The sequence below is a fragment of the Dasypus novemcinctus genome, chromosome 27, assembly GCF_030445035.2.
Source record: "Dasypus novemcinctus isolate mDasNov1 chromosome 27, mDasNov1.1.hap2, whole genome shotgun sequence".
Classification (NCBI taxonomy): domain Eukaryota; kingdom Metazoa; phylum Chordata; class Mammalia; order Cingulata; family Dasypodidae; genus Dasypus; species Dasypus novemcinctus.
The window spans coordinates 20,010,901-20,082,989 of NC_080699.1; the positions used below are offsets into that span (position 1 = coordinate 20,010,901).

General features: G+C 44.1%; 1 protein-coding gene across 1 annotated transcript; it reads left to right on the forward strand.

Annotated features, from left to right (window-relative positions):
- The first annotated feature begins 397 nt into the window (after positions 1 to 397).
- Positions 398 to 46,850, forward strand: HTR3B (5-hydroxytryptamine receptor 3B). The gene is made up of 9 exons (XM_058289052.1): positions 398 to 1,379; positions 2,998 to 3,158; positions 31,504 to 31,548; positions 31,878 to 31,987; positions 32,235 to 32,404; positions 32,927 to 33,084; positions 42,741 to 42,951; positions 43,068 to 43,250; positions 44,485 to 46,850. Exons 2-9 carry the CDS (start codon positions 3,015 to 3,017, stop codon positions 44,718 to 44,720), a joined length of 1,257 nt encoding a protein of 418 aa, XP_058145035.1. The 5' UTR covers positions 398 to 1,379; positions 2,998 to 3,014; the 3' UTR covers positions 44,721 to 46,850.
- The last annotated feature ends 25,239 nt before the right edge of the window (positions 46,851 to 72,089 follow it).

The window sequence follows — 72,089 nt, forward strand, 5'->3', positions numbered from 1 at the left end:
TTAATTGTTGAATTACAAATGGAAAAATCAAAAGTGAAAAGCGAAGCAGAAGTTAAGTTTTTGCCAAATATGTAGGTGGGCTTCTTCTGTGTGCCAGGAGGGAGTGAGTGATAGAGGAATAAAGAAAGGATCCTGTCTCCAAGATGCATGCTTGCTGCCAAAAGGGAATTATAGGTACAGTCTGCCTCCTTGGAGATGGGTGTTGATTTATTTATCTTTAAAATGAGATTTCTTTAGCTCTGAGCATTCAAAGAAAGTTCTGTCATAACACTAGCTAGATACAAGCTTAAGGAACAGATGCTTCAGAGTTAAAAATTCCAAGGATAATTCACCAAAATATCAAAACACCCAGGTTTCAACTAAAGATTACAAAACATGCAAAGAAACAGGAAGTGATGGCCCACGCAAAGGAGAGTATTAAAACACTAGAAACCATCAAGGAGGAGGATCAGACCTGTGACATTCCAGAAAAATGCTTTTTAAAAATGGTCTTAAAAATGCTCAAAGAGCCTAAGGAAAACATGGACAAATAACTAAAGGAAATGAGGAAAATGATAGGTACCACGAGAGAGGTGGAAATTATGAAAAGAAACTAAAAAAGAGCTGAAGACCCCAGTAAAAGAAATAAAAAATTCCCTAGAGGGGTTCAGCAGTACATTGAAGCTCGGCAGAAGAAGAATCAGTGAGCCTGAAGAGAAGACAACCGAAATCAGTCAGTCTGAGCAGCAGCAGGGTGAAGAAGGAAGCAGAGTGCAGCGAGCCCAAGGAACCTGTGGGAGATCAGCAGGCTTACCAATCACACGGCGAGGGACTCCCAGAAGGAGAAGAGAGCGAAAGGATCAGAGAACATATTTAGAGAAGCAATGGCTGGAGACGTCTGAGATTTAATGATGGGCGTGAAGATGCACATCTGGGATGCTCAGTAGGTTCTAGACAGGATGGACCCAGGTAGACCAGTGCCATGTTGTAGTTGGGCTGTCATGTGCCAAGATGGAGAATTCTGGAGGCCAGGGGAGAGGGGCAGCCTGTCACATACAGGGGTGCCTCAATAAGATTGTTTGCCAACTTCTCATCAGAAACCATGGAGGTGAGAGGACAGTGGGAAGGCATGAAAGTGCTGAGAGCAGAAAACTGCCAACTAAGAATTCTGTATCCAGCAAAACTCTTTTAAAAACGATCAAGGAATTAAGACATTTCCAGATGAACAGAGGCTGAGGAAACTCATCACCACTGAAACAGTCCTATAAGAAAAATGCTGGGGGGAGATTACAAACATAATCCAATATCTATTTTTGGAATTCATAACATATCAAGCTGCAGGGAATTCTGCAAGTTCGAAGAAAAGGACACTAGACAATTGACTGGAGCTGCATGAAGAGGTAGATTTCCAGAGAAATGATGACGTGGATAAATATAAGTACCAGTACTATTGTATTTTTGATTTGTGTAATAATTCCACGTTTTACTTCCTACAGACCTAAAAGGCAAATGCATGAAGTGTGGTGATAAATCAATGGATTTGGACTCATTATGTATAAATATGTAGTTTGTGACAAGAACTACATGGAGGTGGAGGGGATGGAGGGATATAGGAACATAGTTTGTGTATGCTATTGAAGTTAAGTTGGTATCAAAGCATATGAGATTGTTATAGATTTAGGATGTTAAATTTAAGCCCCATGGTAACCACAAAGAAAATATCAGAGACTATGCAAACTCATGGAGACAGAAAGTGGAGTACAGGTTACCAGGGTGGGGCCAGAGACAATGGGGAGTTAATACAAAATGAGTGTGCGTTTCGGTTTAGGGAGAAGGGAAAGGTGTGGTGATGGATGGTGGGGCCGGGACTGCAGCACTGTGAATGTGATTCATCCCATAGAACCGTGTGCTTGGGAGGGGTTGGGATGGGAAGACTTACGTTGATTATAAGTTTCCACAATTTTAAAAAAGGGAGAAACTAAAGTGATAATGACAATTAAGTGTAATACATGCTACTGGATAGGATCTAAGGATGGAGGAGAAAAGGCTCAAAAGGCTACTATTGAAACAGAAGAAAAAATTGGAATACAGAAAGGTAAGCTTTATATCAATATTGAACTTCCTAAAATAGAAAGATAAATGATAGAATGATACAGCATAGGTGGCAGAATGTTAAAATTGGTGGACCCAGGCATCTGTGTGTATGTGTGTGGGGCGGTATGTTGGACTTCTCTGTATGGGGTTTACATTATTTTTTTGCAATTCTCCTATAAGGCTGAAATTTAATAAAGAGTTTAAAAAAGACAATATGCCAGCCCCTGTGGAAATTACTATTTAGATTATTTAGGGATCGTGCATTGTTTTATTTAGCATCTCATACATAGAGAAAAACCTTCTGGTCACATGTATGAATTGTGAGAATGGAGTTTTGTGGGAATTTAATAATATTAGGAAGTCTTGTGGCTATCTTGGGATATTTGAAAATATGAAGTTAAAACATAGGAGAAGGGAATTTTGTAATTCAAGGATTTGGTAAGCTTTTTCTGCAAAGGGCCAGATTGTAAAAATTTTAGGCTTTGCAGGCCCGATGGTCTTGGAGGCATTTGTGCAACTCTGTCTTTATAGTGGGAAAGCAGAGAAAATAGGTAAACAAATGGGTATGGATGTAGTTCAGTAAATTTTTACTTAAAAACAAGTGAATGTAGATTGATAGTTGGATAGATAGAATGATACAGCAAATTCTTGGGTTTTACATTATTCTTAAAACCATTCTATACATTTGAAATTATTTTAAAACAAAGGTTAAGAAAAAAATGAGGTTTTTCTATTGGGCTCATAGGCCTACTTTGAATAAGTGTCTGCCAAAGGACCCCACTAGTTGGCTATAAACTTATTCCAATTGGGGTGAGCTGAAAACATATTCTACTGACAGCCACAAAATCCTGAACAGTCTAAAATTTCCTAAAGATGCTAAGTTCCTTTTACTTTCATCCTTATAGTGATAGTTTTCCTTTCCAGGAATCCTAGCCACAGATATGCCTCATCCCAGGAATTCTGCTCTCCATCATCTCACCAAGCAGCTATTACAGAAATATCACAAGGAAGTGAGGCCAGTTCACAACTGGGCTGCGGCCACCACTGTCTACCTGGATCTCTTTGTCCATGCTGTGTTGGACGTGGTAAGGATCATCTTACCCTTTCTTACACCTGTAACTCTTTAAAAACTATCTGCTGTTTATGCAGGGAACTCAGAGGGAAATTGCGCTAGCTTCATTTTAGCAGTAGGCACGAGGTAAAATATTAAGGCAAATTATGCTTTTTGGCTACCAGCTTACATTATAAGGAGCAGAGAGTCTAGAAATATGAGTTACCTGGAGTCAAGATGCTTTAAGAATTGTGGTCATAGAGCCCAATACCTATTTTATAAGTTTTGCTAAAACGAAAATGGCAATAGGTATTTTTTCTATAGCTGAAATTTGTTAGTGATGATAGTAGAATTAAGAAAACTTCTACCACTTATTGCCTGAAATTAAAAAGCAAGAAAAGAATACTTTGGTATGTTGAATTTATAAGGGGACTTCCATATTTAAAGTGCTTCCTAGAGATGTGGGGAGGATTTATTAAAGCATGTCTTTCCTACTATATCTGAGAAATGGGTTGTTGTGGGAATTAAATGAGAAAACGTATGTAAAGCATATTATCATATGTTAGTATCGTTATCCCTCCCTTCCCCTTTCTCTTTTGTCTAATTACTGAACTTGTATTGTTAAGGAAGTTCAATGATTCTTTTTTTAATTTACTTCTCAAAACTTGTCTTTTTTCCCTAACTGAAGTATAACATACATATATCAAAAGGCACAGTCTTAAGTGTACAGTTCAGTGGGTTTTGATAATTGCATATACCCTATAATCCATGACCCTATCAAGATTTCAAACATTTCCATCCCTCAGAAAGGTTTCTCATGCCCTTCCCAGTCAATCCCATCCTCCCCGCCCCAACCAAAACAACTACTATTCTGCTTTCTCTCACCATTGATTAGTTTTGTCAGTTCTAGAACTTCATACGAATGAAATTTTATTGGGCTCTATTGTTTCAGATTGTTTTACTCAGCATAATGTTTTTGAGGTTACTCGTGTTGTGTGTACCAGTAGTTTGTTTATTTTTATTGATGAGTAGTTTCAGTTATAGATATATTATAATTTGTTTATCCATTCTCCTGTTAGGCATTTGGGGTGCCCTGGCTTGGGGATATTATGAATAAAGTGTTTCTGAACATTCCTATGGAAGTCTTTTTGTGTGTGTATGTTTTCATTTCTTCTAAGTAAAACCTAGCAGTAGACTGACTGGGCCACAGGGTAGGTCTACACTTAACTTAATGAGAACTTGCCAGACTCATTTACAAAGTGGTTGTACATTTTCTACTCCCACCAGTAAGTGATGAGCATTCCTGTTGCTCCACGTCCTCACAACATGGGGCGTTATTCGTCTTTTTAATTTTAGCCATTTTGATGAAGGTGCAGTGGCATTTCACTGTGGTATTTATTTACATTTTTCTGCAGACTATGGTTTTGAGCTCTTTTTCAAGTGCTTATTGGCTACTAGTGTATCCTTCCTTGTCAAGTGACTATTGAAGTCTTTTCCCATTTCCTGTTGGGTTGTTTGACTTTTTACTATAGATTTATAGGAGTTGTTCATATATTCAGGACACAGTTTTGTCAGGTATGTATTGTCAATGTTTATTCCCAGAATAGGGGTGTTTAGTCCTAGTCCATGGTTTGTCTTTTCACTTTCTTAATGGGTCTTACGATGAACAGAAATTTAAAATGTGATAAAATTCACTTTCATCAACTCTTTGTTCATGGCTAGTGCTTTCTAGGTCCTGCCTAAGAAATCTTTGCTACTCCAAGGTCACGAAGCTACTCCCCTATGTTTTTTGTTAGAAGTTGTATAGATTTTTAGCTCTTATTTAGGTCTATGAAATATTAAAAATTAATTTTTAAGAAGATTTTCATGATGTTGTCTGGTATGGGTCAAGGTTTTTGTTTATTTCAAATTTTAATAGGAGTTGTTCTAGCACCATTTGTTGAAAACGCTTTCCTTCCTCCTTTGAATTGCTTTGGCACCTTGGTCAAAAATTAAATTGACTGTATTAGTGTGGGTCTATTTCTCTTGGTAACAGGTAATGTTAGTCCTTCAAATCTGTTCTTTTTAAAGATTGATGGGCTTTTTAGGTCCTTTGTATTTGTATATAAATTTTAGAATCAGTTTGTTAATTTTTTTAAAGCTTGTTTGGAATAGCATGGAAGAATTGACTTCTAATAATACTGAGTTTTCCAATTCTTAGGCACTGTATATTTCTCCTTTTATTTGGATCTTCAGGGCTATTTTATAGTTTTCAGAGTTGAAGTTTTATACATTTTGTTAAGTTTATCCCAAAGTATTTTTGATGCTATTATACATATTATTTTAGATTTTTAATTTTCAAATTATTTGTTGTTAGTATATAGAAATATGATTCATTTTTGTACATTGACTTTGTATCCTGTGGCCTTGCTAAATTCACTTATTAATTCTAGTTTTTTTTTGCAGATTAATATTTTCTACATATGAAGTCATATCACCTGCAAATAGTTTAACTTACTCCTTTCTAATCCATATGACTTTTTGTTCTTTATTATTGCCTTATTGCATTGCCTAAGACCTCTGTTACAATGTTGAATAGAAGTGGTAAGAGCAGACGTCTGTGCTTTTTCCCATTCTTGGGGAAAAGTAATTCACCATTAAGTATGATGATAGATTAGCTTTTTCAGAGATATTCTTTATCAGGTTTAGGAAGCTCCCTTTTATTTCTTGTGTGCTAAGGATATATATATTTATTTAATCACAAATGTGTATTGAATTATAAGTGCTTTTTCTGCACTTGATATAATTAGATATATTTGGATGATCATATGATTTTTATTCAGTTGATATGATAAATTGTACTGATTGGTTTCCAAATATTAAGCCCTCACTGCATTCCTGGGATAAACTCTACTTAATATTGATAATATTACCCTTTTCAAAAGTTTCTGGAGTTCATTTTCTAATGAATAGAGATTGCATATATGTTAACGAAGGGTATAGGGCTATAGCTTTCATGTAATGTCTTTGGTTTTGGTATCAGAGTTATGTAGGCCTTATAAACTTGTTGGAAGTGTTACCTCTTCAGTTTTCCTGAAGGAGTTGGGTAATGGGGATGTTTTTTTCTTCCTTTTTGTTTATAGAATTCATCAATAAAACCATTTGGACCTGGACTTTTCCTTGTGGGAAGGTATTCGATTTTGTTAATACATATAGGGATGTTCAGATTTTCTATTTCTTCTTGTGTCAGTACGGTAATTTGTGCTTTTGAAGAATTTATCCATTTCATCTGAATTGTTACATTTATTGTTGAAGTTTTTATAATATTCCCTTTCTATTATTTTACTGTTATCTTTAGTGATATTGTCTCTTTCATTCCTAATATCAATAATTACATTTTCTCTTATTTTCTCTAGACCAATCTTGCCAAAAGTTATCGATTTTATTTATTTTTTCAAAGTACTCAATTTTGACCTTGTAATTTTTTCTATTGTTTTTTATTTTACTGACATCTCCTCTTATCTATATTTCCTTTCTTGTACTTAGGTTGAGTTTATTTTGCTTTTTGCTGTTTGGTTTCTTAAAATGGAATCTTGTATTATTGATTTTAAACCTTTTTTCTTTTCCATTATAAGTATTTAAGCCTGTAAATCTCCCTCCAAGCACTGATTTAGCTGTATCCTATAATATTTACTTTTAAAATTTATTTTTTATATCTGTGTTACATGCTACTAAGTTAATACAAGATAACAACTACAATAGCAATTAATCTACTTTAGTCAGCATTTACACTCCACCCTTATTTTTGTTCATTCCTCAATCTTGTGGTATTTGAGACAATGTCCACTCTGACTACTTAAGGCTGAGAAAGGACTTAAGATATTATGGGGCAGAGGAATGGAATTGTTTTGCTTGCAGTTGAAGATACTCCTTCCTGTTGGGCTGAGCCTGGTCCATCATTACCATTTTGTTAATTGTCCCGGGCAGGCCGAAAAAACTGGAGAGTAGGAGTTGGCTGCATATCTGCTGGGTTTCAGGGCTCCACTCACATATGGACAATCCAAAAGCTTTAAGTCTCTGAGATAGAAACTTAAAAAGTAAATTGAAAATTGAAGTTTCAAGTAATAGATGTAGAAGAATCATGAGTAAAGGATTATAACCCAAGTATAACTATGTTATATTACAGAAATAGCTTTTCATATATTCCCAGATAGAGTGCTCCAAGGGGATGTTGATATTGTGTGGCCAAGTGGCTTACCTATGATGTCTGGACATCCCTAGGGCCCTCAGGAGCACTTTTGTTTGTGGCTTTGTTGTCTGTAGCATTTTGTAGTGTCTGGCTGAGACCTGCCTAAGCATAATTTCTGAAATGACCTCCTGACTTACTTTTAAATCTCTTTGCCATAAAAACTCCATTTTATTTAATATTCCCCCCACTTTGATCAAGATCTTTCTTCAAATGCTTAGCTGATTAGTGAATGGTAATAATCCCTTGGTGCCAGGGAGGCTCATCCCTGGCTTCATGCCCCACATTGAGGGAAGGTAGTGAGTTTATTTGCAGAATTTGGTTTAGAGAGAGGCCACATTTGAGTAAAAGAGAGGTTGTTCAGGAGGCAACTCTTAGGCACTAATTATAGTTAGGCCTAGTTTCATTATTATAGGAATAAGGTTCTTAAGTGATCATTAAGATCAAGGTCTTGGCTTATTAGCCTATTTTCCTTTATTAGTCAAGGCTTATCTATTCCGTAGCTTTTGGACATGCTATTTGAGAATGTAGCAGGAGTTCCCCAGGAGGGAAGTTTAATATTTTGTTAGCTACTATATAGGCCTTTATCTACCCAGAAAACATATCTATGTCAACAAGGCTACATTTATATCCCTTTGAAGTATGTAGCTATATAACATTCAAGCTATTTAAAAGCCTCTCTCTGTCTAGACACTTGACCATGTAAACTGTATAACTTACAGGAAAATATGGTTGTTTCTGTGACATATAACATTTTCTAACACTAAAATATGCAATATTCCCAATTCCCAATCCCCCCCATTGTTGACACTTAACATTGATATGGTACCTCTGCTATAGCTGATGTAAGAATGTTACAATGTTACTGTTAACTATGGTCCATAACTTGCTTCAGATGTTTTTTTTCCCCTATACACCACCTTATTATTAACACCCTGTCCTAGTGACATACTTTGGTTTTAGATTCTGAAAGAAAACTATTTAAGCTTATAAATCTTCCTCTAAGCACTGATTTAGCTGCATCCTACAAACTTTTTTTTTTTAATATTTATTTATTATTATTTTTTTAAATTACATTAAAAAAAATATATGAGGTCCCATTCAACCCCACCGCCCCCGCCCCCCACTCCCCCCACAGCAACACTCTCTCCCATCATCGTGATACATCCATTGCACCTGGTAAGTTCATCTCTGAGCATCACTGCACCCCATAGTCAATGGTCCACATCATAGCCCAGACTCTCTCACGTTCCATCCAGTGGGCCCTGGGGGGATCTACAGTGTCCCGTAATTGTCCGTGAAGCACTATCCAGGACAACTCCACGTCCCGAAAATGCCTCCACATCTCATCTCTTCCTCCCGTTCCCCACACCCAGCAGCCCCCATGGCTACCGTTCCCACACCCATTCCACATTTTCTCTGTGGACATTGGATTGGTTGTGTCCATTGCACACCTATGTCAAGTGAGGGCTTAGATTGCACATGGGTACTGGATGCACTCTTCCCGCTTCTAGTTGTAGACACTCTAGGCTCCATGTTGTGGTGGTTGACCTTCTTCAACTCCATGTTAGCTGAGTGGAGTAAGTCCAATAAGTCAAAGTGTAGGAGCTGAAGTCTGTTGAGGCTCTGGGCCTGGGTGTCGTATTATCAGTCCAGAGATTCAAATCCCCTACATATATCTTAAACCCAGCACCAACTACAATTCCAATAAAGTAGCATGCAAGTCTTGTGAAAAGAGATCCCCTCTGAGTCCATTTCCATCACGCAGAAACACCAGCTCCAAAGAAGGGCCATCTGTCATGGCAGTGAACCCCTTCTGCCATGACCATAGAACCCGTGGGTCTCTTTATCCCTCAAAAGAACCAATACCTGGGGTTGTATCTACCTTATCTGTCTCTTAGACTCTGTTCAGTTGTACATAGGGGTATTCCTTCTGACAACCTCCAGACTCTTTTTTAGAGACTCACAGCCTTATAATCTCATTTCTCCTTTCCATTTCCCCCTTACATTAGGTCAAACCGCTTCCCGAAGTCATGTTATTATATGTAGACAGGTATATTCTGCTGTTCCGCATTGAATCTTTAATTCAAGGTCATTTTCTAGTTGCTTCTTCAGCTGGTATGTGGTAGTGATCCCTCGGTGCCAGGGAGGCTCATCCCCGGGTGTCGTGTCCCACGCTGGGGGGAATGCATCACATCTAGACGCTGAGTTTGGCTGTGAGAGTGGCCACATTTGAGTAACATGAAGGCTGTCAGGAGGAAACCCCCAGGCACAATGCTACTCTAGGCCTTGTTCTTATTGCAGGTGCATAGGCTCAAAAGTGTAGCCATTAGTATCAAGAGCCCACTGTTGGGCCCTCCTTCCTTCCTGGTTCTTGCCGTTGCACCTGGAGGATTGCCGCTGCTCTCCCAGGGCCCACAACAGTGACCCCCCGGCCAGGAGCCCAGTACCCCCCCAGCTGTTGTTTTTAATTGTTTCCACTATGAGTATATATAGACATTACCATATACCCTGGGCATATGCCCTGTATAACTCCCTGTCAACCATATATATCCTGTCAATAACATCCCATATCAGTATTCCTCCGCTGCCATTGTTGAACCACTCTGTGATCCAAAACTTCCCGTAAAGTGAATCCCAACATAATGTCAGCTTCAGAAGAGTCTTAGATCACCAAAATTCATATATACAACATCCTACAAACTTTTGATGAATTTTTTATTGCGGCATAATTTACATAGAATGAAACCCCACTTTTTCAGCCAATCCTTTCCACCACCCCTAGTCCCTGGCAATCACTGATCGGATTTTCCTCTCCATAGTTTTGCCTTTTCCAGATTGTCTGATATATGGAATCATAAAATATTCTACCTTTTGTATTTGGATTATTTTGCTTACCATAATGCTTTTTGAGATTCACCCACATTGTTGTATGTGTCAGTATTACTATCCCATTGTACAGAGTACTACAATTTATCTATTTACCAGTGTTGGAGATATGGATTGTCTCCAGTTTGGGGCAATTATGAACAAAGTTGCTACAATCCTTGCATAACTGGTTTTGGTGGGACATATATTTTCATTTCTCTTGGATAAACAATTAGGTGTGGGATTGCTGGGTTGTGTGATAAATCTGTTTAACTGCCAAACTGTCTTGCAAAGTGGCTGAAACATTTTGTATTCTTGCCTATAATATATGAGAGTTCCAGTTTCTGCACATCATTGCCAACACTTGGTATTATCAACCTTCTAAATTTTAATCATTTTAGTAGTGATATTTGTAGTAGTGTTTCACTGTGGTTTTTAACTTTCATTTCCATAAAAGGACTAATAGTGTTGAACATCTTTTTGTGCCAAACATTTATCTTCTTTGGTAAAGTGCCTATTCAAATCCTTTGCCTGGATTTTAAATCAGATTGTTTATTATCTATATTATTGAGTTGCAAGAATTTAAATAAATATATTGTGTGTCTATTTCTAGACTCTAGTCTGTCCACTTAATCTATCTGTTTCTTTTCTTTTTTCTTTCTTATTTTTTTAACATTACATTAAAAAAATATGAGGTCCCCATATACCCCCCACCTCCGTCCCCCCACTCCTCCTCCCATAACAACAACCTCCTCCATCATCATGAGACATTCATTGCACTTGGTGAATACATCTCTGAGCACGGCTGCACCTCATGGTCAATGGTCCACACCATAGCCCACACTCTCCCACAGTCCACCCAGTGGGCCATGGGAGGACATACAATGTCTGGTAACTGTCTCTGCAGCACCACCCAGGACAACTCCAAGTTCCAAAAATGCCCCCACATACATCTCTTCCTCCCACTCCCTATCCCCAGCAGCCACCATGGCCACTTTCTCCACACCAATGCCACATTTTCTTCTATTAGTAATCACAATAGTTCATGAATAGAATATCAGTAAGTCCACTCTAATCCATACTCTTCCTCCATTCTGTGGACCCTGGGATGGTTATGTCTGCTCCACCTCTGCATTGAGAGGGTGCTTAGATTCCACTTGGATGATAGATGCAATTCTCCTGTTTGCAGTTGTAGGCACCTTTGGCTCCCTGGTGTGTTGGTTGACCTTCTTCACCTCCCTGTTAGCTGGCTGGGGTAAGTCCAATAAACCAGAGGGTAGAAGTTGCAAGTCTGTTCAGGCTCAGGGCCTGGCTATCACATGGTCAGTTCAGAGATTCAGGTCCCCTGGGTATACACTAAACCCCAGCGCCAACTACAGATCTGGTAAAAGTAACAAGAGAGGCTTGTGGACAAAGATCACATGTGAGTCCAGCTCCATCACACAGAAACACAAACTCCAAAGTAGGGCCAACTGAGATGGCACTGAACTCCATCTGCCATGACCATAGAACCTGTGGGTCTCTGTAGCCCTCAGAAGAACCAATACCTGGGGTTGTATCTACTTTATCTGTCTCTGGGACTCTGCTGAGGTGTGCATAAGGGCGACCCCTCTGATAACCTCCCAGCTCTTTTTGGAGACTCATAGCCATATAAACTCATTTGTCCTTTCCATTTCCCCCTTCTATTCAGAACAAAAAAGCATTTTTAACTCCTGGTATTATATGTAGACTGAGATATTCTGCTGATCCGAGTTGACCCTTTTATTCAAGGTCATTTTCTAGTTACATCATCAGCTGGTACTTGGTAGTAATCCCTTGGCGCCAGGGAGGCTCATCCCCGGGAATCATGTCCCACGGTGGGGGGAAGGCAATGCATTTACATGCTGAGTTTGGCTTTGAGACTGGCCATATTTGAGCAACACGGAGGATCTCAGGAGGTAACTCTTAGGCACCCTGCAGCTCTAGGCCTTCTTCTTATTTCTGGTGCACAGGCTCACAAGCATAGTCATCAGTATCAAGGGCTCATTGTTGGACCTTCTTTCTTTTTTGGTCTTTGCCGCTGCACTTGGGGGATTGTTGCTGTTCCTTTAGGGACTGTGATAGTGCTTCCCTGACTAGGAACTCAGCACTCCCTCAGTCATTGTTTTTAATTGTAACCACTATGAAAATATCCAAACATTTAAGTACCCTGGCTATATGCCCTGGAGAACCTGCCAACCATGTGTCACCTGTCAATAACATCCCACACCAATATTCCTCCCCTGCCATTGTTGAACCTCTCTGTGATCCAAAACTTCTTAAAAAATGAAGCCCAATATATTGCCAGGTTCCATTAATAGTAAAATGAAATATAGTGATGAGTTTAAAGGTTAGATATAGAATACATATTAATTTAGAAAAATTAAGGTAAAAATAAATTGTAGGTATCAAGAAATTTAAAAATGCAAAAGCTTTGTTTTTGATGTTTTGCCTTCCATCACTGCAATAAGTATTGCCCTGTATACAAATTTGCAAGGCAACTTCTTCCATCTTTTCCTCAGTGTCTACGTCCTTTCTTTTTCTTTTTTTTTCTAATTATTAAGCTTGTCTTCACAAAAGTTTTAGATCACAGTAATTCATATATATAATATACAGTACTCCCACATATCCAACATAAAACCCTTTTCCCTTCCACAGCAATAATCTTTTTACATATTCATACTATATTTACTGAAACTGATGTACAGATATTGAGACAATAGCTCTCAAACAAGGTAACATCTGGGTTTACATTGTGGTTTATATTTTAGACTACACAATTTTCTTAATTTTTAGTTATCTTATGTTTTACATTATGATTTACATTTTAACCTATCAGTCCCTATACATTTTTGGTGTAATTTAACATGTCTTATATCCATCCTTGCGTAATCTTGTGGAACACTTCCATTGCCTACACAGTTACATTGATTCCATCTATTCAATACCTCTTTCCCCCTCCCCTCAGGGCCCACAGTGACAGTCAATCTTCATTGCTTAAAGGGCCATGTTCAGAGATACTTGCAACAGTGTTGAGGGCTTGACATGCTTGACTGCCCTAATGCATTGGAGCCACCATTTCTCTCGAGAGATACAATTCCCTCTATTTGAGAACATCAGTCCTCCCCAGGATGTGGGTATACCTTCACTCTCATTATATGGGTCTCTATCCAATGATATAACCCACTATGACAAAATGAGCACTCACACACTCCCTAGAAGCCTGTCCTGTGTCAGATTATCCCCTTTAAGCATCTTAAACAGGTAACCTTCCTTATTATATTTTTGAAAAAGTTTTCTCAGCCTTATACTCTCAACCAAATATCTGACAATCTCCTATGTTCATATGTTCTCCCACCCTCCCCCCAATTTCTTGGGCAATATTACCCATCCTCCCATCCCTAGCCCCCCTCAAGCCTGCAGAGCCCCACCTAAAGGTAACCCTATGCCCCCATTTTATCCCTTCCTTGTACAAATACTTACCTCCAGCTTATCATAGATTTCACCCATGTAGGTGTCAGTTTACATCCTTCCTCTACCCCCCAAATTTCCTTTAAGCCTATCATCCAGTCTCTAGCTCTCTGAGGCAGCTTGGTTTACTTATTTCATATCATTGAGGTCATGTAGTATTTGTCCTTCAGCGCCTGGGTTGCTTCACTCACCATAAGGTTCTCAAGATTCATCCATATTACCACGTGTGTTTGTAGTGTATTCTTTTTTAAAGCTGAGTAGTATTCCATTGTATGTATATACCACATTTTATTTGTCCATTCATTTGTTGATGGGGATTTGGGTTGATTCCAACTTTTGGCAATAGTGAACAATGCTACTATGAACATTGGTGTGCATATATCAGTTTGTGCCCTTGTTTTCAGTTCTACTGGGTATAATTTATAGCTAGTTTTTTGAGAAACCACCAAACTGTCCTCCAGAATGGCTGGATCCTTCTGCATTCCCACCAGCAGTGGATGAGTGTTCCCATTCCTCCATATCCTCTCCAGCATTTGTTGTCTTCTGTTTTTTTCATAGCTGCCAATCTTATAGTAGTAAGAGGGTATCTCATTGTAGTTTTGATTTACAGTTCCCTAATAGCTAGAGATTTTGAGCATTTTTTCATGTGCTTTTTAGCCATTTGTATTTCTTCTTTGGAGAAGTGTCTGTTTAAATCTTTTCCCCATTTTTTAAATGGGTTGTCTTTTTATTTTCGAGATATAGGAGTTCTTTGTATATGCAGGTTATAAGTCTCCTATCAGATATATGGTTACCAAATATTTTCTCCCATTGTGTAGGCTCTCTTTTCACTTTCTTGACAAACTTCTTTGAGGTGCAGAAGGCTTTAATTTTGAGGAAGCCCCATTTATCTATTTGTTCTTTTGCTGCTTGTGTTTTTGGTGTGAAGTTCATGAAGCCATTTCCTATTACTAGGTCCTGTAGATACTTCCCTACACTGCTTTCCAAAGTCTTTATGGTCTTGGCTCTTATATTTAGGTCTTTGATCCATCTTGAGTTGATTTTTGTATAAGGTGTAAGTTGGTAATCCTCTTTCATTCTTTTACATATGGATATCCAGTTCTCCAGACACCATTTGTTGAAGAGGCCATTCTCTCCCATTTGAGAGGGTTTGGTGGCTTTATTGAATATTATATGACTATATATATGAGGATCTATATCAGAACTCTAAATTCAGTTCCATAGGTCTGTGTGTCTCTCCTTGTGCCAATACCATGCTCTTTTCACTACTGTAGCTTTGTAGTATATTTTGAAGTCAGGTAGTGTGATTCCTCCAATTTTGTTTTTCTTTTTCAATATGCCTTTGGCTATTCAGGGCCTCTTTCCTTTCCAAATAAATTTCATAGCTAGTTTTTCTAGTTTCTTAAAGAAGGCTGTGTTGATTTTTATTGGAATTGCATTGAATGTGTAGATCAGTTTTGGTAGGATAGACATCTTAATAATATTTAGTCTTCCCATCTATGAACAGGGAATATTCTTCCATTTATTTAGGTCTTCTTTGATTTCCTTGAACAGTGTTGTGTAGTTCTCTGTGTAACATCTTTACTTAAATTTATTCCCAGGTATTTGATTTTTTAATTTACTATTGTAAATAGTATTTGTTTCTTGATTTCCTCCTGAGCTTGCTCATTATTGGTGTACAGAAATGCTACTGATTTTTGCACACTGATCTTGTAACTTGCGACTTTACTAAATTCATCTATGAGTTCTACAAGCTTTGCTGTAGACCTCTTAGGGTTTTCTGTGTATAGGATCATGTTATCTGCAAATAATGAAATTTTGACTTCTTCCTTTCCAATCTGAATGCCTTTTATATCTGGTTCTTGCCTCAGTGCTTGAGCAAGTACTTCTAAGACAATGTTAAATAGAAGAGGTGATAGTGGACATGCTTGTCTTGTTCCTGAATTTAGAGGGAAAGATTTTAGGATTTCACCATTGTAAACGATGTTGGCTGTGGGTTTTTCATATATACTCTTTATCATGTTCAGAAAATTTCCTTGTATTCTGATCTTTTGCAGTGTTTTTATCAAGAAATGGTGCTGTATTTTGTCAAATGCTTTTTCTGCATCTATAGATATAATCATGTGATTTTTTCCCCTTCAATCTGTTTATATGGTGTATTACATTGATTGATTTTCTTATGTTGAACCATCCTTGCATACCTGGAATGAATCCCACTTGGTCATGGTGTATAATTCATTTAATGTGTTGTTGAATATGGTTAGCAAGTATTTTGTTGAGGATTTTGTGTCTAGGTTCATTAGAGAAATTAGTCTGTAATTTTCCTTTTTTGTGGTGTCTTTGTTTGGCTTTGGTACAAGGGTAATGTTGGCATCATAGAGTGAGTTAGGCAATGGTCATTCTGTTTCAATTTTTTGGAAGAGTTTCAGCAAGATTGGCATTAGTTCTTTCTGGAATGTTTTGTAGACTTCACCTGTGAACCCATCTGGCCCAGGGCTCTTCTTAGTTGGGAGGTTTTTAATGACTGTTTCTATCTCTTTACTTGTGATTGGTTTGTTGAGATTGTCAATTTCTTCTTTCATCAATAAAGGCTGCTTATGTGTTTCTAGGAATTTGCCCATTTCCTCTGAATTGTCATTTTTGTTGGAATAGAGTTTTTCAAAGTATCCTCTTATGATAGTCTTTATTGCTGTGGGGTCAGTGGTGATATCTCCTTTCTCATTTCTTATTTTGTGTATTTGCATCTTTTATCTTTTTTTCTTTGTTCATCTAGCTAAGGGTTTGTCAATTTTATTGATCTTCTCAAAGAACCAGTTCTTGGTTTTGTTTATCTTTTCAAGTGCTTTCTTATTTTCTATTTCATTTAGTTCTGCTCATACCTTTGTTCTTTCTTTCTTTCTTCTTCCTGTGGGGTTACTTTGTTATTTTTTTACTAATTCCTCCAAATATGCAGTTAGTTCTTTAATTTTTGCTCTTTCTTCTTTTTTTGATGTATTAATTTATGGCTATAAATTTCCCTCTCAGTACTGCTTTTGCTGCATCCCATAAGTTTTGGTATGTTGTGTTATCATTTTCATTAGTTTCAAGGTAGTTGTTAACTTCTTTTGAGATTTCCTCTTTGACACACTGTTTTTCTAGGAGTGTGCTGTTTAATTTCCATATCCTGGTGTGAAATCTGGGCCTCTGGCCCTTGCAGATTTCCAGCTTCACTCCACGGAGGTCAGAGAAATTATTTTGTATGATTTCGATCTTTCTGAATTCATTGAGCCTTTCTTTGTGGCTTAACATATGGGCTATCTTGGAGAATGTGAACTTGAGAAAAATGTATATCCTGCTGTATTCAGGTGTAATGATCTGTATGTGTCTATTAGGTCCAGCTCCTCTAATATACTGTTCAAAATTTTTGTTTCTTTATTGATTCTCTTTTGAGATGTTCTGTCCAAAGTTGATAGTGGTGTATTAAAGTCCCCCACTATAATTGTAGAGGCATCTATTCTTTCATTATTTTTTCCAGTGTTTGCCTCACGTATTTGGAGGCGCCCTTGTTTGGAGCATAAATATTTATGATTGTTTGTTCTTCTTGAAAGATTATCCCTTTCACTAATATGTAGTATCCATCTTTGTCTCTCACAATTGTTTCACATTTAAAGTCTATTTTGTCTGATATTAATATAGCTACTCCTGCCTTTTTATTGTTATTGTTTGCTTATAAGATTGTTTTCTAGCCTTTCACTTTCAACCTCCTTGAATCCCTGGGTCTAAGATGTGTTTCTTGTAGACAGCATATAGATGGTCATATTTCCTTATCCAGGCTTCCAGTCTGAATCTTTTGACAGGTGAATTTAATCCATTGACATTCAGTATTATTACTTTCAAGGAATTATTATTTTTTTAAAATTTTTATTCATTTTTAAAAAATATTACATTCAAAAAATATGAGGTCCCATTCAACCCCACCACCCCCATCCCACCCCTCCCCCCACAGCAACACTCTCTCCCATCATCATGACACATCCATTGCATTTGGTAAGTACATCTCTGGGCATCGCTGCACCTCATGGTCAATGGTTCACATCATAGCCCATACTCTCCCACGTTCCATCCAGTGGGCCCTGGGAGGATCTACAATGTCTGGTAATTGTCCCTGAACCACCACCCAGGACAACTCCAAGTCTCAAGGAATTATTTATGTTAGCCATATTTTGTTTGGACTTGTGTTTGTCATATTTTGTTTGTTTGTTTTCTTCTTTTTGTCTTTTTTGTTGCTCTTACACTCTCCTCCAACTCTGCCTCTCCTGTTTTTTTCTTTCTTCCTGCCAAACTCCCTCTAGTATTTCTTGAAGGGCAGGGTTCTTTTTGGCATACTCTTTTAATTTCTGTTTATCTGTGAATATTTTGAACTCTCCATCATTTTTGAATGCTCGCTTAGCTGGGTAGAGTATTCTTGGTTGGAAATTTTTTCCTTTTAGTACCTTGACTATATCATACCACTGCCTTCTTGACTCCATGGTTTCAGATGAGAAATCAGCACTTAATCTTATGGAGCCTCCCTTGTATGTGATGGTTCTCTTTTCTCTTGCTGCTTTTAGAATTTTCTCTTTGTCTTGAACATTGGATAATTTGACAAGTATATGTCTTGGGGTAGGCCTGTTGGGATTTATGGTGTTTGGGGTGCATTGTGCTTCCTGGACATGTACATCCATCTCCCTCAGTAGATTTGGGAAGTTTTCAGCCATTATTTCCTCCAATATCCCTTTTGTCCCCTTTCCCTTCTCTTCCCCTTCTGGGATGCCTATAATACGTATGTTTGTGTGTTTTGCATTGGCATTCAGGTCCCTAAGTCCCAGCTGGATTTTTTCTATCTTTTTATTGATCATTCCTACTATCTGTTTGATTTCAGATGTACTGTCTTCCACGTCACTAATTCTCTCCTCTGCCTCTTCTAATCTGCTGGTATTTGCTGAGAGTGTATTTTTGATTTCTTAAACTGTGGTGTTCATCATCATCATATCTGTTACCTTTTTGTGTATGACTGCAATTTCTTCTGTATTCTTTCCAAGTGTTTTCTTCATATTGTTAATCTCTTCCTTAACTTCATTAAGTTGGTCTCTAATATATGCTTTGAGAGCTTTAATAATTGTCTGATGTTCTGCTCCTCTTCCTGGTTTTTAGTTTGTTCATTGGATTCGGCCATGTTTTCCTGATTATTGATTTGTTTTGTAGTTTTTTGTTGCTGTCTGGTCATCATTTTATCTTGATGGGTTTAATCAGTTCCTTAGCTTCTTTGTCTAGTCTTGGGGATTAATTAGTTGTTGTTCGTGTGTCAGTGTTATATCTTCTCTTTGTCACTTTGTTCTTCTTACTCTGTTTTCTTGTTGCTGGCTAAGTTTACTTTGAAGGAAAATATTAGGGCCAGGGAAGGCAAAATGAGTAAGAAAAGAAAATGTATAAAGTAGTATTGGTCATAAATGTTAACAGAGCAACAATGTGAGATCTAGGAGAATGGATATTAGACTCATGTAAGTAGTGTAGAGTTATAGCTGTAAGTAGAGTACCTATAATGAGATAGTCAACTGAATACGGGGAGAAATATAGTATTAATTAAAAGGCCAGTGTTTTCATGAGAGAGGGAAAGAGAAAAGAAAGGCAATAATATCAAGAGTGGGTAAAAGACAGAAAACAGAACAAAGGTATTAGAAATAAGAAGTCAGACAATTTGAGGGTCAAAGAAAGGGAGGTGGAATGTAAGAGAAACAGTAGATGAATAGAGGATGGAAAGATGTAGAGGAAAGGAGATAGTGTAGGTGACCAAAATCAATACACACCGAAAATAAGAAATGGAGGATGGGGAGACATAGCAAATGTGAAGTGCTCCCTGTAGCACCTATTATATAAAGAAAATAAAATAAAAAAGAAGAAAAAAGAGAGAAAAAGAAAAGAAAAAAAAATGGGGGGGGGGTGCAAAAACAAGCAAGAAAAAGAAAAAGAGATAAAAACTAAATAAATGAAAAAGGACCTTGGGGGATAAAATGGGAGAAAAGACCAGGAGACAATGCAACAGTAACAACCACGACAAAAAAAAAAAAAAAAAAAAAAAAAAGAACCAAAGTTTCAAGCTAGGAATCCTCTTTGCAGTTGAATAAAATGCTTAGGGATCTGACATTCCCCCTTTCTCCCCTCCTCACTTCTCTCTCTCCCAGGGCAGCAAGAAAGCTGCATGAGGGGTCCAGTAGAAGTGGGTCATTGTTGAACCAACTCAACACAGAAGACAATGACTCTTTTTTTCCAGTATGAGAGTACCTACACCTCACCAGCAACCCTAAATATGCTATTGGAAGCTTGGATAGCATGTCCTACAGTCCCTCCCCCTTAGGTGTGCTAGGGGATGTCTAATTGATTTTCTGACTTCACCTACTCCCAGACCAAGTTTCCTATCCCAGGATGTTTAGGTAAATTAGGCTTTCTCAGCAGATTCGCCTGTCCTTTCTTCCCATACTCTACTCAAGTCAGCTGGTACACTCCTCCAAGCTCAAGGAGAAAAAAACCCAAAAAACAAAAAATGCAGAGGGCTAGGATAATCAAGGACCTCAGACAGACCTCAGGGCACCTGGGATTCAGGAATGGGAAGTCTGGGATATTGCAGACTCAAGGTATGTGAGTCTCTGGAGCGTGGGCTACCAGGGTTTAGGGGATACAGACCCGGGAACCATGCATCCAGTAAACATGGGGTTTGGGAACACTGTAGCACAACAAAGTTTTCAGGGATTGTCGCAGCTGGGCTGCCAGCCCTAGGGGGAAGGGACCCGCCCACAACTTCTGACCTCTGTGTCAGAATCCCAAAATTCTACCTCTTGCAACGTTCTTTTCTGCCACTGTCACCAAATTGATGTCCAGACACCTCCTGCCCTGCAAGCCCCCGAAACAGCCCGGTTCAGCAGGACTCCGACCCTCTATCTGCTTCTTATTATATCCATAGCACACTGTTTTGAATTGTAGCAGTACAGAATTCTTGAGATCAGATAGTGTGAGTCCTCCAACTTTGTTCTTCTTCAAAGTTGTTTTGACTTTGCTAGGTATTTTGCATTTCCATATAAACTTTGGAATCAACTTGTCAATTTCTACCCAAAAAATCCTGCTGGAAATTTGATTGGTATTACATTGAATCTACAGATCAACTTGAGAAGAACTGACACCTTAACAATATTGAGTCATCTAATCCATGAGTACAGTATTCTGTTGGTTCAGTTCTTCCTTAATTTCTCTCAGTAAATTTTTTTTAAAGATTTGTATATATATTTTTCCTCCTCCTCTCCTCCCACCCTGCTGTTTTTGCTGTCTGTGTTGTCTTCTCTTCTCATTTTCTCTCCTTTAGGATTCACCAGGATTCGATCCTGGGAACCTCTGATGTGGAGAGAGCTTCCCTGTCAATTGTGCCACCTCTTGATTTCTGTTGTGCTTCACCTTGACTCTCCACTTGTCTTTCTTCTGATGTGTCATCATCTTGCTGCATGACGCACTTGTGTGGGCACTGGCTCACCATGTGGGCACTCATGCAGGCACTGGCTTGCTGTGTGGACACTGGCTTTCTCTTCTTCTTTTTCACCAGGAAGCTGCCCCAGGGATTGAACCTGGGTCCCCCCATATGGTAGGTGGCGGCTCTATCACTTGAGTCACATCTGCTTCTCTCTCTCAGTAATGTTTTATAGTTTTCAGTGTTTTACACACTCGGTTAAATTTATCCCTTAGAATTTCATGTTTTTTGATGCTATTGTAAATCCTTTTTAAAATATTCATTTCTAGTTACTGCTAGTGTGCAAAAGTACAAATGATTTTTTAATATATTGATCTTGTAGCCTACGACCTTCTTATCTTATTAGCTTTAAAGACATTTTGGAGGTCCTTTCAGATTTTCTATGTAGAAGATCATGTCTCTGAGTAAAGACATTTTTATATCTTTTTTCCCAAACCTATGCATTTTATTTCCTTTTCTTGATTTGTTCTACTGGCTAGGACCTCTAGTACAATGCTGAATAGAAGGATGTTCTTTAAGTATCATTTCAATAAGTGTGGCTGATAGTATTGTTAAAATCTTCTATATCCTTTTTTATTTTTTGTCCAGTTGTTCTATTAATTTCATCAAAAGGGATGTTAAAATCCCCAACTATGGTTGTGTTTTTTCTATTTCTCTCTTTGGTCCTGCCAATTTTTGTTTCATGGGTTTTGAAGTTCTGTTGTTAGGTGCATACACATTTAGGATCATATGTCTTCTTGATAAATTGATTCTTTTATCATTATGAAATGTCTCACTTTATTGTTGGCAATATTCCTTTACTTGATGTTTTTCGTATGTTTACTTTTTGTGTGTTATATCTTTGCCATCCTTTTATTTTCAGTATATCTTTGACACTATATTTGAAAGCATTTCATGTAAATAGCATGTAGTTGGGTTTTGCTTTTTTTTAACTTTTTATTTTGAAATAATAAATGTACCCAAAATTGCAAAGGAATGTACTGGGATGTCCCGTACACCCTTCTTCTAGCCTTACCCAATGTTAATGGCTCGTATAACTATATTACGATAACAATGGGAGAAAATTAACATTACTACAATCCACAGTTTATTTAAATTTCTTCAGTTATATATGTCCTCATTTGTCTCTTTGTGTTTGTGTGTGTGTGTAGTTGTATGCAATTTTATCTCATGTTTAATTTTGTGTATCTACCACCACATTCAAGCTACAGAACTGTAACATCATCACAGGCCTCCCTGTGCTATCCTTTCATAGCCACATCTTCTTCTCTGCCCTAATCCCTAACCCCTGGCAACCACGAATCTCTTCTCCATCTTTATAATTATGATATTTCAAGTATATTATATAAATGGAATCATATATATGTAACCTGAGAGATTGGCTCTTTTCATTCAGCATAATTCCTTTAAGGTTCATCCACAGTGTTATCTGTATCAATAGTTCACTCCTTTTCATTGCCACGTAGTTACCAGGGTCTTGCTTTTTTTAACCTGTTTGACAATCTATCCATTTTAATTGAAGTATTTGGTCCATTTACCAATATCATCTTGCTGTTTGTTTTCTAGTTATCCCATCTGTTTTTTGTTCCTCTGCTCCTCTTATCCTGCCTTATTTTAGGTTAATTAAAAAGTTTTCTTAATAATCCATTTTAGTTCCCCACTGGCTTTTTTTTTTTTTTTTTTTTAGGTATCAGGGAATGAACCCAGGACTTCATACATGGGAAGCAGGTGCTCAACCACTTGCGCTGCATCCGCTCCCCCACAATGGCTTTTTAGCCATTCTTCTTTGTATTATTTTTTTAGAGGTTGCTTTAGGGATTTCCATATTCATCATTGGTTTATTATAATATATTTAGAATTAATGTTATAACACTTCACATAAAATGTACAAACCTCACAATATTAAAATTCCATTTACTGTTTGTTCTACTTTTGTCTTCAATTTTATATTTGTATACAAAAACATAACATACTCCAAATAGAATTTTATTTTAATTTACTTTGTAAAAATAATTCAATGATTCCTCTTTAATTTATTTTAATGGAGGTGTTTTTTCATATTAGTATATTAGGACTATGCTATGAATCATAGACTCTGATTTTTTTTTACTAAGAATTATGCTTTTGAAATTGATAAAACAGCAAACTTGAAACAAAGAGTATATATGTTATAACAGGGTTTAAACTATTTTTTGTCTGACTCAAGTTATTCTAGCATAATTTTCCTCCAGCTTAAATAAATACCTAATCAATTGTTTTTTAGTAAACAGCAATATTTAAATGCACCCAATTGCACTTTTTCCAGTTTTATTTTCCCACTCATGCTAGTAAAATATTAGATCTAAGCTCCTAGAAAATACTGTTTAATTATGTGCCAGGCCATACCCCATCCCACCTAGTCTTCCACAAAATTTCAATAGAAAACATCGTTGAATCTCTTTTCTAATTGTGTATTGAACTAGAGTTTAGGAGACCTAATTTACTGGGACTGTTTCTTCACCCTGCCATTTAGTTGTCAGTAGATTTTTATGACTGTATTATTTACCAGACATTGTCCAATGGGAAATCATGATTTGAATAAAGACATGTGATATGAAGCATGTCATGTGAAACCCCAGCACAGAGGTATACATCAACCTTGAGGGAGGCATTAAAAGCACTTTTTAGGTCTCTCCTCATCCTTCTCCTTCTGATTTCTTACTGATTAGGATAAAGTAGAATTGCCCAGGTTCTCCTTTAGAGGCTTATTTGAAGATAAATATAGAAAAGCTGCCAAGTCTTTATATTATTATTTTCCCTTGGAACAATTGTATCAAACTGAAAATTTATATCTACCTCTTTCTTCCTACCCTAATAAATTATTTTTTCAAGGAGGATATGGATACTTTTTTTCTCATCATTCGTGTTTAGATATGTGCATTTTTACTAGAGTATGTTGGACATATCTAATTGGATATGGTAACCTTTCCTTGAGGAATCTGGATTCTATCCCTTTAGTTTTCATATCCATATTTACGTTCTTAACCTTATTTTCTACATGTACTCAATACTACAATCAACCTGAGCCCCTTGCTTTTTCCCACCTCTATGCCCTTCATTCTATTACCTCCACTCAATGCTTCCTCTTCATCTCCAACTGCAAAATAATATCAGTCCTTCAAATATCAGCTCCTCTCAGAAATTGCCCTCAATTCCTTCAGGTGACAGTGATGTCTCCTTCCTTTAAATTCACTTTGCATTTATATTCTCTGTATATTTATTAATGCACAGAGTTATGCATTAAAATGCCATATTCCTCAATTTATTACAAGCTATTTGAGGGAAGGTCTTTCTTACGCATCTCTGTATTTCCCTCAACATACAGCACAGTCTGTCTCACCTCAGAGAAACTGAATACACACTTACATAATTAGTTAATGAAAATCTGTAAGTAGCAATTTAGGGTTGTCTGTATGAATGGCCTGGCAACTCTGAACATGACTCGAAAATGTCTCTAATACACGCAGTTGGGCTAAGCCTTACGTTAGTTCCAGAGGGAGAGACAGTTTCGAAGAACGTGATAAAATCACTCACAGATTCCGCTCACGCAGGGACACTTCCAGCGTGCTTAGATAACTTGTTGGATGCATCTGCCAGCAGCCGAGCTGCTGGCAACTTTTGTTTGGAATGAAGAGCGTTCGGCCTCGCTTTCATCCCAGCACCTCGCTTCCATTATAATCTTTTGCCTCCTGTTTGGTTTATATAAAAGACTACAGTCTTGTCTTAGAATTTCTGGGTATTATGAGTACCTTAGGGAAATCTGATTGTGGAGATAATCTACTCAACAGTGAAGAGTTTCAATTTGTTTCTATCGAGTTTTGTCAATTCCGAATCCCAGATACCTTTGTATTCCAGTTCATTGACTAGAGCCTCCCAGCCAGACGTTGAGGCATCTGTTTCTATAGTCTCTGGAACTGGGAAAGATAAATAAGAATGTGGGGGAATTATCTGTATATTTGCTAACCACCAATTTAGGTCTAAATAGACTCCCTCTGTTAGGAAGACTAATGAATTCCAATTCTCTGAAATATCCTTTGCTTTTAACAAGCAAGATGGAAGGTATCTGAAGAAAAAAGATACTCAGAGGAAAAAGCTGTGAATAATGCCACCAGAGAACCAATTATGTTCACCAGCTGGTATTGAAAACTTGTTTCCTTTGACAAAAGAGATTTCAGTTTTAGCTTTAAATTCCTTTTGACATTATTTTCTTTAGGGCTGAATGACAAATCCTCCCAGCCAGCCCCATAAGATATTAGAGAAAAAAAGTTTTTAACATTGTTATTACAAGTAATGTGACAGAGCAAATGGGCAAGAAGAGAAAAATGAGCTAAGACATCACCATGGCAGTTCAATAATCAACTGGATAAAAAGATAGAGAGCATGAACCCTAAAACATAGAGGGATTCTCCCCAGCCATGTGGCTGAAGGTCAGGGAGATACAGTCACAACTTGGAATGACTGTGATAAAGAAATTGGTGAGTACATTTAATAGATGTAAAAAGTATATTTCTTAAAAAGGAGTAGTTAACTACTATATTTCCTAGTAATATAAACTGCATTTTGGATTTCTTTCCTATTTGTGGGAAACTCTCATTGATTGCAACTAAGACTAGAGCTAAGCATTTTATGCTTTACTGGAGGAGACATGATATATTTCATGATCTTTCAACTGGTAAAATTTGCAGGGCAGTGGTGTCACCTAATCTTGATTTCTCAATAAAGGTCAGTTTTTTTCAACTGCCAGGACCCCTGCCGAGTTGATCTTGGCTGGGAGTCCCCGCTGGGCCTCCTCTGAGCTGTTGTGGGGAGAAATACTTCTGAATTCAATCTTTTCACTTTGTATACTGCTGCTCTCTGTGTCCATTCTCTGTGTGTTCTTCTGTGTCCACTTGCAATCTTGTCAGCGGCACCAGAAATCTGTGTCTCTCTTTTTGTTGCGTCATCTTGCTGTGTCAGCTCTGCATGTGTGCGGTGGCACTCCTGGGCAGGCTGCACTTTTCTCGCATGGGGCAGCTCTCCTTGCAGAGCACACTCCTTGTGCGTGGGGCTCCCCTACGCGGGGACACCTCTGCATGGCACGGCACTCCTTGTACACATCAGCACTGCATGTGGGCCAGCTCACCACATGGGTCAGGAGGCCTGGGTTTGAACCCTGGACCTCCCATGTGGTAGGCGGATGCTCTATCAGTTGAGCCAAACCCGCTTCCCTGTATATTGCTTTAACACTTGCCTTTGTACACCAGATATCAAGTCCATAAATCTGCAAAACAAGTTCACTCAGACCCACCTTTGCGGAGCCCCTAAAGCAGGGCCCTCCATGTCTGCTCACAAGCCCTTCTTCTTTCTCAAGGTATCTAGAAATGCTTGTTCAGTAGCAATTTCATTTCTTGATGATAAAAAGGGGAAGAGGGAAGTCTTCAACCTAATAGATTATTGTTTCTCTTTCAAATGATGCCACTCTTTGCAGATCTGATGTGTACACCTGTATGGTCTGTGGACTGCACAATTCCGGGACGACCATTCACATGGACAGCAATTTTTTTTTTGTGTGTGTCATCTTCTTGTATCAGCTCTCGTGTGTGCAGTGCCATTCCTGGGCAGGCTGCACTTTCTTTCACTCTGGGAGGCTCTCCTTAAAGGGTGCACTCCTTGCACATGGGGCTCCCCTACGCAAGGGACACCCCTGTATGGCAGGGCACTCCTTGCGCGCATCAGAACTACGTGTGGGCCAGCTCCACACGGGTCAAGGAGGCCCGGGGTTTGAACCGCGGACCTCCCATGTGGTAGACGGATGCCCTAACCACTGGGCCAAGTCTGCTTCCCGTGGACAGCAACATTAATGGTGCCGCCCCATCCCCCACACAACCTAGATGCTTCAGAGCGGTGGTTCTGACCCTGTGCAGAAAGAAGGAAAAAAGAATATATATATATATATAAATGTGACTGCATAATTAATTTAATATACCCATTTCTGGAGAAAACAGAGCTATTTTATTCACTTTTATGCCATCAACCCCCCAAACACTGTTATTTACTGAAATTTGACACTGTATTAAATACTGCAGACATACAAAGGTTAACTACATGATTCCTTAGCTTTAAACCTAAATCATACAGGGAAAATGTTCCACATATATATATGTTTTTTTGGGGTACCAAGGATTTAACCCAGGACCTCATACAAGGGAAGCAGGCGCTCAACCACTTGAGCTACATCTGATCCCCTGACACAATTTATTTGACTTTTCTTCATCGTGGATTTTCTATTCCTCTCATTCTTCTCTGGATCAGTTACTGAATATCAATGAAAAGGAATAAAAAATGAGTTCAAGGAGATTTCATTAATAACTTGTATCAGGCTTCTTACAAATTCCCTAGAAATGTCTTCAAAATGTTTTTCCTTTCTTTATTAATATGTATTTTTAAATAGCAGCTTTATCAAGATATAATTCAACCATAAAATTCATACAATTCACACTGAAGTATACAGTTCAGTGATTTTTAATTTATCGAGATTGTACAACCATCCCTGTTACCTAATTTTAGAACATTTTCATTACCCCCGAAAGAAACTTCCTCCCCATTAACTCTACATATCCACTAAGCTACTTTCTGTTTCTATGGATTTCCCTATTCTGGACATTTCATAAAAATGGACTCATACAATATGTAGCTTTTTGTGACTGCCTTCATGTAGCATATTTTCAAGGTTCATCAATATTTTATTATTTTTTTTATTGCTGAACAATACTCTTTTGTATGGATCTACCACATTTTGTTTATTCAGGTTTATTCAGGTATCATGAATAATGGTGCTGTGCACATTCTTGTACAGCTTTTTGTGTGGGCATATGTTTACGGTCCTCCTGGATTTAAACTTAGGAGTGGAATTGCTGGGTCATATGGAAACTCTATTTTTAAGATTTTGAGAAACAACCAGACTGTTTTCCAAAGAGTCGGTACCACTTTACAATCCTACCAGCAATGTATGTAGGTTCCAATTTCTCTACATCCCCAACAACACTTACTAAATGTCTTTTTAAAAATTATTTTAGCCATTCTCATGGTGATAAATTAGTGTTATGGTTTTGATTTGCATTTTCCTATTGACTAATGATGTTGAACATCTTTTCATGTGCTTATTGACAATTTATGTACCTTCTTTGATGAAATATCCATTCAAGTCCTTTGCCCATTTGAAAATTGTGTTGTCTTTTTATTGTTGAGTTACAGGAGTGATACTCTAAATATTTTCTGAATATAGGACCATCATCAGAAATATGATTTCCGAATATTTTCTCCAACTCTGTGGATTTTCTTTTCACTTTCTTGATAGTGTCCTTTGAAGTGCAAAAGTTTCAATTTTTGATGAAGTCACATTTACCTATTTTGTTGTCTGTTGCATGTACATATCCAACACATAATTGCCTAATTCAAAGCATGAAGATTTACTGCCATGTTTTGTGGGTTATTTTGAATAAAAACATAGCTTTCTCATTTAAATGTACTGGATACATATAAGTTTTTAAAACCATACAATATATTACACAATATATTTGGTTCATAGTAATGCAATCATACAATATTTGTCCTTTTGTGTCTGGCTTGCTTCGCTCAACATAGTGTCCTCCAGGTTCATCCATGTTGTATGTTTTACAACTTCATTTCTTCTTACAGCTTCATAATATTCCATCATTTGAATAGATCACAGTTTGTTTATCCATTCATTGGTTGATGGACACCTGGGTTGTTTCTAACTTTTGACAATCGTAAGTAATGTTGCTATGAACATTGGTGTGCAGATGTCTGTTCATGTCACTGCTCTCAGTCTCTCAGTCCTTCTGGGTATATACACAGTAGTATGCGAGTACACCAGTAGTGGTATTGCAGGGTCATGTGGCAAGTCTATATTCAACTTCTTTAGGAACTGCCAAACAGTCCTCCACATGGCTGTACCATTCTCCATTCCCACCAACAGTGAATAAGTGTTCCTATCTCTTCACATCCTCTCCAACACTTGTGATTCTCTTTTTAATAGTGACCTTTCTGATAGGTGTGAAATGGTATCTGATTGCTGTTTTTGATTTGCATTTCCCTAATCATTAGTGATGTTGAGCGTTTCTTCATGTGTTTTTTTTGTCATGTGTATCTCTTCTTTGAACAAATGTCTATTCAAGTCTTTTGCCCATTTTTTATTTGGGTCATTCATCTTTTGATTGTTGAGTTGTGACAATCTTTTTATATATTCTGGATATTAAACCCTTATTTGAGAAGTGATTTCCAAATATTTTCTCCCATTGAGTGGGCTGCCTTTTCACCCTTTTGACAAAGTCCCGTGAGGTGCAAAAGTGTTTAATTTTGAGGAGGCCCCATTTATCTATTTTTCCTTTTGTTTCACGTGCTTTGGGTATAAGGTCCAAGAAACCACCATCTACTACAAGGTCTCGAAAAGGTTTCCCTACATTTTCTTCCAATAGTTTTATGGACCTGGCTTTTATATTTAGGCCTTTGATCCATTTTGAGTTGATTCTTGTATAGGGAGTGACATAGGGGTCCTCTTTCGTTCTTTTGATTATAGATATCCAGTTGTCCCAGCACTGTTTTTTGAAAAGACTGCTTTGTCCTGTTAACATTGACTTGATAGGTTTGTCAAAAACCAGTTGACTGTATAGGTGAGGGTTTATTTCTGGGTTCTCAATTCTGTTCCACTGGTCAATATGTCTCTCTTTATGCCAGTGCCATGCTGTTTTGATCACTGTAGCTTTGTAATATGTTTCAAAATCAGGCAGTGAAATTCCTCTTTTTTTTTTTAGAATGCTTTTGGCTATTTGGGTATACTTTCCCTTCTAAATGAATTTGGTAATTGCCTTTTCTAATTCTGTAAAGTTAGCTGTTGGAATTTTGATTGGTATTGCATTAACTCTATAAATCAGTTAGGGTAAGATTGACATCTTCACAATATTTATTCTTCCAATCCATGAACACAGAACATCTTTCCATTTGTTTAGTTCTTTTAAAGTTTCTTTTAACATTGTTTTGTAGTTTTTTGCATATAGATCCTGTACTTCTTTGGTTAGATTTACTGCTATGTTTTTTTCTAAGAGTTTTAGAGCTTTGGGGAGTGAATGTGGCTCAGGCAGTTCGGTGCCTGCCTCCCACATGGGAAGTCCCAGGTTTGGTTCCCAGTGTCTCCTAAAGAAGACAAACAAACAATGAACAGACAATAAGCAGACATCATGCAAAAACAATGAGCAAGACAAGAAGCAAATATAAGCAGACAGTGAGCAAAAACAAACGAGCAGGGAGCAGATGTGACTCAAGCAATTGGGCACCTGCCTCCCATTTGAGAGATTCCAGGTTTGGTTTCTGGTGCCTCTTAAAGAAGAAGAAGAAAAAAAACAACAGACAATGAGCTTACAGCAAGAAAAACAATGAACAAACAGATGAGGGAGCCATCTTGCATGCATGCAGGGGAAGTTTTATAGTTTTAGCTTTTACATTTAGGTCTGTGATCCATTTTAGGTTAATTTTTATGTATGGTGTGAGGTATTCCTTTTCTTTTAGTTCCTAAGAATACAGTAGTTTTAGAATGTTTCTTACCTGATTAGATATTAAAAAATTGATAATTCCTCATCAATTTTTTGTTGGTTGGTTGGATGGTCCATTTTTGTGGTTGTTAATTTTGGGTCTTTTAAAAAATCACTGACTCATTGCAGACATGAGAAATCACATCTACTATATCATCAAAAATATAACTCATTTAATCTGTTTTATAAATAAAGAACTCCAAGCATGGGGTGAATTAACAGGAATGGCTGCCAATAACAGCTGAGGTAACATGCATTGAAAGATTATGAATAATATCTTGTTTACAAATAAAAGCTTGGTTTCATCATTTTTAGTCCAGAATTGGCTAAGACTACCTATCATTTTTTTAGTCTGATTAATGGAAGAGTAACTAATCAGAGTGGAAAAGAGACTAGTAAAGCATTCCAGATGTCAAGTGTGGTCAAAGTGCTGTTTTGTCATAGCTAATGTAGTAAAGCTCTCGGGGACAGGTGTGCCTGACAAATAGGAACAGTATTCAGGAAGAGTCAAGGTAATCTTTTTAAATTCAGGAGTATTTGGTTAGATTTGATTTCTTCTCCTAAATTGTCATACTGTTGAATTGGCCTTTAATTTATTGACATTCTAAGATTTGGTATGAATTTTCTCTTTGCTTTGCAGGATGTACAGAATCAAAAATTAAAGACAAGCATATGGTACCGTGAGGTAAATGATTATTTCCTTCCATGCATGTTGGGCTCTTGATCTGGTTCCGTTTCCAAATAAGATTATTGTAAAGAATAGATATTGTCTCTGTGTAGCTCTTTGGATCGGCAGTAGCAAACCTCATTTATTAGAACCCATGTAAAATACGTGCCAGGTTTCTGGGTGGGGTTACCATTTCTAGGATTTGGATGGGAAGTCCTCCTCCCTGACTAACAGATAATACAAAAGGGCAAATCAATTGGGCTGTTCACCCAAACCCCTTGTCAGTGCTTTGGTGAGGTTGACATTGTGCCATTATGATGAGCTTCTTTTTTGGCTGCTCCTGACAGGTGTGGGAAGACAAGTTTTTATCCTGGAATGCCAGCATGTTTGATGGAATTAGAGAGATCTCCCTACCTCTCAGTGCCATCTGGGCCCCTGATATCATCATTAATGAGTTGTAAGTGTGCTGGGGTGTATTTCTGTCGGGTGGACTACTTAGAATAGTCAAGCCAACAGAAGTGAGTGAGTCAACTAACTTATGAAGCTGTTATTGCTGAACACATCTTTGCCTTGGCAAATCATCTCATGGGAAATGAGCTTCTGTCTTTGCAGTGCTAGTCCTACGTGTCATTGTCACTACCATCTCAAAAATCACTTCCACCTATGTTTTGAAATGACTTTCTGTTCCCTTGTGTTTCATACAGCCTGGACACTGAAAGGTCACCTGACCTTCCGTATGTTTATGTGAACTCATCTGGGATCATTAAGAACTCCAAGCCCATCCAGGTGGTCTCTGCATGCAGCTTAGAGACATACGCTTTTCCATTTGATATCCAGAATTGCAGCCTAACCTTCAACAGCATTCTACACACAGGTAAACCATAAGAGACGCAGTCCATTATTGGAAAACACATCTATGCAGGCACACACAGGTGAAATTATATTATGCCATATGCAAGGTCTATTTTGTTCTTGCACATAATAGACTTTTTGAAAAAAATCGAAATCCTCTTCTTGCCATTATTCAGTGCCTGTCCTAATTCAAACCAAGTGGAATGTTGTACCCATATAGTTAACCCATTACTGCTGTTGATTTGGGCATATGGGCATATGGCATTGAGACAGTTATAGAAGTCATAGGATTAGTTTCATCATTGTTTTCCAGTTTTAGTGGAATCCAAACCCTAAACTCATAGGGTTTTGTTTTCGTGGCTGGAAATATTTTTATCTCCACCCCTACTGCCCATTCAAAACGGCTCTACTGAACCCAATCCCAGTAAGACTGTGCATGTGCGGGCAGGAGAAAAAGGAAGGGTTCGAATTGGTGAGTTGCAAATGTGGGTTACGTTGGACTCCTTGTCTCCGCATGGATGTCAGTTGTTTCTGCTCTTTGCAGTGGAAGATGTAGACCTGGCTTTCCTGCGCAGCAGAGAAGACATTGAGCACGACCAAAGGGTGTATGTGAATGACAGTGAGTGGGAACTCCTTTCTGTGCCCTCAACGTACAGCATCCTGCAGAGCAGTGCTGGAGATTTCGCACAGATTCAGTTTTTTGTAAGTCTTTCTGCTTCCTGTCCCTGTTGCCTGCCTCTCCAGTCTCCGGCCTGCTCTGCCAGGCTGAGGTAGCTCTGCCCTGTTGCACGTTCTCTTTCGTTATCACCCAAGTGCAGTTGATTCCTACAGCTCCGCTGTCTGCCTGCGTTTTAGCGTTTCAGAGATCAGAGGTTCAGCCACAGCTCCTGGTCTCCTGCAATAGCTACTCCATGAGCGAGGAGTGAGAGAATGGCTTTCGGAGACTCCAGGAGAACTGGAGGCAGAGCCCTGCAGCACTCACCACGGCAGGAATGCTCTGGCCTTCTAAATACATGCTCCCATCTTCTAATTGCTACTGAGGAACAAACACCTGCCACACCTCACCAAAAAAAAAAAATGGGGAGAAGATGGTCTCATATATAGTGTTGTCCTGTTTTTACTGAGTAACTTATTAATTCCATAATTAAGGAATTAATTATACATATGCATGGCATTATCATATCATTAGCCTGAATGCCTGGAGGGATTTGCCCACAAACCACTGGTGGGGCCCGCTGTTGGCTTCTGGATGAGAGAACACCTACCCTAAAAGCACACGATGGGAACCTGCATTTCTCAGGTACCCCCTGGGCATGCGCTGGCCCGATTGTCCGGCAGGGGCCCGAAGGCGGTGGGGTGCAGGCCTGCAGAGCCTGGAGCTTGCACTCAGAGGCAGTCATTCTTCCTTTCCTGGCCCTGCTGGCAAACCCTCCCGACATGCAATCTGCAGCAAGGTCATGCAACCTAGGCGAGCTCAGCGTTGCTAGTCCACACCAGGTACTCTGCTTTCCTGCACAGTCAGCCCGCGGTGGGGTCCTTCAGGCTAGGTCATGATGGATCTGACGGGAACGAGACTGGAGGCAGGTAGGATTGAGCACCAGACAAAATCTCTGGAAAGTGAACCTTTTGACTAAGAAGCCCAGGTGTCATCAGTTACTGCTGGGAGGTTCTATGGTTTCTGTGGATAACAATATGCAAGGAGGGGATAAGCTATTCTCGAGGGCACAGATGCCTCTCCATTGGTTAAAGGGTGCATGCAGCTTTCTGGCAGACTCGGTGAAACCTCATTAAGTCAAGGGCCTCTCAGATAGCTGTCGCTTGAACTTCACTAATGGGTAATGCTGGGTACCAGGCAATAGAAACTCGCACCTTCTAGCGGTAGAGTTTGGGTTCTTGCATAGAATTCTGCTTGGCTTTTAGCAAAGCTTGCCTTTGTGGCCTGCTTGTCCACTTGTTTGAGCTAAGGAAAGAAAGAGAGGGAAAAAAAGAAAGCTTTTTTAATTTCAATGAGTTTCTTGGCTAAGAGTAAACACCTCATTAATTTTAAAGATATCAGCCCGCAAACATTATTAATGCAACCGAATAATGGAGAGCATTAAAGGGAAATGCGAGGGAGTAGCACGTGCCAGGTGGAACACAGTCACCTACCAAGCACCCGGGAGAACGCTGCACACCCCATTACCTACACCGCACGGAGGAGACAGACAAAGGCGGCGAGGGGCCGCTCCGCCGGCGGGGGCGCTCCCTCTCCCTCCATCACTGACACTGAAGTTACCCATCACCCTTCACCCCAGTCTTAGTTTGTCTTCTCAAAAGTGGAGAGACAATTTCTGGGTGCTACGTCCATTTTAACGACGATGCACAGACACCCCAAGGCTCGTTTCCGGAAGGGGCAGCTCCGGGCATCTCAGCGACCACGGCCGGTGCCTGTGCTCCCTTCTCAGTGGCGCTGCCTCTGCAGGTACCACGTCCACCTGCTGAGCCACGCGCAGGTTCCTTTTCCTGCTCTGAGAGTTTCCCTGACCCCCTGTGCCCTGGGGGCTAAGGTGGGTACCCAGGAGCCTTCCACCCTGGCCCTGGGGAACAGAACCGAGAAGCCATCCTGAGCAGAGACCCAGCTCCTGCTTAGCAATGCCAGACCCAGGAGCAGTTCTGCCACTTTCGAAAGACGACGAGGATGGGTGACCACCGCAGCTCTCCGGCTTGCTCAGCGTCTCAGCCGCCAGGACCCCCGTTCTCGCCCTGGGCATGGTGGTGAGATTCGCTGGGTCCTCTCACCCCACGCCAGGGAGCCCCCTGTGAATTTAGCAGCCGAGGTGCTCGGGTGTCCTTTGGCAGCCCTTGGCCAGTGCGGTGACATTCAGAGCCCGCTTCCGGGTCCCTGGCAGCCAAAGCCATCTTCCCCTTCATCTGACCACTGCTGTGTCCAGCCCAGGCTGCCCGGCAGGGACCTGGGGCAGGTGGGGTGGGCAGGAGGAACGACGGCCTGTTCTAAGCACACCGTGGCTCTGGGCGGGATGTACACTGCTGCCACTTGTGCGGCATCAAGCGCTCTGGACGCCCGGCTGGTTCCAGCTCAGGGGTGATCACATCTGCCGGCTCTGGGGCACAACCACCGCCTTGGAGTCGGGCTGCAGTCCGCGGGGGCCCAGCTCAGGGCTTCTCCCTGCAAGGACGCTGTGTGTAGCCTGGGACCTGATCCAGCGGCCACGGGAGGAGAGGTTTCCTCCAGTACGTTGCCGGAGGCGCTAGTTACCAGAAGCAGCAGGGTGAGCGTCCGCTCCCTCCACGGCAGGGTTCTTACCTAAGAACGAGGGGCCAAGTGTGGGGGGATCGGAATAAAATTTAGGAATTCATGTTGGATGGGAAAGAGTGGAACTAAACCAAGCCCCACCACAGATGTTCTCACACCGACTTAAGGGTTCATTCAGGCAAGAATTGGGGTACACATGGAGTACTCCTAGAAAGATGCAAAAGAGCATTTGGGAAAGGAAGGTGTCTCATTTATCTTCTTCTTTCTTAATTTTCCTTTATAGATTAGGGTAGAGTAACTTTGTTGAGATACCCATTGAGTGCAGCTCCTTCTGAGCATCTCCAGATCATTTCAAAGACCGAGAGAAGGAGAGCGTACACGCAAGTGAGAAAGATTAGAAGCTTAGAAATCCTGCCAGGGTCACATCCATGGCCTTGGAATCCCAGCCTGTCTGCTAATCCACAGTCCAGATCTAACAAGCCCCGGCACAAGGATTTTAGTTAAGTGGAAGCAACTTCCCGTTTTTTCCGAATTGGGAATGTTGAGAGGGGATTGGGAGGGGAGGAAAATGGGCTTCTGTATGAAGCGTGAGTCTGGGCGTCAAAATTCCAACGCTGTCATAAAGACGGTCATGCCAAATTGAGTACTGGTGGGGTCTGCCATCACGGAGGCGATTAGAGGCTGACCCCGGTGCCTATTCCATCTCCAAGGAGCTCTCCACACACACATTCCGAATTAGATTGATCTCTTTCATTAACATCAATAGGCTCCAAATACCTTTGTGTACTTATTATTACCTGGCTTTAATGGATAATGAAATTGTGGCATAATATTGCTAACACCTGAAGGGTGTCTAATGGAGAACACGGACTGAAACTAAAGTGCTTTTTCTCTTCTTTCTGTGGAATTTAAAGGCACCAGCTCCTTTAGTCCATTAGAAAGGATGGGCTCCAGGAAGGGGCAGTTCTGCAGAGAGCAGTTCCTCACTGAGCTGTTGACACACACACACACACACACACACAGCTGCATAAACAGGGGTTACTGCTTCTCTGTGGGAAGGAGCCTGTGGAAGGGCTGGTCTCAATAGAATAGTCCCCATTTGCGCTGCTGCCACACTCCCATCCCGCTGGAACTAAAAGTAGCAGAGTTAACAGACTCTGACAAGCTCCACGACCATCTTTTGAGTCCTTAGCATGTACTGGGCTACATGGTAAGCACTGATGTCACAAAGATAAATAGAACAAGAGTCAAGAGCTGCCCAAGGAGCCATGCTCTCAAAACCACAAATTAATCCAGTACGTTCCCCTGTTGGGCACCATTTTAAAAGATTATACATGTAATCCTCACTTCCCTATGAGATGCAGGCTCTAAGTGACTGCGTTTTAATAAATGAATGACTGGAGGCCCAAAGGAGCTAAGTAACTTAGCCGAGGTTGGTGGAGCCTGGATTTGAACCCCGGCAATCTGACTGCAGGGATTATGTGCCTAATCCTATACTACGATGATGCACAACTAAACAACGCAGAATATTCCAGGCTCTTCTTAGGCACCACCCACTGTGTTACTGGGCAAGTCACCCAAACCCCGGAGTCAGGTTCCTGTCCTTTAAGATGGGGGCAGGGGCAGGGGTCATGTCTACTCCAGTTAACGGCCCTGACTCCAGGGTCTAAGCTCGTCCCTGACTTCTGTTCATGCTCAGTGTTTGTGGAACAAGGGAATAGAGGACCATGAGGTTCAGATGAGATAGCGAAAATGAAAAATGTCTGAAAACTGTGTGATTAATTTAGAGTTTCTTTAGTGTGCACCGAGCACATGGGAGAATCTAGTCAGGTTCAAAGGTAAGAGCAGTCCCTAGGTAACCTTGTGCCTAGAGGAAAACGTTGGGCCCTTTGTTCTTGAAGAAGATCAAACCCGTAGGTACTACTTGGTCTGTCTTAAGAATAAGAGCACCCTTGCCAAAGGCAGCAGAATGCAGGAGCTGGTTCTGGAGGACCTCTCTAGCTCCATGATTTTATAAGCCAAACAGGGGAGAGAGTTCTGCCTTATGGTTCTGCAGAAGCTAGTTGTCTCCTCTTGTCCCTGCGTCCTTCCCCTCTACTTTCAGGTGCTATTGATAGCCAGTGAGGAGTATCTTCCTGACAGGACCAGCTACATAATTTGGGGGGCCCAGTGTGAAATGAAAAGGCAGGGCTGCTTATTAAAAACTGTTAAGGTTTTCAAAATGACACTAGTCGAGCTTGAAATCCAGCGTGGACCTTTGGAAATGCAGGGCTCCAGGTGCCACGCAGCCTGCCCGCTGACCCCTTCGTTCTTCCCACACCTCCGCCCTGGCACCTGGGAACATGCTGTTTGATAAAATCTCCCTCTCTCTGAAATCCGGGTCCCTGAGGAGCCTGCCCATCGCTGGTCCTGGGTCCGATTTACGTTCTCTCTGCCAGCTCCATGTCTCCTGGGCCAGAGGGCAGTGACATGCTCCGCAGCAGCCTCTGGGTGGGGAGAAGTCTATGCACCTGCTATTTGCATAGAAGGCAAGCGAGATGTTTGACAAGGAAAAAGGAAACTGCTTTTTTAAAGGGGGAAACTGAGGCATGGAGCTGTTAAATACCTCACCCAGCATCATTTAAACCAGCTCGTGTGGGGACTTCAAATTGAGGGGCTCTAGAACTCTGTTCCCTTGACTTCCAAGTCTGGGATCTGCCCGCATACCCGACATGCCTGCTTGCTCTTTTCTTTAGGGCCGTGTCATTATACTCCTTCTTGCACTTCCTGTAAAAGCCACCGTGAAGTCTCTCAGGGGTCTTCCTGCTTCTACACTCCAGGGCACCAGGCTTGGTGGCCCTCCGCCCAAAGCCAGGCCGGGCCTTCATCACAAGCCCCCTCCCATGGACTCTGACCACCTGGCTCTGTCTTGTGACCCCCACCTGAGGACTGCCCTCTCAGCCACAGTGCGACGGCAGGAGCTGGCAGAGGGCAGGTTGATGACAGTTAATTTTGTGGTTGTTTTTCTTGCCGACTCCACTTTGGTATAAATGTGTTCTAGCCAACTTATTGCAAAGCAGTGAGTGTTGCTCTGGTTTAGGTATTTGCAGCCGATTATGTTTCATGTGAAAGACAACAGCCAGGTGACAATCCACCATAGGGCTCTTGGCCTGCCAAGCTCCACTGAGTCAGGATGGGCTCCCAGACCCACTGGCCACGGGGCCCAAGTCTTACCAGCAACGTGATGCCTGCCCCTGCCTGGCCACATACTTCCCCTCCCACCTTCGACTCTGTCCTTGCTCACCCTGGCCTCTGCACTTGATCTCTGCTTGCCTCGTTCTTTGATTCTCTTCCAAAGGGGACACATGGAGGGGGCCTAAGGGGCCTGCGATAACCTCGGAGGACCAGGCAGAGCAAGAGCAGTAGCTCTGCAGTGGTAGAAAAGAACAGCACACCAGGCCTGGAATCAGAAGTTGTGGGGCATACCCCAGCCCACCCCTTGCTCAGCTTACTCACTTATGGGGGCTGAGCTTTACGTTTTTTTTTTCTTTCCTCTTCCCCCTCCCCCCCCCCAGTTGTCTGCTCTCTGTGTTCATTCGCTGTGTGTTCTTCTGTGACCGCTTCTATCCTTAGCAGCAGCACCGGGAATCTGTGTTTCTTTTTGTCGCATCACCTTGCTGTGTCAGCCCTCCGTGTGTCCGGCGCCATTCTTGGGCAGGCTGCACTTTCTTTCGCACTGGGTGGCTCTCCTCACAGGGTGCACTTCTTGCGTGTGGGGCTCCCCTACACGGGGGACACCCCTGCGTGGCAGGGCACTCCTTGCATGCACTGTGCATGGGCCAGCTCCACACTGGTCAAGGAGGCCTGGGGTTTGAACCATGGACCTCCCATGTGGTAGGCGGCCACCCTATCCATTGGGCCAAGTCCACTTCCCATGAGCTTTACTTTTTAAAATCTATGACATGGAGGTAAGAGTTAGCAGCAAGCTTGTAGTGAGGATGAAATAAATAACATCATATGTAAAGAAGCATCTAGCCCACCATCTGACATGCAGACAGCATTCAGTTGTTTGGTGCATCAGAGAAATGAGAGATTTCAGACATTTTTTCCCCCAAACTCAACAATATTAATTTGTTTAATTAACATTTACTGAATGCTCACTATAAGGTAGGTATTATTTTTGACCTCATGGGGGACTAAAAAAAAAAGTTGATGCTTCCTCTCTCAAGGGGTCCACAGCTAAGTGGGGGGAGCTGACCTGTCACTCCCTGGTTTCTCTCCAGGGGGCATGAGTATAGAGTATGTGTGTGTGTGTTTGTAAAGAAAATTCCCATTACCATCCCAGAGAAGCTGTGTACCCAAAACGGCAGCATTACTGATTTTAAGAGACTCCAATTCCAAGTCACAAAGGGCACTTCCCAGCCCTGCCTGCCGAGGCTGCGCTGGGCCAATTCCATTGCCCCCGCTCGGACGCACTTCCCACCTTCCCCTCCCTGCCCTGGCCCTGGAGGCTGAGCGTGTGGCCAGCAGAGAGGGAATCCCTGGTCTCATGTGGCCAGCAGGGTTGAGGGGAACGGGGCGAGATGGGGGGGTGGGAGCAGAGTGAGTGGGGCTGTGTCCGGAGAAGACGCAGCTCTTGCCTGGCAGCTGCACCACCCAGCTTTCTCTCCTCAGGTTCTGTCCACTGCCACTCTGCTTATTGTTTTTGGTTTGTTTGTTTTTAATGTAGATTTTTTTCTTTATTTTTAAAGGAGCTCTAGATTACATAAAAGCTATATCACAAATATATGGGATTCCCATAGACTCCATCCTCTCCCCATCCCACCTTTCCCACATTCACATCTTTCGTTAGTGTGGTGCATTTGTTGCAACTGATGAACACGTATTGAAGCGTTGCTATTAGCCAAGGTCTATAGTTTACATTATGGTTTACACTTTGCACCTGTTCCACCCCAACTCCTGAAGGGCACGAGTTGGTGTAGCTGCGAGACCAAAGAACAGACCTGGCATTTAGTCCGGTATTAGCTTGATTGGGACTGGGGACAGGAGAGACTCTCGGACGGCGGCGGTTCAGAGAATGAAGATAGCGCTCCTCAAAGAGATGAGAAAATGAGGGGTGATATACACGGGGTTTCAGAACAAGGACATCCCATCATATGAGAACAGAGCTCCTGCCAGAGTCATGTGAAGTGTACACATGGGGTGTGAGGATGTTTTCACTCCACTCGCAGGAAGGACGTTTACTGCTCTGGGAAGATGATAGTTTCTGATACCATCTCTGCATTTCCCTCCCTTCCGAGGAGGGTTGTTGACCTTTAACTTATGCCTTGGTCACGCAGGCAGATACGTGCTTAGGACTTGGGGAGGGGGCCCGGGTCCCCACAGCACCCCACCGTTTTATAGGTTTTGACAAAATGTATAATGGCCTGTATCCACCATTGCAATGTCACGCAAACAATGCCAGTGTCCCCAAAATGCCTCATGTTACACCTCTTCTTCCCTCTCCCTCCCCTCAGAACCTCTGGTGACCACTGTCTTTATATCAGTGGTACAAGTTCTTCCATTACTAGAATAGTAAGTCTACTTTCGTCCACAGCTGCATTCTTCCTTAGGTTTGTTTATTTCTCAGTCTTGAGGATTTTGGGATGGTGATGCCCACTCTACTTCTGATTCAGAGGGTGTTATTGTTTGTTTTTTTAAAAAAATTATTATAAAATTTACCTTTAGAGAAGTTTTAGATTCCAAAAATGTACATCAAAAGTATAGTGGGGAGTGGATGTAGCTCAAGTTGTTGGGCTGCTGCTTCCCATGTATGAGATCTCGGGTTTAATCCCCAGGACCTCCTGAAAAACAAAGTATAGGGGAATCCCACCCACCCATATACACATTTTTCCCTATTATTCACATCTTACATTAGTGAGGTACACTTGTTACAGCTTACAAACAAAAGTTCTGCTACTAATCAAGGTCTCTAGTTTATGGTTTACATTTTGCACAGCACGGTTTTATATATAGACTTTGACAAACGTATAATGTCATGTATCCATCAGTGCAGTAACATAGAGAACAATTCCAATGCTCTAAAAATGCCCAGTGTTGTACCTATTCATCCCTCCCCATCCCCTCTGAGCCTCTGGCAGCCACTCTTTTACAATGGTACGACCTCTTCCAATACTACATGATGATACCTACAATAACAATAAATCCACGTTGGTCCATGGTCACCGTCTCCACCCCCTTATGTTTGCTCATCAGTACTGAGGGATTTGGGAAGAAGTCCCCGCTGACTGATTTGGATTGAGAAGAGACTTAGATAGTTAGGTTTTTTGTTTTGTTTTGTTTTTTGGAAGGACCTGTTTCAGATTGGGGCTTGTCCATCGTTTCATCCTCATTTTGTTAGTTTGTCTCAGAGACCCACTCTTCTTGACCCTTCTGGTATAAGAGTAGACAGAGCTCAGCCAATCCTGCAAAAGCCGGAGGGCACCCTCCTCCTTCTTGGGGTTCACCACCCCCAGCACACACCTGTGGAGAGCCTCTTCGTTAAACCTCCTCAAAGTTCCCAGTTGAATTGTGCCATTGTTTCCTGTCAGATACACCTGTGCCATATATTGCATAAATGGCTTAAGATGAAAGACTTTGGTGCAAGACTCACCAGCTGTGTGAGCTTGGACACGTTCTGGAGCCTCTTGGAACCTCAGTTTCCTTGTTTGTAAGGTGGACATAATACAGTCCTTAGAGTTGTTGTGAAGATCAAATAAAATCAAGTCTGAAACGTTTCATCCGGGGCCTGGCACACAGCGAGTGGTAAATAAAAGATGGCTTATTATTACGATTACTGTAATGATAAAAACAATATTAGTAATAAGATTAGATCTTCATAAACACAGGAGTTTTCTCCTATTTCCTAAACCACAAAATATTCCACCTAAAGTACATTACATAATATATTTATAACTGTCCGGTAAGTTTGAAGTTATTTCAAAATTATAAGTTTAAGAATAAAAAGATGACAGATTTTTTGCATTATGCAAAAAGGCTGGGCTTTCAGGGAACGCTCCGTGCTCGGCGACGCCCTCGTCCCTCGGCTTGGCCCCCCTTCTCAGCGGATTCCTTGCCCCCCGACCAGGTGGTGATCCGCAGGCGCCCCCTGGTCTACGTGGTGAGCCTGCTGATTCCCAGCCTCTTCCTAATGATCGTGGACCTGGGGAGCTTCTACCTGCCGCCCAACTGCCGGGCCAGGATCATGTTCAAGACCAGCGTGCTGGTGGGCTACACCGTCTTCAGGGTCAACATGTCCGACGAGGTGCCGAGGAGCGCCGTGGGCACGCCCCTGATCGGTAGGCACACGCATCTGGCCTTGCTCTTGTCCCAGACCCGGGGCTGCGTGTGTTTGGAGGAGGGAGAGGCCCCAGGGGCCCCGGCTAACGCCACCCCTTCTGGCTCCTTCTCTCAGGGGTCTTCTTCACGCTCTGCATGGCCTTCTTGGTGCTCAGCCTGTGCAAGTCCATCTTCTTGGTCAAAGTCCTCCACGACGAGCAGCGCGGGGGGCAGGAGCGGGCCCTCTTGTGCCTTCGAGGAAGCACCGGGGCCGACGGGACCGGAACGGACACCCGGGCCCAGCTCGCTGGGGTGACAGGTTGGTGAGGAGCCTCGAGGTGCCTGCCCTGCCCTGCATTATCGTCCGTAGCATCAGTGCCCATTTTGGGGGCGCAGGCCGGTTGTCAGGCTGTGTGAAAAATTCAGCACACCTGCTTCTTGGCCTCTGTGCTGCGATTTACTTTACCTCTCTCTCTCGGGCCTGAAGACTTCCTCTGGGCTGGCTTTCCAGAAAGCCTGATGTGAGCCTCGTAGTCAGGCCCTCAGCCACTCAGCTTGTTTCATTTTCCAGTTACGACCAATTACCTAAAGTGGCCGAGTCATTTGCCACAGAGTAGTAGAGTTCCAGTATATGTGTGTGCGTACACGCGCGCATGCGTGTGTTTGCCGTAGTTATGTTCTAGAAAGTTGCCACAGACACTGAACCATTGCTCCAAGGGGAAACACAGGCTTAGGGTCCTGCAAGCCTCTGGTCACCAGACTTTTGTCAACCGATCGATACAGAACCATATATGACACGTATTTCTGTTTAAAGACACTTTATTTAATATATATTGATTTATTAGCAGTGAAGTCACAGCCAACAGCACTGTCACTCATGCCTGAATGAAGCTTAGCTAGCACACGTATTCTCTCTGGAAGGCACATCGCAGCCTTTTTGTGCTTAGTAACATTAAACGGCACTTCAGTACCCCGGGGGTCATTTTAAACAGCCAAATCATCAAACATAGCACACAAATGGGTACAACATGACACTAAATATCCATGAAAGGACCCTTGTTTACAACATGAGAGCTGAAACAAGGAGGCAGCGTGGCGCCTTGTTTGACCTCAGTGGGGACACGAGCACCAGGCAACTCAAATTGTTGCCACCCTGCACATGGCAACGAATGATCATGGAAGGACCACAGTACTGATTTTGGGGTTACAAGTACATTTCAAAGAATAGGCAAATTCACAAATATGAAATCCTCAAACAATGAGGATTGACTGTAAATGTAAAAAGTAGAAGAATCCTCCCAGCCTCTGAAGCCCCAGCTGAGTCAAACTGGGGCAGACCCCCAGCTCCGAAAACCTGGATGTTACACAGCACAGCTCCCCGTGTCCTCCAAGCTCCCTCAGCCCAGTCTGGCCTGTGTTCCCTCAGCCCAAACCCAACCTCTTCCTACTTTTCCCCAAACTTCCTTGAAGGATGAGGCCTCTGGCTTCAGTGGAAAGTCCAGGCGGGCTTCGGTAACCCCTGACTCAATGGCGTGTCTTCCTCTATCCCTCAGAGACCCCCATCTGTCGAGAGCAACATGCCCAGCCAGGGGCCCTGAAGGAAGTCTGGTCCCAGCTTCGCCCCATCAGCAGCGACCTCCAGGCTCAGGACCAAGCCGACCGAGAGGATGTCGAGTGGCTCGCCCTCCTGTACCGCTTCGATCAACTGCTCTTCCGAAGCTACCTTGTCGTGCTGGGGCTTTATGCCATCACCCTGTGCTCCCTCTGGGGGCTGTGGAGTGGCTTGTGAAGGCTGAAATTGGTAGTGTCAATCAGGGTGATGGCACAGCACTTGAGGGAAGGCTGAAACTTTTTTGTGGGGAGATTGGAGGGAGAGGAACAGGAGGTTGAAAATCTTTCCACTCAACGTACTCACGCCTAATGAGCTGCTAACTACCCCAGGAGGAGTGCAATGCATTCATGATGAAAATGTATGAATGGTACAAGGTACACAAGGAAAAGCAAGCCTCCCTTCTTAGGCCAGCTCACTCCACCAAAGTAACCCCACTGGCAATCTCTTACGCAACCTTTCCGAAAATGTCTAGTGCATGCAAGGATATGTGTGTGTTTAAATTGTTTTTTTTAAAGAGTGTAAGATCATTCCGTTTCCCAGCCCCATCTTGGTCATTTATTCAGCCATTCAAAAAAACCTTTACTGAGTATCGATTAAGCCCTAAGTGTTATGTTAGGTACACAAAGATAAGTCACTCACAGATCCTTCTTTGCTTGACTTAATCCCGACAATCAGCCTTGCACCTATTGGAACAGAAAAGTCCCATCATCCTTGCATCCTTCTCATGTTCTTGCTCCCATTATCCCACGGAGCCCACTGTGTCTGTCTTACCCATGCCTCCTTACCATTGGGAACCCCAGGGTCTAAGGCTCCTGGGTCCAATCTAGGACAACATTTATTAAACATTCACCAGCTGCCAGGCACTGAGCCTGGGCTGGCATAACTCATTGTCCTCAGGTTCAAGACATGTACAGTCCACTGTCACGATGACTCCTGAGCTTCCCCATCTTTGACCGCAATCAATCTTCCAGAAGATAAGAGCCTGGTCACCTGGACCTCGGGTAACGAATCAACTTCTGATTCTTCAGTAGCCAGAGTCATCTTCGAATGAGCCTATTTTATGGCAGTTCCTGTGGTCTCATAATCTGACTCCTGAGATTCGAATTCAAGACGTCCGCATTTTTCCCCTTGTATTGAATTTCTTCACCCCTCATTGTTTACTGCCACAGAGTCTTCGTGTCAACCTGCTTGCCTTCCTGTCTGATATACTCTTCTGCTTCTCCAGTCTGTGTGTCCCCTCTCTCTCAGCCTTCTCCTCCACCCTTTTCATCCAATAACCCTATAACCTGTCTTTAGATTCCTCTCCCTTTGAATGTTTTGTGGCCTCCTTTACAAGCATATGTGTTCTTTGCCTCCCCCAAATAGACCATGCACTCCTAGAACAGCAATCCTGATTTCTATTTCTAGTGTATCCCCCATGGAGGTTCAAGTCCATATGGAGTTTTGCACATGGCGACCCTGCAATAACTACTGCAGAGCAACTCATTCTAGCTCAGTGCTGACGATGGACATATTTCTAGTGTGTTTTTCCAAGTCTGAAGGACAAAATCTACCCAAAGCCGGACACCCTGTTGCTTATATCCCCCCATCCTTAGCCAGGGCAGCCCTCAGGTGTTTGGTGGGTAGAAGAACACTGTTGGCTGGTCCCAGTGCTCCTGGCAGAGGACACAAGAATGCAAAGCTGTTTGCTAGAACTTTTTCCTGCACTAAAATTGCCTTTAAAAAAATCTGCCCCCCTCCATCCCTCCAAAGAGAAAGAATTTAAATTCAAACAGCTTTTACCTGCATCCTCCCTCTCTCATTACCTCCCAGTTAGTGCTCAACGCCAATTGTCCATGAAATTCCACTGCTGCTGTTAATGAAATGAGGAACATAAGAAGTTTGTGAACAGGAAGTGTCCATGCAAACCTCCACCTGTTTCACTCCTCACTTCCTACTTTCAGCTACTGGCTGCCTTGACCTGCCCAGTTAGCCTCTAAATTGATCCTGGCTTTCTCCACTTTCCCTTTTTTAGAGTAGAAAAGGCCCACATAAAATCACCATGGGGTTTCCCTCCTTCCCAACTGTGTCTTGGAGAAAGCACCAGATTAAGAGTTGGAAGAATTGACTTGGATCTTGGTTCCATCACTATCTAGCCAGGGGACCTTGAGCTTAACTTCTCAGAGCTTCAATTTACCCTATTTGACATTGGGTGGTGGTTTTTTATTCTACCCATACTATAGAGTTATCAAAATGGAGTGATGTATTTAAAAGCATGTTGAAAAGTAAATAATAATCCAAAATAAAGTCTTGCCTGCTATCAGCGAATGGATTGCAGTCTTGAGTCTGGTGTGTGGACTCTGGTTCTCCCCTGAAGTGCATTTATTCCAGAATCCAAAAGAACTGAAGCCATCCCCTGCTGAATTCTGGAGGCTGCCAAAGGCTGCCAGAGGGACTTTCCATTCTATTTCCCACACAGCTCACCTTTGCTCCCTTTCCAGACAACATCTCTAGGTTCCTTGAGTCACCCTCTCAGAAGCATCCCTTCAGGAGTACATCCTGGCCACTAAACTGGGCTCTAGTGTGGGCTCCCTCTGCCCAGCGCCAAGCGCTCTTCATTTCAACATGGCAGCCAGGAATTAGTCCTAAGTCCCAGGGCCAGGGCTGCATCCTGAGGCACCGACTTTAACAAAGGGCACTGCATGCGTTCTCCGGGACGAGTGGCCCCTGAGATGGGAGGATGCCAGCAGCCCCTATTTACAGAGCAGATTTGCTCAGCTGCGCCCCTCCCCAATATTTGTACATTTCATTATTCCTGTTTCATAGAGGAAGGCAAATGAGCAAAAACGGGATTTTCTCTGCTGTGAATGCTCTTACCGTCTGCAGTTTCCCAGAAGCTAGGGTCGTTTTGGCACTCACCAAGAAAGCACAGCTTCATTTCCCGGGACTTCGCTGACATCCACAATATAGAGTGAACTACGCACAGCCCCCGGCCAACCGGGCACCCTCCAGTTCAAGGTCACGTCGCAGCATAGCTTCCCAGTGCTGCTCTGGAGTCCCCCCTAATCTCCTCAGCCTTTTGTACTGCCAGGAATTGGGTAGCAGAGAGTCCCCGTTTCCTCATGAGATCTCCCACCACCTCTAGTCATCCTAGAGGAACAGGGGGCAACATGGAGAAGGAAGCCGAGCATCTCGCCTCTTACTAGGTCATGGGTAGAGTGAGTATGGCACAGCGAGTCTCCCAAGGTCGCACCTGCAGCCTGGACAGGTCAGAACCAGGAAGAACACCAGAGCTGCCTTGGAAGGAAGCAGCCCTGGTAGAATGAGTCCACCTCTCAGGCAGCCCCAGCCTCCCCAGATCCTCCCACTCCTATCTAAAGAGAAGGTCAGCAGAAAGTGGTGGGGTTTAAAATTTCACTGGTAGCTCCGAAGTTAGGGCAACTCGGAGGCCTCCAGAAAACTTGGGCTTCAGAGTTTGAGACTTAAGGGCAGGGGTCTCTTGGTCCGTGCCTTTGGTTCGATCACCCCAGGGCAGAGACCCCATTTCCCAAGGCGAGTTCCTTCTGCGAAAGGCGGTGGCTCCCTCCTGGCAGGTGCCCCACCTCCGCCGCCTCCCCGGCAGGCCCCGTCTCCCCTGGCCCTGGCCCGTTCCGGCTCACACTCCAGCTCAGCAGCAGCGCCTCTCCTGCCTGAGTTATTTACCTGCCGAGACAGTGAGAGCTTCATAATTAGCTGAGCAACAGCATGGAGGCTTTTATGAGCAGCCGCTCCCCCCCAGCACACTCTGGTGTCCGTAATTGAAATGACCCACGCCAGTGATTAGATTAGGGGCTGAGCAGCCCAGCAGGCCGCCCCCTCCCCGGTCCTGCCGGGGAGGTGATGTAGTTAAGTTTGCGCTTCATTTGGCTGAGGCCATAAAGCAGGAATGGCAGCGAGGCTTTCTGCGGGGCTGCAGGGGACTGCTGGGCAGTGGGCTTGCCCCGTGGCAGGAAGATGGCTCCAGATCTGAGTGGGAGGGAGGCCCTTGCCCCCTGCCCCCCCATCACCTTGCCCCCTTCGCCCCCTCCACCCTCTCCTCCAGCCAAAGACCTGGTGCCGGAGCAAGCCTAGCGGGGTGATCGGCCCTACTCGACGCAATGGGGCACCAGGGCTGCTTGCAGGCGGCCAGTCCTTGATCAGACGTGGCCCCGGCCACACGGTGGGAACGAGGGAGTGGACGTGCCTTTGGCAGATCTCTTTCTCCCACCTCCCTGCCTAATCTCAGCTTCTCGGCTTTCCCCCTAATAGCCTCCTTCTTATCCGGGTCCCATCCCCCTGCCGCCTCCTACTGCCAACCGGCCCCCTGAGCTCCGAAACTGTGTTTGGCCAAGTTGTGCGATCGTTGAAGCTTGTCTGACTCCCCTCTTCCCCTCCCCTGGGCAAAAGGACCCTGCCCTGCATGCCCCTCCCAAGTCGACCTTCCTGAACATTGTGCCCCCAACCCCTCAAAATTCCTCCACCCGTGCCAGTTCCTAGACAGCTATTTAAAACCAATCCAGGGAAACGGACTTGGCCCAGTGGTTAGGGCATCCGTCTACCACATGGGAGGTCCACGGTTCAAACCCCGGGCCTCCTTGACCCGTGTGCAGCTGGCCCACAAGCAGTGATGATGCGCGCAAGGAGTGCCCTGCCACGCGGGGGTGCCCCCGTGTAGGGGAGCCCCACGTGCAAGGAGTGCGCCCCGTAAGGAGAGCCGCCCAGCACGAAAGAAAGTTCAGCCTGCCCAAGAATGGCACCGCACACACGGAGAGATGACAATTCCCGTGCCGCTGACAACAATAGAAGCAGACAAAAACATGAACACACAGCAAATGGACACAGAGAACAGACAACGTCGGGGGCGGGGGGGGGGGGGGGAGCAGTAAATAAAATCTTTTAAAAAAATAAAAAATAAAATAAAATAAAACCAATCCACCCCAAGACGGGTTCGTGCCAAATTCTCGATGTGGGGCACAGGTACCCCAAGAGGGGCTTGGCAGGATGCCAGGCCTACTCAAAGCCAGGAATGCACATGCTTTTCTGGCATTAGCTTTACTCAGTAGTGTGTTATCAGAACACCATTTAAGTCAGTGATGGAAACAAACTCTGATACATCGTAAAGATGCAAAAAATTAGAATCAAGGAAAACTTTAGGGTTGAAAGAAATTTCGTCTGGAAAGGGGCCTGTGCTCCGTCTGGGAACCCCGGAAGTGCCCCTGTGTTTGTTCTCTTCTGATTTCCAGGGCACTTCACTGGAAATGGGTAACATAATGCAAAAGACTGACTTGAAAGGTGAGGATGTTGGAGAATTTTGGCAAGACTGTGGGAAAAGATATTTGAGGCAGGCACTGCCTCGGCAGGACATTCATTCATGCCTTTTGCCCCTCACCCACTCATTCGGAAGCAGCAGCAGACTGGAAGGTCTGCTCTGTGTTGGGGACCTCGCTGGGTGCTGGAGTGTTAACGGGACATTCAGAGTCTCTGGCCTCAAGCAGCTTTTCATCCGGCAGAAGTGACGTTGTGAGAAAAACCCAGGCTTGGGGTGAGAAAGGCGTGTTTGAATCCCACTACAACATCGTCCCTCGGAGCTGCCACAGATCCCGTCTCCACGCAGACCTGATGGTTTGCAGAGCCTGTTGGAGCGCTGTCTTGAGACAGATTTTGGAGCCACAGGTGGGCTCTGTGGGAACAAATGCTGTGATTAGTGCTGCCTGCCCCTGGTGCAAGACGGGTGGTTATGTGAGGTAAGCAGAGCCGAGCAGTGTGCCGAGGGCTTTTTGCCTGCTGCTATTCTGGAACCACTGGAAGGTCAGCTCCAGGAGAGCAGGGAGTTGGACTTGCTCACCGTTGTAGTTCCAGTGCCAGCGAAAGTGCCTGGCACACGGTAAATCCTCAGCAGCGTGTCAGCAGGTGTTCGTGTCTGGGTTCAAATTCCAGCTCCACCAATTTTTAACCGTACAACTATGAGCAGGTCATTTAAACTCCTCGTGTCTCAGCTTCCTTATATATAAAATGTGACTGGTAGTAAACCTAGTTTATAGGAGTATCACGAGAATTAAGTGAGTTACTACATGCCAAGTACTTGAGTGTTCGTTTTTCTAAACATTTCCTATTGATATCCCCATTTCACCAATAATAATCATCATGATCATTTACACTGTGCCAAGCACTTTTTGAAGTACTCTCTCTATATAATTTCGTTGAATCCTTAAAATAACGTGACTAGTATTACTCTCATTTCATAGATGAAGAAACTGAGTCACAGAGAGGGCACATGAGCTGGCAAACGACAAAGCTCGGATTCAAATCAAAGGTCTCTGCATCCAGACTCCATGCCCTTGGGCCTTCTGTTATACTCAGGCACAAACTTGCCCCCTTGACTGTTACTTGTTAAGAGTCAACTTCGTAAGCGGATAAGAGAAGGGACTAGAGTTAGAAGCTGTGGATTCGAATTCCAGCTCTACCACTCATTAGGTCTGTGACCTTGGGCATCATCTCAGGACCTTAGCTTTTTTTCACGAGTAAATTATAGGATCAAGAGCTCTTTTGCAGAGGTGCTGTGAGGCTTGAATGAAACAAGATTTAGGAAGTGCTGAGCCTAATAGCAATTATTGCTCTTATTCACCATCTCACAATGGGCTGTTATGAGAGCCCGGGGAGCTCAGGCACGTGGAAAAGCTCTGTATGCTCTGAAGGTTGTTACTCAAAGTGCGGTTCCCGGGCAGGCAGCGAGCAGGTAGCATCACCTGGGAACGTATTTGAAATGCACCCTCTCAGGCCCTCCTAGAATCTGCATTTTAATTCGAATCTGCGTTTTGACCCCTCCTGTGCATGTCCCAGTTGGAGGACAGTAAAGGTAAAGGATGACCCTGGAGGAGGCTGCGGAGCAAGAGGCGCTCCGGGGCGGCACGGGAGTCCGGGGAGCCGGCCTCTGCCGGGGGCACCTGCCGATCACTGCTCTTCGCTCCCTCATCCGCCTCCCCGCAATCGGCGCAGTCAAGCGCTCGCTCGGTGCAGCTGGCGGCGGAATTATAGGCTGCGGGCAGATGGCGGAGACGGCTCTGCGTGTGCCGTCCAAGGGCAGACGGAGGGGGGAGGCAGGCCCCTGCACCGCCCTCCTCCCCCTGACAGCAGCACTTTCTTTCTGGAGAACGAAGCTGCCGGCAGCAGCGTCAAGTGTCCCCTTCCCCCCAGAGCCTCTGGGCTGCCCTGCTGCGTCATGGCCCCGGTACCTAAGGCGCCCCCGTCGGTGCCCGGGGCTGTGTGAGCCCCTCTCTGCATCCCGGGAGCTTCCCCTGACGCCTCTGCGCCGCCCGGCGTCACCCCAGCCCTCCCCTCTCCCCAGAGCCTGAGGAATCAGAGCACCCGGCCGAGCTAGAACTTGGTCCAGGCCTTAGTCATCCCTCCCGTGTGTGACAACGCCTGGTGCAGAGCAGGCACTCCAGGCTCCTGCCGAAGGAACTTTCCTGCCGGTTTCCCTGGGAGGCAGCCGGCCAGGCTACAGTGGGTAAAGCGGTGTGCGGTCCTCTCGGCCCCGAGCAGTGGGCCCAGCAGGCTGTGCTGCTGTCGCCGCTTACTCCCCCGCCTCCCCGAGTGCTGGGTGGAGCTGGCGCCCTGTCTTCCCATCCCCGTCCCCAGGTCCCCCAAGTGGCTTGCTTTCCCCGCCACCGTGTCTCAGCCGTGCTCCGCAGGAGGAAGGAAAGCAAGCTCTCTCGGTCTCCCAGACCTGCCCCTGCTGATGAGATTTCCAACACCCGTTAGGTTTTGTGGGGCCCTGCTCCACAGGAGATGGGGCTAGCGCTGCACTCTGCCCCCCGCCCCCCGGGATGCCCCTTCTTGCCACTCAGCCCGTGTCCCCCTCACTCCCTGAGCCTGACACTGAGGCTTTGCAGGCCTGGGTGACTCATGGGGTGGGGGTCTCCATCCACTCATCTGGGGCCCTCTCCTCTGCCTCTTAGGGCAGCAGTGCGTGTGTGTGTTTGAGGAAGAAACTCAAAGTTGTGGGGGAACCTAGACGAGCTCCTCCAAACCTCTCACTTTGCAGATGAGGAAATGGAGGCCGAAAGAAGATAATGAAGGACCCAAGTTAACGACGGTGCTGACACCTGATCTCTTATGGGGCACTTACTATGCGTCATGTTGTTTGAGGACTTTCCATACTGCATCTAATGTTGTCCTCGTGACAACTTTACATGTCAGGGTCAACTTACAGATGCAGAAATGGAGGCCCAGAGAGGTCAGGCAACCTATCTAAACATCACACAGTGAGTCAGTGAAGGAAGAAGGTTTGAATCCAGAATTATCCAATTTAACGTCTAGCATTAGTATCTTCATCTGAAAAGAGAGGTGATAATAATCACTTGACCCCTTCTTGTCACAGGGAGTTGTTGCAGAGTTAACTGAGTTCCTGGAGGGGTGGAAGCCACCAAGGTAAAGGAGGCAGTGTGTTTCCCTCAAGGTTACACCCTGCTGGGAGAGAGGTCCCTCCACAGGGCCCTCAAGGTGAAGATGCACTTGCTGCCCAAGGCTAGAATCCTGAGGATCCCCCAGTGCTCCCCAGCCCAGGTTGAAGAGAAGCCGATGGGAGGGGGTCAGAAATGGGGCTGAGCAGCTGCAGGTCAAGTCAGGATGTGGAAGGTCCTGATTTAAGGAGGGGGCTTAGAGCAGTTTAACATTATTTATGAATTCCAAAAAGGATATTTGATGGTGTTTGTAAACTGGTCTGCTCTTTCGGGCAGGATACCCTTTGATTTTATTAGGTTCAGCTGAGATGTCTTTGATTAAATTATGTTAAGATTAGGGCCCTGATTCAACCACGTCATTGGGGCATGCAGGATTGAGTCCCCAACCCCTCGGTGGGCTGATAAAACTGACTCTCACTCAGAAGTAGAGACACAGAGGATCCTGCAGCCTGGGAAGAGAGATGAGCCTGTCAGTTTACAGCTGACCTTGTGAAGTGAGCAGAGCAGCTGAGCCCAGAAAGAAATGAGCTCCGGGCAGAGAGAGATGAGCCCTAGGCCAGCCTACAGCTGGGGTCGGAAGAAGCTGGGACCACGGAGCCTTAAGAGGGAAGAGGAAGGCTGAACCCAGGATGACATTGCCCGCCATCTTGCTTCAACACGTGGCAGCAGAGTTTGGTGAGAAAGTTCCTCTTATGGTACCTTGAGTTGGACTCTTTAGGCCTTTGTGACTGTAAGCTTCTACCCCAAATAAATACTTTATAAAGACCAACAGATTTCTGGTACTTTGCATCAGCTCCCCTTTGGCTGACTAAAACAAGGCTAGAGTAGGCTGATGTCTTGGACCCTTTAGCAAGCTCTGCTGATCTGTTCAACCAATGGTACTTGTTGGAGGGTGAAATGGAGGAGGCAGGGACTTAGGAGGGGGAGAATGGGCCCAGCACAGGAAGAATTCTTCTAGGAAGATAAAGAAGGTGGTTAGGGAGCGGGTCATACAGACCTAAATCAAATCCTAGCTCCACTTTTTTTTTTGTCACTAGCTACCTGCAGACAAAGAGCCGTTTTCTCCTGCCTTCTTTCCTTTGGTTTCTATGCTGAACAACCATGAGGAGAATACCCTGAGCCCAGGGCATTCCTGCCCCGCCTGCCTGGGGCTGCAGAGGTGCTGCCTTAGGGTTACGTTGATCCTGTTCCTTGGTCCCAAGGTTCCAAGAACTTGGAGTAACAGCTATGCCAGTACTATGACAGAGGCATTCTCTGATGCTACCCCAAGTAGTTGCTGAATGAAAAAAATTTCTTTTGCTTTCCCATTAACCAGTGTAAAGTCGCTCCAGGCTGTAGGTCCTCAGGGATCTTTAAAGACACCTGAGGTCATAGGGAAAGCATCTGTCTGAGGGATTGCAGGGAGGGATGGCTCTGGATAAGTGGCCACCCCATGGTGCCATGCTGTCCCCCCGTGGAGCACAGGCTCAGCAAACCGCTTGGCCCAGGCAGCCCAGCATCCTTCTCTCCATAGCCAGCCTCAAGAGTGGCATTCTGACTGGATCCACCATTTTAACAACTTTGTGAACCTGGACAATATAAGCAATTTCTTTGAGCCTCAGTTTACTCATCTGTAAAATAGGGATAATGGTGTTTAGCCTAAGGAGGAAAACCTGCAAGTATCTAGTACAGGGCATATAGTAGTTGTTCAAAAATGCAATTCTCTTTCTGCATCCTGCCAATCACTCCTAACTAGGTGACTCTGGGCAATTTACTAACTTATTTTATAATAATGGCACTAATAACAACAGGGACTACAGCTTCCATTTACCAAGACTTCACTACACGATAGGCACGGCACTAAGAACCTTACTCAGATTATCTCATTGGCTCAAAAAAAACCTCTATGAGGTAGGTGCATGCTACCAAGCCCCAGAGAGGTTGACTGGCTCATCCAAGGCCACACAGCTAGAGAGTAGCAGAACCAATGTTTGAGCCAGGTTAGTTAAGAGAGGTTGGGTTATGCCATGGTAAACCCACCCCCAGAATCCAAGGCTGGTGGCAGCACGCTGGGGGCTCAGCACGGCTCTGCAGCTCTAGTCCAGCTGCTCACGCTGGGACCCAAGTCAAGGGAGCAGTGCTCCAGCTGAACGTTGTCAATCACTGTGGCAGAGAGCGTCTTGCCTGGCCTTCCGCTCACTACCCTTGTCTCGTCGCCCCATGCAGTCCATCCACAGGGCCAGGAAGTACAGTCCTCTCATGTGCCAGAAGAGGGGAGAACAGAATTTTGGAGACTAACACCAATGGTTGCCACATGCAGTTTCTAATCACCATGCTCTACTGAGTCTCACACTGGATAGAGCCTCAGTTGCCTCATCAGAGTCGTAGCAATCCACGTTCATACGTGAAGGTCAGAAACACTCTGAGGCTGGTCAGTTTGACCTTTGTTCATCAGAATGTCAAATCAAGCTACAGAATTTGGAAGGCTACCCGTGAAACAAGAGGATGTGCTTTGGGAAGTGGTGCAGCCCTCAGTGCTTATGAAACAGCCTTGGGGGAGCGGGAGAGGAAGGAAATTCTCCAGAAGGACTTTCGGAGGAAACAGCAAATGTGAAAATGTGATTATGTCTGCACATATGCAAGTGCAGTGTGCTTTTGGAGGACTCTTCATTTAGGATTTATTGAAGGCTTAGAACTAGCAAGAGGGAGAGCATCTTTTTAGGAACCTACTCCAGGCCAGCAAGACATTTAGACCTCCAGGGGTGGAAAGTTTGAGAAGAGGGGGGAGAGGAAGGCTCAACTCAGAACACTCCAGAGAAGGAACATGGGGCTATTGGGGCAGAAGTCCCCTGGGGTACTGCAGGGCTCGCCATTCCGTCCTTGGTCTCTGAGTGTGTGCTGGCAGTAATGACATGGGCAGGGTCTATGGAATGGGCCGTATTAGTTTCCTGTTGCTGCTGTGACAAACCTAGTGGCTTAAAACAACACAGATTTATCCTTGTAGTTCTAGTAGCCAGAAGTCTGGAATCCGTTTCACTGGGTTAAAGTCAAGGTGCTGGCAGGATTGGTTCCTTGCGCAGGACCTGATGGGAGAACCTGTTTCCTTGCCTTGCTCAGCTGCTGGTGACACCCACACTCCTTGCTTGTCGCCCCCTCCTCCATCTTCAAGGGGCATGCCCCAGTCACTGCTTCTGCCATCACGTGGCCTTCTCCTCTTCTGTCTCTGCTTCCCTCTTAAAATGACAATTGCAATTACACTTAGGGCCCACCTAGTTAATCCAGTATAATTTCCCCATTTCAAGACTCTTAACGTCATCACATCTGCAAACCCCCTTTTGCCATAGAAGGAGTTTCACAGAGTTTTGGACCTGGGTATACCACATGGGGTACTGGCCTGGAGTCTGAGGCAGCTGGAGTGCTCACCCATGAACCCAGCTCTGCACCACGGATCTTCCACTGGGGTCTGGAGTAGGGGGCACCCTCTGGGCCATGACTGGAGCTTGGGGGTGACCCAGGAGAGCCTATGTACACACCTCAGCCACACAGCCAGTGCCCAGCACATAGCACTTCAGAGCAGCAAAGAGGTGTCATATAATCAATCTACTAACAAATGTGCACTGAGCACCTATTGTGTCCTGTGAGAGATGATTCAGACCTGGGCCCCTACTGGGTTCTCTGAGTGGGAGATGGGTTCAACAAATTTTTATTGAGCTCCTACTATGTGTCGGACACTATTCTAGACACTTGGGATACATCAGGGAATTAAGCACACACAGATCTTGCCCTCATGGAGCTAACATTCTATTGGTGGAGACATAAACTTAAGTCAAAATAAGCCTCATGGTAGGGGAAGGGGCTATGGAAGGAAAGAGAAAGTGGGGGGGTGAGGGGGATCAGGCTGAGACGGCGGGGGAGGCAGGTTAGGTGCTAAGAGAGTAGTCAGGGCAGGCCTCACTGAGAAGGCGGGATTTAGGCAGACTTGAAGGAGGTGAGGGTACTAGCCAAGTGGACTCGTGGGGGAGAAGTCTGGGCAGAGGGACAGCTAGAGTGCGAAGGGGGAGCACGCCTGGCATGTCTGAGAAACAGGAAGTCTGGTGTGGCTGGAGCAGAAATAACGATGGGAGCAGACGAGGCCAGAGAGGTGACAGCCCAGGCCAGCTAGGAGGGCCTCTGCGGAGCTCGCCAGGTCAAAACCCAGGAACGGAAGACTAAACTAAACAAGGCCTCTAAAGCTTCCGGTATGGGGCTCTGGATAAACCCCTGAAAGGGAAGCTAGATCCCATGTTAGAAATTGTGTGACCTTGCTTAAGTCATTTATCCTCTCTGAGATTCACTCTCCTCACTTAGAAATTGAGAAGCTCGCGGGGGTGCTTTCCCTCGTCCATTTGTTCAATGGACTCCACCAAGGAGGCACGGGCCCCGCGCCACCAAGGCAAGCCACACACGGTCTCTGTCCTCCTGGTCCAGGGTCCTACAGCTTTGTAAGATTGTGCCTCCATGTTGAAAGAAGCGGGAGGGATTTGGGCCTGTGGGAGAAAGGATGGTGTAGGAACTTTAATACCAAAAAGAAATCCAGGGAAGCGGATGTGCCTTAACAGATAGAGCATCTGCCTACCATATAGGAGGTCCAAGGTTCCATACCCAGGGCCTCCTGGCTCGTGTGGTGAGCTGGCCCACGCGCAGTGCTGCTGCACGCAAGGAGTGCTAGCCCACGCAGGGATGCCCCCATGTAACGGTGCCCCCCGCGCAAGAAGTGGCTCCTGCGCAAGGAGAGCTGCCCCACGCAAAACCGCAGTCTGCCCAGGAGTGGTGCCACACACAGAGAGAGCTGATGCAGCAAGATGACGCAACAAAATGAGCCACAGATCCCCAGTGCCACCCGATGAGAATACAAGCGGACACAGAAGAGCACACAGTGAATGAACACAGAGAGCAGACAGTGGGGGGGGGGGGGGAGGGCTGGGGCGGGAATAAATAAATAAATAATAAAAAAAAAGAAATTTGATTTACTCTGAATAGTCTCAAAGGATAGAATCAGATGGGCGGAGGTTTAGAGAAAGAGAGTAGTAGTGGATCAATATCAGAAAGACATCTGTGAAAATGAAATGGGCTGTCTGGAGGGGTAGAGAGCCCCGCATTGTTGGAGGTAAGCAAAGGCTGAGAGGTGATGTGCTGGGAGGTAGTAGAGCTCTGAGAGTTGGACCAGGTGGCCTGCACAGACCAAGGGAGTTTTCCCTGAGACCTCGTCTCTGGAGGGCTTTGATACAAAGGCAGGCTTGTGTTGTTGGGATGTGTTGAGGGTCTTGCTTTAGGCCAAGGGATGAGCTGCTCTCCCATATCCTGGGGGGTGAGACAGTGGCCCCAGGGGCAGAAGGGCCACATGAGCTTCTCAGTAGGTCCTGCCTCTGTCCCTGGCTGGTATGGGCAGGACAGTCCTTAGCTCGAGTCCTCCTGATGGGTCTTCACTGCCTCCCCTGTCAGCAGCGAGCCTGGGCTTTCTCCCATGCCTGCCCCCTCCCCTTGCCCCACCTCCATAGCGACACCCCCAGGACTGCAAGCTCTGAGTGCAGAGCCTTTCCTATTTCCAGCTCAGGGGGTCCCAGCGGTCCCCATTTCAAGAATGCATTAGTGCCCAAGCCCAGTGGCCAGCTGAGTTCCATCATGTCACTGCCCAGTAGGGCAGCAGACCAGGGTCAAGACTGCAGTGGGACCATGACAACCAGCTCCAGAGCTAGGCACATCCTTCCTACCTCAGCCGACAGGTTCCCTGAGGAGCCCAGGAAAGCCCCAGAGCACAGGTGGATTTTCCTAGACACCCCCATTTATCTTCCCTTCCGCTGCTGCCATTTATTCATTAGACAAATATTTACTGAGCATCTACTATGTGATAGATACTCTTCTAGTTTCTGGGGATTCAACAATCAACAAAACGGATACAATTCGCTGCCCTTGTGGCACTTACATACTAGTGGGTAGAGACAGATACGGCACAAGATAAATGAGTAAAATTTATGGCAGGTTAGAGAGTGACAAGTGCCCTGGAGAAGGCGTATAGGGAGTCCTGCGGGTGTCATTTTAGAGAGGGTGGTCAGAGAAGGTGACATACGAGGAGGGTGACGGCCACTGGGGTCACAGACAAGCTGTTGTTTCCAGCTCCCGCCCCTCCTCTTCCCAGCCTTCACCATCAGAACTCTGAGGCAGTCTGCTCAGAAACAACCCTTCATAGGGCGCAGTGCTCTCCGTAACTCTCCTAGAGTTCTCACAACCCACCGCCTCATGCATTTCTTAGCTCTGTTGATACCTTTTATTTGTAAAGCAATGGAAGCTAACATTTTTTGAGTATACAGCAGGTGCCAGGCACTGTGCTATATACATGATTTACTTACACCATCTTCTTAGGTGGGAAGTCAGCGCTCAACCACTGAGCCACCTCGCTTCCTTCCAGCATCCCTTTTAATCCCTGCGGCAGCCCTATGAGGCTGGAGATAGGTATGCCCACTTGAAACATGATCCAACCGAAGCTAGACAGTGTAGGTATCTCAACCAGGATCATAATCATACAGCCAGTAAGCGAAGCAATTGAGATTTGTGCTCGGGTCAAGTCTGACTACCAAGTCCATGCTTTCTCCTGAATGACTTATGGTTTTCATAATTTTCTGCATAGTGGGGAAGGTGGGGTACCAGGGTGTCTGGGAGAGGGGCACAGATAATATCATTCTAGGATGATAATCACTGACCTACACCACCCTCAAATATGTCTGGTGAATTTGGTAGCCGGGCAAGTATTTCTTTACTCCCACTTAAGAGGAGATGAAACTGAGGCATAGACAGTTTAGAATTGCCCAGATCCCACAGATAGTGTGTGATGGAGCCAGGACTAGAATCTGGGTTTATTCCATCGTTCCCATGGCTTCTTTAAAACAAATCACTTAAATTTCTTCAAATAGGTAATATGTTTACATGGCACAAAATTGAAAGGCATAAAAAGAGAGAAAAACAAGTCTCCCTCCCCGCCCCTGTCCCACAGACACTCCTTCTCCCCGGAGCTATGACCATTAGGGCTCGTTGTGTTTCTTTCCTCTTCAGCTCTTACCTGAGTAGAAAAGGCAGGAGACAGAACCAGATCTGCAGAAGTGCCACCCAAGTTCAGGGTCTTGGTTTGCCAGGGCTCCAGTAACAAATACCACAGCCTGGTTGCCTTGAAAAGCAGGAATTTATTATCTCTTAGTTTTGAGGGCTGGAAGTCCAAAATCAAGGTGCTGGCAGGGTGTGCTTTCTCTGTAGTCCATAGCGTTATTGTGGCCGTGGCTTGTCAACGATCTGTATATTCATTCAAGCTCTGCCTCCAGCACGTGGCCGCTTGTCTCCTTCTGCCTCCTACTCACTCCACTGCTGTGTCCAAATTCCCCCTGCTTATAAGGACTCCAATCATACTGAATTAAGGCCCCAATTCAGTATGACTTCACCTTAACTAATAATCGCTTGAACGATCCTATTCACAAATGGGGTCACCTCCACACAGGATCTTTTTAAGGGACATGATTCAATCCTTAACACTTGACCTAGGGTTCTAAATCAATCTTGGTCACATATTCACTGAGGGGCCTTGGACAGGTCACTAAATATCTCAGAACCACAGCTCTTCATCTCTTAAGTGGGGATAATGCCCCGTACCACAGAGTGTTAGAGTGGGTTTCAAAGTCAAAGAGAGAACATCCATGGAAGTGCATTGTAAACCGCAGGGCACCATACAAAGTTTGAGAACTGCTATTGTTCTTTGTCTCTGCTTCCTTCTCTCCGGAAGAACCCATAAATGACCACCGTGTTCTCACTTCCCCTTGGAGACAGTGGGGAAGATGGATGAGAGATGGAACTCATTTCTACACAATGAAAGGAAATGATTCAAATTGTAGCAAGTGCAATTAAAGTTAGATATTAGAAGAAATGTTGTTTTGGAATCCCAAAGGGGTTTGTGAGGTCTCTTTCTTTGAAAACTTCTCAGAAAATACTAATAACTATTAAGACTCTATTCTTCCCAGAAACAAGGGAATGGCTAAGTTTCCCCTCTAGTCCTTCCTCTTTAAAAATTAGAATTCAAGTAAGAGAGAAATTTAAGCCAAACCACCTTCTGCGCCTGGGTCCCACTCCAGGGTGACCGAATGGAATGATGGCTGCTCACCAGAGATGAGATGGCCTTTCTGGTTCCTTCTTCCCTGGAATTTAGGAATTCTTTTGATTTGGAGAGAATTTTAAGACAAAGGACTTTCTGCCCCCAGGTTCAGCTCTGGGTGTCCAGACAGGCTAATGACCCCTTGCCAGCCCCCCTGAGTTCTGGCCTGTGCCGCCAGCTTCTACTTCTAGATGCACTTTCCAGGACACCCTTCTACCCTGGAGACCACCCTGGAGTTGGCTCTGGTGTCTGGGGCACAGAAGAAAGCTTCCACCTCAAGGAGATGAAAAGGCTAGAATTTGATGGTGATTTGGGAAAAGGTAGAAGGAGGAAGTTTCATCTTACAGGAATAAGACATAGCCAAGAGGTTGGGATTTCCTTAGATAACTGTGAGAGCTGGAATGACACTTCTATCCTTCTGCTCCAAAAAAAAGAAGGGGGAGGAAGATCACCTTTTACAGGGCCTCACCTGGGCTCCCGCCATGTCTCATTGTAGGAAGGATTGCCACCTCCCTTATGAAAACAAGTCCCCAAATCTCCAAAGTTTAGCACCAGGAAGATTTCCAGGCAGGAGGGGCTGTGGAACCCAGCAGCCCATGTGGCCCCTTGGGTTTTGCTTTCCTCTGTTGCCTCTCTCACTTTGACCATGGCTGCTGCCACGATGCTGGCCCAATCATCATCAAAGTCCCCTTCCTTCTCTTCCCCTTAACGTGGAGGATGAAGGCTGAAAATTCCACTATAAATACACGTTAAGGAAAGAGACAGGGAAAGTAAGCAGAGGGGTACACAAAAACTAAAAGTCTGTCTGATAGAGCACAGAATTCTCTGTTCTTCTAGACTTGTCTATTCTTCCCAGTGTTATGCAATATCTTCATAGAGCCCCAAAGGAACAACATAGCCTCATGGGCCCTGTGCTTGGGTTTCTTACCCCTTGCTTCTTGCTCAAGTCCATATGGAAGGTACCACTCTCAGAACAAACTCTCAGACATCTCTCTTGCTCTTCGGGGGTCTCCATCCTGTCTGGCTGGAGAGTTAGAAAAGCCCTCTTCCCCAGGGTCAGGACACTGGAAATGGCCCCATCTTTCTGATGAAGCCCCACCCATGTGACCCGGACTCAACAGGATAACCATGTACAAACAGACTACAAAAATCTCTAGCATCACTTCTCCGTCATGAAGAGGGGCTGCAGAGGTCACTGGTCCCAGATTTACCATGAAGCTCCACACTTGTCATTTGTTGAACTGGCTTTGCTGGGACCACAATGGTAGAGTTCTGTGTTCCTGACCCATACTGGGGAAAATAGTCAACTTAATGTCCAGTGAGTTGTCATATAGTCTTAGTTATGATACTCTTCAATAAAAATATCTTAAATTAGCCCAATGAGTCTCCCCTCTCAACAGGAGCAATCCAGGCAGGATGGAGCCCATCCATCCCCAGGATTATGGGGAGTGGACATAAGAACCAGAGTCTAGACAACCTGGGTCAAAGTGCTCTGGGACTCAGTGTTATCAGGTGGTTAAGAGCCCAGACTTTTAAGCTCCCAGCCTCCCTTTGACTAGCTGTATGCCTCTGCAGCAGGTTGCCTAAACTCTCTGTGCCTCAATCTTCTCATCTGCAATAAGGACACAATCATCCCTTCTTCATAGTAAACAAGGACTAATGAAATAATGAACTTAGCACAGTGCTTGGCATATAGTATATGCTTGATAAATGGTAGCTGCTGCTGGTGGGGTGGTGCCGAATCAGGCTGTTCCAAGGGCTTGGGCCTTGGTGCAGAAGAGGGAAGGGTCACCTATGATGAAACAGCAAGTACAGAAAGACCACAAGGCAGAGGTAGACACCGACCAATCCTGCTCCATGGGTAGACACCCCCAAAATCCTTCCACCTCGGTGCCAAGATGCATCAGGCTCCTGGAACTGGGTGAAAGAAGGCGCCCCGTCTGTCCTCCCTCCCTTACACCCAGCGCGAAGAGAGGTGGGTCCCGTAAAGAGCACGAAGAACCAAGCTTGTATCTCAACCAACCTCTCCTCAAGGTGAAGGGTGAACGATGAAGACACGGCTTCCACGCAGCACTGCAATGACAAACCGAAGCCTCTCCCGGCCCTTCCCCAGCAGGTGGGCCCCTCGTAGGGCCAGATGTTACTACGCGCTGCCGAGTTTTTATAAGTTTATAGGTTTGTAAAGGTCAGGCTCTTTGGTGGTAAAAGTTTTATAGCTCAGTAAAAGTTTACTGCAGAAAATGGGAAACGCAGCTGTAGTGGAAAAGGTTGGAGCCAGGAGTCTGGGGGATCCCAGCCCCAGCTGGAACTAGCTGTGGGCATTAAGACAAGCCCGGGCTCGATGACTTAACCTGTAGAATGGGAGCAAGAAGAGTGGCGCGGGGTCTGCGGGTGCGCTGACGCATCCAAATCGGCAGGAGGACAGTGCCAGCCGCCAGTGGGGTCCCTAGAGCCTCCTCTCTCGCGGAGCCCTGGGCCACAGAGGTCAGGCCTGGCCTGGCGGTCCTGCAGGCTCGGGGCTTTTCATTATCCAGCCTGGATCCCTGCCACCCTCCTGTCTGCCTCCGTTCCCGGGGAGGAGCCCGGCAGTCTGCAGGCCGAGCTCAGGAATCAAATTAGCACGTTCCCTGCCTGCTGGTCACCCCCAGCAGCCGAGGCGAGTTCATCAGGTCCTCGCACTCATTCCTATCTTGTTTAAAAGGGGCAAAAGTGACTCCACGGTTTCATCTGAGGCAATTTACACCCCGCCAGTGGCCACCGCTCCAACTCCCCTCTGTCTGTTGTGCCATCAGTTTCATTAATAGGAAATCTCTTCCGGGGAAACTTGATTGCTGCTCCATCAGAGAAGTGCACAGGCAATCCGTCTCCATTGGCAGCCTCGGCCTGCCGTCTCCTTCTAATCCTGTTACCTGAGGAGCTAATGTTCTAATGTACACGCCGAGCTGAGGAGAGCCTCATCCCTCTCTAACCCAATCGCACAGTCCCAGAGGACTCCAGAATCCCAAGGCCAAGGCGGAGGCTTGGGGCCACGTGGCAGGCTCTCCCGGCTCTCTCTCTCTGCAACCTGGATGCGTCTTGACACCTCCCGTTGGCGGGCACCTCCACGCCACAGTGTGCGGAGCCCACTTTTCAGAGCGTCCTGAGAGGGAGGTGGTGGTGGGCCCCCGGGGTCACAGTTCAGCCACCTCCTGCAGAGCTGCTTTGTGTCTTTGCCTCTCTTTCTTCCCTTCCTTGAATCCTGTTTTCTTCTTTATGCATTCTCCCTTTCCTCCCTGTCTCCTTTGTTTAATGCACAATGGGTTTGTTATCCTCTTCTTTTCTAGCATCAAGGTACTCAAGCCTCTTTTTGCACTTCTCACTCTTTGTTTAAAATGTTTTATTGTAGATATACATATGCAAAAACTTACCATCTTAATCATTTTAAGTACACAATTCAGTGGCATTAATTCCATTTACAATATTGTGCTACCAGGACCACTTGCATTAACAAAACTCTGTCATCATCCCAAACAGAAACTCTGCACCCACTAAGCTATGAGTCCCCCTGTCTCCCCCAGTCCCTGGGAATCTCTAGTCTACTTTCTGTCTCTATGGATTTGCTTATTCTAGATATTTCATGTAAGTGGAATCATACAGTATTTGTCCTTTTGTGCCTGGCTTATTTCACTTAGCATAACATTTACTAGGTTCATCCACATTTTAAGCATATATCAGAACCTCATTCCTTTTTTCTGGCTGAATAATATTCCATTGTAAGGATATACCACATTTTGTTTATCCATTCCTATGTTAAGACTTGGGTTGTTTCTACCTTTTGGCTAATATGAATAAGGCTTCTATGAATATTGGTGTACATGTATCTGTTTGAGCCTCTTTTTAAACTCTTTTGGACATAGACTCAGGAGTAGAATTGCCTGGTCAGATGGTAATTTTAGGTTGAACTATTTGAGGAGTTGCCGAGCTGTTTTCCATAGCAGCTGCACTATCTGACATTCCTACCAGCAAGGCACAGGGTTCCACTTTCTCCACATCCTTGTCAACACTTGCTATTTTTCTTTTATTCTTTTTAAGATAGTAGCCATCCTAGCGGATGTGAGCAGTATCCTACTGTGGCTTTCATTTGCATTTTTCTCCTAAAGACCTCCCTTCCTGCTATTCCTATCTTCTTCCTCCTCCCTGTTCTAGCTTTCCTTCTCACCTCACCTTCCTTTTCCTCTCACTTTTACTTTTTTTTTTTTTTTTTTTTTTTAAATTTTTTTATTTTTTATTGACTTTGTAATAATATTACATTAAAAATATATATGTGAGGTCCCATTCAACCCCACCCCCCCACCCCCCCTCTCCCCCCCCCCAACAACACTCGTTCCCATCATCATGACATATCCATTGGATTTGGTAAGTACGTCTTTGGGCACCTCTGTACCTCATATACATTGGTTCACATCATGGCCCATACTCTCCTCTATTCCATCAAGTAGGCCCTGTGAGGATTTACAATGTCCGGTGATTACCTCTGAAGCACCATCCAGGGCAGCTCCATGTCCCAAAGACACCTCCACCTCTCATCTCTTCCTGCCTTTCCCCATACCCTTTGTCCATTATGTCCCCTTTTCCCAATCCAATGCCACCTCTTCTATGTGGACACTGGATTGGTTGTGTCCATTGCACCTTTATGTCAAGAGGAGGCTCAGATTCCACCGGGATGCTGGATGCAATCCTCCCATTTTCAGTTGTAATCACTCTAGGCTCCATGGTGTGGTGGTTGTCCTTCTTCACCTCCATCTTAGCTGAGTGTGGTAAGTCCAATAAATCAGATTGTAGGTGCTGGAGTCTTTTGAGGCTCAGGATCTGGCTATCACATTGTCAGTCCAGAGATTCAAATCCCCTAAATATATCTTAAACCCCAACATTAACTGCACCTCCAGCACATTAGCATGGAAGTCTTATGAAGGGAGATCCCATCTGAGTCCAGATTCATCACACATAAACACCATTTCCAAAGAGGGGCCATCTGCCCTGGTAGTTAACCCCATCGGCCATGACCATAACTCCCATGGGTCTCTTTAGCCCTCAAAGGAACCAATATCTGGGGGTTGTATCTGCTTTATCTGTCTCTCTGACTCTGCTCAGTTGTGCATGAGGGCAAACCTTCTGCCAGCCTCCAGACTCTTTTTTAGAAACTCGTAGCCATATAAACTCATTTCTCCTTTCCATTTCCCCCTTACTTTAGGTCAAACAGCATTTTAAAGTCATGGTATTTTATGTAGACATGGATATTCTGCTGATCCGCATTGAACCTTCCGTATAAGGTCATTTTCCAGTTGCATCATCAGTTGGTAGTTGATAGTGGTCCCTCGTTGCCAGGGAGGCTCATCCCCGGGTGTCATGTCCCACGCTGGGGGGAAGGCATTGCATTTACATGCTGAGTTTGGCTTCGAGACTGGCCACATTTGAGTAACATGAAGGCTGACAGAAGGAAATTCCCAGGCACAAAGTTGCTCTAGGCCTTGTTCTTATTTTGGGTTTATCAGCTCACAAGCATAGTCATTAGTATCAGGGGCTCACTGTTGAACCCTCACTCCCTCCCGGTCCCCACCACTGTACCTGGGAGACTGTCGCTGCTCCCCTAGGGACCACGACAGAGCACCACTGGCCAGGAACCCAGTACCCCCCCTACTGTGGTTTTTAATTGTTGCCACTATGAGTATATCCAAACATTACCATGCACCCTGGACATATGATCTGTACAGCTCCCTGTCAGTCATATATCACCTGTCATTGGTATCCCATACCAGTATCCCTCCATTGCCATTGTTGAAACACTCTGTGATCCAGAACTCCCCGAAATTTGAAGCCCAATATAATGTCATGGTCCCTTACTAGGGAATGGCATATAGCGATGGGTTTAAAGGATAGATAAAGAACTTGGATAAAGTTAGATAAAGAACTTAGATAAAGAATGTTGACTTGAAAAAATTCCACATCCTATCTTTTTCTTTCCCCCCCCCCCTAATTATTCAGCTTTTCTTCACAGGAGTCCTAGACCACAGCAATGTATATATATAATATACAGCACTCCCACACATCCACCAGAAAACCTTTTCCCTTCCACAGTGATACTCTTATGCCCTATTCATATCATATTTACTTAAAGTGATGTACAGAGTCTGAGACATTAGCTTTCTAACAAGGTGACATCTGTGCTTACATTATGGTGCATACTTTAGGATACACAGTTCTTTACATTTTTAGTTATCCTATGTTTTACATTATGGTTTACATTATCAGTCTGTCATCTCCTATATGTTATGGTGTAATATTACATGTTTTATATCCATCCTTGTGTACTCTCAAGAAGCTCCTCTCTTACCCCCCATTTACTTTGGTTCCACACATTTAACGTCCATTTTCCCTTCCACCTTGGTGCCCTCAGTGATAGCCAACCTCCGTTTCCTGAGGAGCCACTTCCAGAGATAGATGGAATAGTGTTCAGGGCCTAACTTGCTCAACTGCCCCAATGCCCTGGGAGCCACCCTTTCTCTCGAGGGATACAGTTCCCTCTATTGGATGGCATTAGTCCTCCCCAGGATGTGGGTCCACCCCCACTCTCACTACTTGGGTTTCTACCCCATGGTGTCACCCACTCTGGCAGAATGAGCATTTAGACATTCCCCAGGAGCCCGTCCTGCATCAGACCCTCCCCTCCGAGCATTCTAAACAGGTAACCCTCTTTATTATATTTTGATATGATTATCTCGGCATTTTACTCTCCACCAACACCTGACCCTCTCCTGGTTCGTATGCTACCCCTCCCTCCCCCCACTTTTGGGCAACGTTACCCACCCGTCCCTCCCCAGCCACCCTCAAACCCGCAAAGCCCCAAGCAAAGGCAACCCCTTGCCCCCCTTTTATCTCTTCTTTGTGTTCATACTTACCACCATCTCGTCTTAAATTCCACCCCTGCAGACATCGGCTCATATCCTTCCTCCACCCTCCGATTTCCTGCAAGCCTATCGTTCAGTCTCTTGCTATCTAGGGCAGCTTGTTTATTTCATATCATTGAGGTCATGTAGTATTTGTCCTTCAATGTCTGGGTTGCTTCACTCAACATAAGGTTCTCAAGATTCATCCATGTTATCACATGTATTTGTAGTGTGTTTGTTCTTACAGCCGAGTAGTATTCCATTGTGTGTATATACCACATTTTATTGATCCACTCGTCTGTTGATGGGCATTTGGGTTGATTCCAACTTTTGGCAATAGTGAACAATGCTGCTATGAACATTGGTGTACATATATTGGTTTGTGTTCTTGTTTTCAGTTCTGCTGGGTATATTCCCAGCAGTGGTATTGCTGGGTCATATGGCAAATCTATGGCTAGTTTTTTGAGAAACCGCCATACTGTTCTCCAGAATGGTTGGATCCTTCTGCATTCCCACCAGCAGTGGATGAGTGTTCCCCTTCCTTCACATCCTCTCCAGCACTTGTATTCTTCTGTTTTTTTCATAGCTGCCAATCTTATGGGTGTAAGATGGTATCTCATTGTGGTTTTGATTTGCATTTCCCTGATAGCTAGAGATTTGGAACATTTTTTCATGTGCTTTCTTGCCATTTGTATTTCTTCTTCGGAGAAGTGTCTGTTTAAGTCTTTTTCCCATTTTTTAAATGGATTGTTTGTCTTTTTATTTTCAAGATGTAGGAGTTCTTTATATATGCAAGTTATAAGTTTCTTATCAGATATATGATTGCCAAATATTTTCTCCCACTGTGTGGGCTCCCTTTTTACTTTCTTGACAAACTCCTTTGAGGTGCAGAAGGCTTTAATTTTGAGGAAGTCCCATTTATCTATTAGTTCTTTTGCTGCTCGTGTTTTTGGTGAGATATTCATAAATCCATTACCTATTACAAGGTCCTGTAGATGTTTCCCTACACTGCTTTCTAAGGTTTTTATGGTCTTGGCTCTTATATTTAGGTCTTTGATCCATCTTGAGTTGATCTTTGTATAAGGTGTGAGATGGTAATCCTCTTTCATTCTTCTACATATGGCTATCCAGTTCTCCAGACACCATTTGTTGAATAGGCCACTCTCTCCCAGTTGAGAGGGTTTGGTGGCTTTATCGAATATTATGTGGTTGTATATGTGAGGTTCTATATCAGAGCTTTCAATTCGATTCCATTGGTCTATATGTCTCTCCTTATGCCAATACCATGCTGTTTTCACCACCGTAGCTTTATAGTATGTTTTGAAGTCAGGTAGTGTGATTCCTCCAATTTCGTTTTTCTTTTTCAGTATGTCTTTGGCTATTCGGGGTCTCTTTCCTTTCCAAATAAATTTCATAGTTAGTTTTTCTAGTTCCTTAAAAAAGGCTGCATTGATTTTTATTGGGATTGCATTGAATGTGTAGATCAGTTTTGGTAGGATAGACATCTTAATAATGTTCAGTCTTCCTATCCATGAACAAGGAATAGTCTTCCATTTATTTAGGTCTTCTTTGATTTCCTTGAACAATCTTGTATAGTTCTCAGTGTATAAGTTCTTTACCTCTTTAGTTAAATTTATTCCTAAGTATTTGATTTTTTTTATTTACTATTGTGAATGGTATTTGTTTCTTGATTTCCTCCTGATCTTGCTCATTATTGGTGTACAGAAATGCTACTGATTTTTGCGCATTGATCTTATAACCTGCGACTTTACTAAACTCATTTATGAGTTCTAGAATCTTTGTTGTAGATCTCTCAGGGTTTTCTATGTATAGGATCATGTCATCTGCAAATAATGAAATTTTGACTTCTTCCTTTCCAATTTGAATGCCTTTTATTTCTGGTTCTTGCCTCAGTGCTCGAGCAAGTACTTCTAAGACAATGTTAAATAGGAGCGGCGACAGTCTCACTTTTACTTTTGCTTCTCCCTGGTCTCCTCTCCCATTCCTCCCCCCCCCCCCTTTTTATATGGTTTCACCTTCTGCTTCTTTTCATCCTCTTCTCACCCTTTTCTGCCCTCTTCTTTTGCTGCCCCTTTCGGGACATGTTCTGTGCCTGATGCTTCCACCTTCTTCCCATCTCTCTGTCTCCAAATGGGTGGGCTTTTGGGAGGAAGGGACCCAGGCTACACTGGCCTAGGAGCAGAGGGAGAGGAACAGAGGAGGATTGCAGATGGACAAAGGGAGCCGGAAGGGGGCATCCGGGGCAGTGGCCAGGGTGTGGGCAAGGGAACAGCCCAGTGTCTGTTCTTTAATAATGAAATAGCTATAATGGAAACCACAAGTGGGTTTCAATATAGGTGGGTATGTGTCTTTATTACTGCTAAAGGTCAAACCCCGGCTAATCACCAGGTGAAGGGACCTCCATAAATGCTATATGCAGATTTCAAAAAGCACTTAAATAGGAGGAAACATTTTTCCAGAAATTTGAAGCAGATTTCTAAGTGCCAGTAGCCATAAATGGAGGTGAGTGTGAAACTAAGAAGCTTTCTTTATCAGTCCAGATGCTGGGCTTGGGCTGCATTTAGGGACCCAGAGATGTTCCTCTTGAGCCTGGAACCTTCAAGACCTCAGCCTACTCTTCGTGCCCTGCTGCCAAACCTGGCATCTGAGTACATTCATTTTGGGGACATCGGGCGTGTTGCCTTTAGACTTTAGAAGCTCAGGGCATGGGAAGCGGTTGTGGCTCTTCAGATAGAGCATCTGCCCACCATATGGAGGGTCCAGGGCTCAATACCCAGGGCCTCCCGACCCGTGTGGAGCTGGCCCACATTCAGGGCTGCTGCGCGCAAGGAGTGCCCTGCCACACAGGGATGTCCCCCGCGTAGCAGTGTCCCACATGCAAGGAGTGCGCCCCAAAAGGAGAGCCACCCTGCATGAAAAAAGAGCAGCCCGCTCAGGAGAGGTCCCACACACGGAGAGCTGACGCAGCAAGATGATGCAACAACAAAAAAAGCAACACCATTTCCCGGTGCTGCATGACAAGAATGCAAGCGGACACAGAAGAACACACTGTTAATGGACACAGAGAGCAGACAATGGGGGGGGAAGGGGAGAGAAATAAATAAGATAAATCTTAAAAAAAAAAATAAGAAGCTCGGGGCAACCAATATTCTCCCGTTCTACTCGCTGGCATCTCCATTCCCCCAAAAAGGAAGGCTTAGAGCTGGGTTTTGCTTATTTTCCCAGCTTGTGCGGTGATGAAGCACACAACCTAAGAGAAGGGTAGCCACACCGCCTGGAGATTGACTGACCATTCCATGGCCTCTAGACAGGACTGAGACGGACTCAGGTCTGACCAAGGGTAGTTCTAAGTTAACTACAATTCAGAAACTTCATCCTTCCTACCGGGCTTCCAGCCTGTCCGCGTTCAGATTCAACTTGAAAACGCTTTGTTCTTGAAACACGCCATGGTTGATAGGCATGTGGTGTACATATATGTGTACATACATGTTTGCTTTCAGCAAATTTGAGGTAGAAACATCCACGTTTATGTAGATGGTAAATTGGGGTGGGATTCCTTCAAATAGAGTCACCAAGATTCTTTTCTCACACAATTTTGAGCATGCACGGTCCAGTATCCGAGTGATAGATACTGGTCTATTTAACTTACAAGGAGAAAAGGAAGACTTCTTTCAAGAAAAGCACACTTAAAGGAAATGTGTTAACTGGAAATGGCTGCTTAATGGGTACTGGGTTTCGGTTTGAGGAAAAGAAAAATTTTGGAATTAGAGTGCAGTGATGGTTGCACAACGTTGTGAATGAACTCAGTGTCCCTAAATTGTATACTTTAGGATGGTAGATTTCATGTTACGCATGTTTTGCCACAATTGAAAAAACAGTAGAAAAAGTATTTATGTCTATTGAGGAAGAGTGGCTTATTTTTATTGGATTTGACTCTAAACGTATGTATAGATCAGAATTACAAGTGTAAATTTTTCAATCAGTAAAACTTTTT

What these genes read in the sequence shown, in the direction of transcription:
- HTR3B (XM_058289052.1), top strand. Translation starts at nt 3,015, where the DNA reads ATGCCTCATCCCAGGAATTCTGCTCTCCATCATCTCACCAAGCAGCTA. An exon ending in CAAGCATATGGTACCGTGAG is followed by an intron (nt 31,549 to 31,877) that starts GTAAATGATTAT and finishes TGCTCCTGACAG; the next exon opens with GTGTGGGAAGACAAGTTTTT. An exon ending in GATATCATCATTAATGAGTT is followed by an intron (nt 31,988 to 32,234) that starts GTAAGTGTGCTG and finishes TGTTTCATACAG; the next exon opens with CCTGGACACTGAAAGGTCAC.